At 35.6% G+C, this 72,089-nt stretch overlaps 1 protein-coding gene across 1 annotated transcript; it reads left to right on the plus strand.

Annotated features, from left to right (window-relative positions):
* Window positions 1-22,764: 22,764 nt before the first annotated feature.
* Window positions 22,765-59,963, plus strand: LOC127732805 (heat shock 70 kDa protein 12A-like). Its single transcript, XM_052241975.1, has 5 exons — window positions 22,765-22,793; window positions 33,491-33,797; window positions 34,212-34,469; window positions 36,730-36,889; window positions 57,994-59,963. Exons 2-5 carry the CDS (start codon window positions 33,552-33,554, stop codon window positions 58,653-58,655), a joined length of 1,326 nt encoding a protein of 441 aa, XP_052097935.1. The 5' UTR covers window positions 22,765-22,793; window positions 33,491-33,551; the 3' UTR covers window positions 58,656-59,963.
* Window positions 59,964-72,089: the final 12,126 nt, after the last annotated feature.

Genomic DNA, 72,089 nt, shown 5'->3' on the forward strand with positions numbered 1-72,089 from the left:
TACCATCCCCATGCTTTCTTACAAATTAAGCTTACTGTTTGTGTCATATATGTGCATATGTATGTAATCAGTATTTTCCAGATTTGATTTCATTAGTTGAAGGGTTAAAGATAATTTCTTTTTGGTGTATCCATGGCAACAACCTGCATGTATTTGCTAAAACATATTGCAAAAAGGGGAGTACAGATGTCACATATTTCCCCACAGTTTGGCCAAAATAAGAACTTCAATCTCTTGGAGTGATACCTTTTCTGAAACTGTTTACATATATCTATCAAGAGATCAAATAAAACATCTTTTTTTTCTCATTTTGTTTGTAAAATTGCGTCAAAAATTTCGTTTGAAAAAAAAAGTGTTTGTAAACATTTGGCCGTACGGTGACCTATAGTTGTTAATTTCTGTATCATTTGGCTCTTGTGGAGAGTGGTCTCCTTGGCATTTATACCGCATCTTCTTATTTTGATACAACAAAAGTTTCTGGACCTACGGAAAATACGGACAGCCAAACAGAAAATAGCCTATACATCGGGTAAAAATAATTTTGATGTTCTCATAAACCCACTTTGAAGGCATAATTAGCCATCAGCTTTCTAAAAATTAATAATATTATTGCACAATTACTTTCGTATTTGACAAATCCTCAGGAGCCAAAATACAGGATGTACTTCCCTTCCGGAGAACCTGAGATCATCCCAGTGATTTGTTGGATTTCGTGTTGCTAAGTTTCTAGTTTTCTATGTTGTGTTAGTGGAGTGCTGTTTATCTTCTCGTCGGTTTTTGGTTTTTCACCATGGCTGTGTCGGTTTGTTTTCGACCTTTGCGTTTGATTGTTCCTTTGGTATCTTTTGCTTCTCTTTTAGAATTTTAACCCTCCTTGCAAAGATAAACAGTGACAATATATTTTTGCGGAAGCAAAATTATGAGAGTTAATCAGATCTGCACACCGTTTTAGAGAATCGTGTAGCAGTCATGTGAACTCGTATATGACTTGGTAGAGATCAAAGAGAGGTCGAATGTGGTCACGTAGAGATCGGGTATATTGTCGAGTTGGTCTGGAATAAAAGAAATAATAGTAGTCGCTGCGATCTGTACGCGATTGGACGTTGGTCCAGTTAATCTGGACCACTGATAAAACAGGTTGGCGTTGATCGGGAAATGATCGGATATTAGTCAAGCAAAGGTCGGGATGATCGAGTACTGATCGGTAAAATATTTGTATTCCGACCAAACTCTATCTCTTCACGATCCTTCTCCGATCAATTCGACCGCTACTCGACGAATTCCCGATCTCATCTCGAGTAACTGACTTCTCGATCCTTACTCGAACATTTTTGACATGTCAAAATTTCTCTGGTAGAAAGTCAGATCGATGACGAGCAAGGTAGACAACGCCGAATATTCTTGTCGATTGATTCAGACCAGTCTCCCGATCACTTAATCTGTTTTGATCGGGCTTGATCGAGTTGATCTGAACGACAGTGTGAACCTATTTTAAAGGGAGCATGTATAACACATTGCTACGATAATGCTGAGAGTTTATGTTTTATCCGATAAAACAACATTCTTTTCTGAATCAAACGTATCTTTGAAAATTTCAGCATAATGCATATTAAACACGCTTTTGATATCTGAAAATAAAGAAAAAATGTTTCAAATAGACTTAGGGAGCAACCCTTTAACTTCAAGGGGAGGGGGGGGGGGGATGTTTTTTTTTTCTTAGTCAGAAATTTATTAAGTGTTTCGACTCGATCAATCAGATTATTTTTTTCAAAATTTAACACTATAAGGCATTGGGGGGGGGGGGGGGATTAGCATTCAGACCCCCCCCCCCCCCCCCCATCCCTCTCAAAAGTAATGAGACTCTTGCGATCGCAGAAAACAAAGGTGAAACGGAACAAATACTTTAGCCCCCCCCCCCCCCCCTTTTAAAGTTAATGGTCGTTGCTTTAGTATTCCACAGATTTTAATAATAATATTTATTATCTTCAGTTGATCAGAACATTCTTTTACACGTCGTTAATTTGTTTTAACCATCTAACAATTGCGGACATATCTTTTGTTTATGGGGATTTTTTTTCTCCTGACGAGCCTATACAGTCCTTTATAGGCAAACATTAAGATGAAACACCATCGAAGTTTCATGACGCTTCGACTAGGATTACATAAATATGTCAAAATAAAGGATCCCTAAAACGAGTCTAACGTATGATTCGTCAAGCGTATACGTACCTTTCGTCAAATTGTAAGAAAGCTCTATTAATATTGGCAATCATACCACATCTCATCGTTTTTTTTTTTTGTTTTTTTTTTAAACGTATATTTGTATATAATTCTGTGCTTGTATGGATGCATATTAGCGCCACACTTTTTTTTTTTACGTTTGCGTTATATAGCTTGCATTATCATTATATAACGTGAAAAATCGAAGTATTGAAGTACTGAACCTAATCTCCATACCTGAAAGTGAGATTAAGGTACATAGATATATTTTTTTCTGAGACAAGTTCGTGCGTGGATGATGAATAAATGACAGGGAATACAACCTCACCGTAATAACCATTATATTGTTGTAATACAATCAGTATATTCTGGTTTGTTGCTATATATTATTTGAATATTTGTATATAACAGTTACATGTATATATAATTTTCATCCATTTGTATATCATTCTATTCTACTAGTCTTATAATAGTGCAGTGCATGTGCATGGTGGACACCTTCTGTAATAATTCGATTTTTCTCGGCCTCGACAAAGCCATGGCAAAAAAAAAAGAAAAAGAAAAACAACAGCTATAATATACAGAACACGACATAGAAAACTAAACACCGAGCAACACAAACCTTACCAAAAAAAAAAGGGGGGTGATCTCAGGTGCTCTGGAAGGGTAAGTAGATCATGCTACAATGTGGCACCAGTCGTTTTGCTCATGTAAGTACAAAACCGGTGATAAGTCTAGATCGGTAGGTCACATTCGGGGGAACAGGAGAAGGGGCCTGTGGTTACGACGACTGGAACATATCCGCTGCTGGAATATGCTACCTATAAATGGAAAGTCCACAATTGGGAGCCTGAAACCATCTCTGTTGTTGTAAAGTTTTGTTTTCAACCCACCCGCAATTTCAATCTCTAGATGCAAGTCAAGATATAAGGCAGACTTAACTGTATCTGTTGTATCCCTTATTTCAAGTTCGATGGGATAGATGTTTTCAAAAAAGCCACCAAACTTTGAATTATTTAGTAAGAGGACATCATCTGTTAAGCGAAAAGTGAAGTTAACGGATAATGTTAGCTTTTTTTATCGTCATAAGAAGGTCGTGTACGACGTCAGACTCATATGAATGAAGAAACAAGTCGACAAGAAAAGCACACAGTTGGTTTCCATGGTAATGCCATTTTATGACAAAACTGTCCTTCAAACTTAACAAATATGTTATTAATCTAGAAATCAAACATCCTGATAATGTCAGTTTCAGAGAATAATAACATTATATTAAATTATATATTATCATATATTATAATCTTACTCTAAGTCAACATCAGGATGTAGTGATTTTGCGATCTGCTAGCACTTTTGTCAGCTCGAACTTAACAAAATTAGCTCGTCATGTCTAACACAATAAAGACACCGCCGCGTGTTTAGACATTGAAGCCATTAAAACGATGCAACACAACAAATTTAATCCAGAAATCGTTGTTGGATTTGTACTGTTTATGCATAACTCTAGAACGGTAAAAGTTACGCCACCCAAGTTCACACTTGATTATTGATTTGTGGTAATGTATAAGTTTCATAACATTTGGTTGAGGCAAATTTAAGTTAGAGAACGGTAACCAATTCTGGGACGTACGGACGTACGGACGGACACAAGGGTGAAACTTAATACTCATCCGCTACGGAAACAGTCAGATTTCTTTTGTTGAAATCTTTTGTAAAAATGATTCTCGATTGTTGTTCTAATACTAAGTTAAATTAAGGGATTTGTCCATATGCATAATTTTTATGTACAGATGTTTACCCTTTCCCGCTTTTCACTCTAGTAAAGGTGCAGCGTCAGTAACAATTGGCATGAATACTAAACAGATGTGCCTGTTACGATAACAAAAATACAAGAAGTCATTCAACCTCAGGTCACCGAAATACAAGGAAAGCTACGTCAGATTACTTAATCTGTACATGCGTATATGAATCCGGAAAAAGTTTGTGGTCGAGTCTTGTTCTTGTCTAACTACTTCTTGACTTTTGGAAATAAATATATATTTTTTTTTCGTTTACAAAAGGTAAATAATTTGTTTATGTATATTATTTTTATATACAAATATATAAAGTGTAAATTATATATATAAACAAGATTTAAGTAACAAAATACAATGAAATACGGAATAAAAGGAAGCAGATGTTAAATGCATACAACAACGAGTTGCTTCAATTAGTTGACGATACTATTTATCATATTATAGCTAAAACAGTCAAGTTACAGAATTATTTATTTTAAACTAATTTTTCATGTTTTGATTTGCTATTAGAAATTTTCATTTTTGACAGAAATTTTGACACTTTTTACAAAATGAAGTGTCGACACTTTACCGTGTGTTTACTGGGTATCTTAACTACAATACTAGATTCGGTCGAATCGTCATGTTTGAAAAAACGCAGAAAGACAAGCAATTTCAAAATTCAATGAATAAATCGTACTCATGTCTATTTCAAGAACTCTTTTCACTCAGAGGCGGATTTAAGGGAGGTAGCATCACCACCACCATCTTGAGATGCTTCATATACTGTTGAATCCACACTTTTTACCTATTCAACTCCAAACTTTTCTAGATAGGGGGCACCCCCTTCCCCCTTTTTTAAATCCTGGGTCTGCATCTCTTACTATATTATCTATTTGGTAACATATTCAGGCTTTAACAAAAATTTGTTTACTGGTAAAACATTAACTGGCAAACGATGCAGATTCATGGTTAAAAGGTCTCCAAAATGATAAAGTGAAGGGAGACAAACAATCTTATCTAAATATTCAAGATACATTCTTCCAACTGATTAGTTATAAGAGAATCAGTAAAAACAACAAAAACTTGCATATTCATATATTATTTTCTTTCGAAATTTTAATGTGTGTAAATGCAGTATTTCGGAATATCTTGTTTCTCTTTTTGTTATATTTTTATATGAATTTAAAGCATAAACTATGATGACATGTAAAACCTCGAAAAAATAGAACGACAAACGATCTGTAAGAAAAAAAAACATTCCTTGACTTCTTTAATTTGTGGCTAACCATATCCTAACTAGTCGCATCGGTTTGGCGTAACGATAAATCTGATGTTTAGTGAGAAAATAGCACTGTCCAAGCATTAAAAAAACCGCAACAATCTTTGTAGAGGTCCTCATTGTTCCTTTTGATGGCATGTTGGAGGTTTTTTTTCTACTGCAGTCTAACATACTCGCATTTTCTAATGACAAACGAAATACTCGCAATTTCTTGCAGGAAAGCAGTTTATAGAACCGAATGTGCCGTACATAATTTGCTTTCAAATTTGCATGTACATGACATATTTCCCACTGGACGTAAAACAAACAACAATAAATCATCAATCATATTATTAACTAATTAAGATATAAGAAAAGTAATTTATCTATACTTTTTCATAATAAGGCTGCTTGATATATACATTTTTTTGGTACCTTTAATTTGCTTTTATCCGAATTCGGAAAAGAAAATCATAAAAAAGTACTCCTATGCACAATTCTTTGTCCTTCTTATCCGAATTCGGATAACGACCAAGACGACTTAATATTGAATATAGATATACTTATCCGAATTTGGATAAGGATCGTCATTGCATACTAAACTCTGTGAGGTAGGTCATGTATTCTTCTTATCCGAATTTGGATAAGAACAGTTATTAGTCCTTGGTAATGTGTATTATGTATTCTATCCAAATTCGGATAACATTAGTTTCTCTCCATTCAATTATTTATTCTTCTTGTCCAAACTAAGATAATTAAATAACTATTGCAATTTTAACACATACTGTTTTATAAAAGAAAGAAATATGTCTAAATACCTTATTGTATTGAGTTTATCTTAAAAAACAAAGTGTTGCCTACCAAAATTCTTATTTCAGAAATCTCGCTTATCCGAAACACATATGAACTTGAGCATATGGAAATGCTCAAAAGCAATTGGAAGCTGTTATTCACGAAAGATTTAATTAAATCATTTGTTGAGACTTTTTGTATCTGAAAAGCTTTGGTCCAAAAGATTACCTTCTGGAAGGTCTAAAATAAGATATATATAGGAATATTACTCATGTACCATACACAGTAGAGACCTACGGTCTTTTGACTTGAGCTGCTTGCTTGATGACCTTGAAATTAAGGTCAAGATCAAATGTAAATTTAAATTTCTAGATTTTGACCTTTGCTATAACTTCATATTGATACATGATGAAGCCATGTTGTCTTCCGCATTAGGTTGGAATATATGACCTTGAAAAGTCAAACAGAAGCGACCTTGGGTAATCCAGAAGTAGCTTTAAACAATTGAACCAGTGTGAAATAAACTATCATATGAAACTGGAAAAGAAATATTTGTTGAGAAAGCTTTTATTTGACACCGAAAGTGACTGAGACTAAATTGGAGTGGCTTAAAATCTCCCTTGATAAAGGAAAAAGGTTCATAAAAGCTGTTTTTTGCTCTTTGGTCGGGTTGTTGTCTCTTTGACACATTCCCCGTTTCCATTCTCAATTTTATTTCTTGGAATCCGTGTGATATGAGCTATCTTCTCTCACCAGAGCTACTATTTTGTCATCTAAATTTGCTTTACAAAAAGGAATTTGGATTGAATTGAAATGACTTCAATTGTTCAATTCAGAGGACCAATTGGTATTTAAGTAAATTTGTATTCATTCCGGGCAAAATTAACACAATAAGACCAAAATCCAGATTATTTACGCAAATCTTCTTATAAATAAAGGCAACAGTAGTGTACCGCTGTTCAAAAGTCATATATCCATGTTTTGTATAGGTCATATTATAGTACAAATTCATCATTTGGTAAAAAATAGAAGTACTGTCACAAGATGATATGAACAAAGATGGTTTACGCCCTTGACTTTAAATATGCAATATCACAGGTGTAAATAGTATTTTTTGCCTGTATTTTACACGATGTCCCGTGGGAGTATTCATATCCACAAAGTCCCCTTCCAAGAATAAGGCAATGGAAATTGTAGTTATACCATAAAATAAATAAAAATAAGTTGGGCAATTTATTTTCAATTTTATCTGAATTAAGCTTAAACTTGATTCTTGCAGTGCATTTACTTTGCCACAATATTGACCTAATCCATAAACATTACAAACTAAACTATGTGTTTTAAATTTTGTAGATTTTATTTCAGGAAATATCAATGCAATACAATCAGACATTACGGATCAAAACTACTAATATTTTAGTCAAACATAATTTTCGTGAAATACATCTGGTATAGCAGTGTTTCCTTTGAAAGAATGATTGCGCAAAATTTAACAGAAATTCCTAAAAGCTGGAGTTTGTTGCACTAAGTACAATATAGCAAATATTGGATGTCTTGAATAAATCTTGTATTTAGTTTTTTTACGACTGACAGATCTACACCCTTCGTACATGAACGCTTTCCATAATCAATATACAAATTAAATACAAAATTTATTTTGAAGACTAGGGCATCAAATACGCTGGACGCCGGAATTTATTATCAAATATTCAACAAATAATAAATAATTAGTACACTGTTTGAGTAAACGTCCATACATTTCATTCACTGATCTTTCACAAGCAACTAAAGAAAGATCCTCTATCAGTACCCGTAATTTTCACTCAACACGATGACTCAGAACAATACCATCAACATAAACTTCTTTCTTTATAAGCTACAATGTACCAAATTGCGTATAATAGGTGTAGACATTTTTTAAGGGAACGTCATATTATGTTTCATGTGAACACCAAGAAAATACCACGAGAAAAACATTGGACCCTATTTATACCCGAGGGTGTTTAAATTTCAAATATATAGCAAACTTTTATGTGCTTTCAGAAAAATGTTATTTAAAACACCATTTTCGAAAATAATTTCTACAAATATCGTTGTCGATAAAAAGGTATATCGCTCGTGCAGAGTTGTCTCATTGGCAATCATACCACATCTTCTTATTTCTTATTTTCATATATATCTAAATTTGAAATATAATATAAATTAAAAGTCAAAATGTGTTAATGGCTTTACAACCATTTCCACTAAAAATTATATTGGTTTTTTTTTCCAAATGAAGCATTTGAACTTAAGAATATGACTCTGCAATTTTTAAATTTCAAGTAGAATATCATCTAAAGAAACATCACATTCCTTAGTATTAATTTCCAACTGCTACAAACTAAACACTTCAGACTACTCTCCACTTTTTATTCTTCACGTACCAAAACACCCTTGAGAAGCAGCAATAGCAATATCCTAACCTCGAGAAGCAGCGACAACAATATTCAACCTTCGAGCAGCAACAGCAGCAGAAAAAGCCCACAAAAGAGTAAAATGAACACACTGTATAGACTAGAACATGCAACGCAGCAGAAAGAAATAATGAACTTTCCTCCATTAAAATTGAGATCAAAGTTCCTTTGACATCAGTAATAATAGCAGTCATACTATACCTACTACAGCCCGATATGAAATATTTGCCACTGGACGTTAAGCAACCAACAATCAATTACTACAGACCCCTCCCCCACATTTACGTTAAAAGTGCGGACGTGAACCTATTAAAAATTCTTTAACTACATCTTGGATGTTTCCGTTCCCTTAATGGACGTAAGAATGCAGACTCCTTTCTACGGACTCCGAACCCTACCATTTAGTAACTGCCGATGAGAGTAACCGTGAATGAAAAATTCATCCATTGTTATAATGTTTCAGGTTGACTGAAGTTTTGCAAGATGTCGACAAGATATTTGGAATATGATATGGAACAGTATATATACTTTTAAAACTGACACCGTTAAACCGAGGACTTTTCTTTGTAGGAGTTATCTCCCCGAACACTGGTTTTCTACATAAGAAAATGCCTGTACCAAGTCAGGAATATGACAGTTGTTATCGTTTGATGTGTTTGTTTTTTTTATTTTGCCATTTGATTGGGGACTTTCCTTTTTGAATTTTCATCGGAGTTCAGTATTTTTGTGATTTTACTTTTTTCTTGTCATCAAAGATTTATTTTCTCAAACCGTTTGTTACATCCTCAGCATGACGAAATAATTTTTACCGTAGCGATCTGGAAACTCCAACTGCGAGTATTTCCTTTTATGTATTCGACATAAGTGAAATGTAATTGTAACTTGTAAAACATAAGTGATAGAGTCTTTTGACTTTCGATCCTTGGTCCACAAAAAGGAAAATGAGGCCATGCATTCTAATTTTTTACTTTTGCTACTTATTGCTACTCTCAGAAACAGTCATAAATATCGACGAAAGAATTCCGATAAATTGTAAGCGAGACATGTTCTCACTGAAAAATATTTTTAAGAAGGGAACTGAGTCACTTAATAGTTTTCTCTCCTAAAATAAGAAGTATGGTGATATAACTCATTAACCATACCTTATAAAGTCCGAGGGTGTTTTGGTTTGAGGTTTTTGCTTTATGACCGTCTGATATGAAGACGGAAGTGATAATTTGTATACCGTAAGAAGAAAATTCCCTCTCTTGTTATATATTTTTGGAAGCAGTGTAAAATAAACATAACACAATATCATTTGACACCGGAAGTGACGTTTAGGAAACCGAAAGTCGCTTCTTATGTCCCTTATGTTATAAAAAGAACTATAAACTGCGTATTTTGTTAGTTGTAACATGACAGATAAGCTTTCTTGTAAAACCGTGAATGTTTATTTAACAAAGAGGTACTAATTTTCAATCAAATATTCGTTTTAGTTATCAAAAACCGATTTAATGATGGGTTTAATCTTTGAACAATCGCTTTTAATATGTTATCAATTAATGGATCTTTTATGCTGTTCCTATTATATGTACAAGGTGTGTAATAATGGCACTCGGGATGTCTATAATGACCCGAAGCAACACCGATGGACATTACAGTATCCGAGGCCATTTTTACTGACCGAGGACATATAACACCCATTACTTGATACATTTATTAACCAACTAAACAGAGGAAGTATATAATCAATCAACTAAAATCAAAACAGTACATATTACAACCAAAAAGGCACCAAAACGAGGCCATTATGGATAAAACTGTCATTGTGATTTTTGTCTCCAAACTTTTAAGAGTAATCTAATAGAGCACCTTTCTTGCTAATAGAATTACAATTCAGACTTTATTTCTACATTCAAACCCTTATCTTGAATGTAGTACAAGACATGCACGAGTTTATTGAGAAAAAAACATGAAAAATATTTGCGATTTTAACTTTCTCTGATCGTTAATTATATATTCGAGTAAAAAGGTGCCTGAAAATGGTCAGCCATGATGAATATTGCTTCGTTTCATAATAAGTGGACTATCGCCGTAATAGTGCCCGTTGGATCTATGATGAGATTATTGATGTAATAGACATGATAGACAATGTTTTAAATTTAGTTAATACTTAAACTTTTAGCAATCATTTATATCCTCAATGCTCTTCAATTTTGTACTCTATTTTGCTTTTCAACTTTTTTTTTATTCGAGCATCACGTCACTGATGAGTCTTTTGTAGTTGAAATGCGAGTTATAAGCCTGGTATAGTTGATGAGGTTTTTTTTACATCGTTGGTTAATAATCATTATTAGGTATCTCCATAAACACTGTTTTTTTGTTATCACAACTCTTTTGCAATCGTAAAGACAACCGACATTTTTTTGCTCGTTAAATCCTCAGCGTGTTGAAATTGATTTAGACCGAAGCGATCCATAGACACTATATTAGAGTTATTTGCTTAATGTATTTGATCATGATATAAGTGATATGTATTTGTAACTGGTAAACCATAAGTGATAGAGACAAAAGGTCCTTTGATTTGAGGCCCTTGGTCTACCAAGAAGTACTAGTAAAGTCAAGGTCATGTTCTAAATTTTGACTTTTGCTTATTACCGATACTTCTCAGAAACCGCATAAGACAACATATTTTTCAAAACTGTTAGTTGTAACATGTAATATCATAAATTTTGTAAGATAGGGTACGTTGACATTTAATGGAATGATTAGAATTACATGAATGATAATATTATTCATTAACCATACATAGTAGAGACCAAATGTCTTTTGATTTGAGGTTCTTGCTTTATGAACTTGAATTTGAGGTCAAGGTTAAAGTTTTATTTGATGTTCTAGATTTTTGCCTTTGCTATATCTTTATATTGGTGCATCATAAAGTCATGGGTCTTTTACATTAGGTTGCAGAAATATAACCTTGAAAACAGGAAGTGGCCTTTTCGTAACAGAAAATAGCATTTTTATGCCCCACGGATTGGTTTTGACCCGTCCGTCCGTCTGTCCGTCCGTCAGTCCTGTTCTTGTCATCACAACTCCTCTGAAACAACACACTAGAATTTTATGAAACTATGTAGATAATAAGGACATGCTATGTAGATGTGCATATCGACAGAAAATTATGATTCAATTTTTTTCTAGGAGTTATGCCCCTTTGAACTTAGAATTTTGGCCTTTATATACTATTGCAACAGTTTGTCATCGCAACTCCTCTGAATCCACAAAACAGAATTTCATGAAACTTTGTAGATAATAAGAATATGTAGATGGGCAAATCGACAGGAAAGTATGATTTTTTTTTCTTTTCTAGAACTTGAACATAGTTATGCCCCTTTGAACATAGAATTTTGACCATAATATACTACTGCAACAGTTTGTCATTGCAACTCCTCTGAATCCACACAACAGAACTGCATGAACCTTTGTAAATAGTTAGGACATACTATGTAGATGTGCATATCCACATGCATTTTTTGTCAGTTGACTTTGTAGCAGTTATGAGTCTTTGAACTTATGAATCTGGTGATATTTTGTTTGCCCAGTGACAATGTGGGGGCGTGGTGTATGTGAGCGTGCTCACAAAGGTTCTTTAATTTTTGGACTATTGTCATGTAAAAGTACACAAAACTATATATGTTTAATGACATTTGATAGGATTTTTCTCCCCTGGATTGTTTGAAATCATTTGTCTGGTGATATAACTTATAAACCATACATAGTATAAATCTAGTTTGTTTTGATATAAGGGACTTGGTTTATAACATTGAAACTGACGTCAAGGTCAAAGGTTAATTCAACGTTCTATATTTTGACCTTTGTTATAACGTTGTATTAGTTTGGAAGACATATGACCTTAACAAAGGTACATCAGAGGTGACCTTGTGTAAACTGAATGTAAAAATGTTCGTACTAATTAAGTGTAAAAGTGCCTAGAAACGAAATATTTCTGGAATCAGTGTGAAGTAATATATCATATGAAACCAGAACTGACAGTTTAGAAACCGGGGGTCGTAAAATATATCCGTTATTTCAAGGGAAGTATCACTAGTTATAAAAATTGTAAAGTAAACTTTCAGATGACATCGGAAGGGTTTTTGAAAACCGGAAGTCGCTAGTTATTTCCTTAACTAATTGAAAAAGTACTAAAACCTATTATATTTTTAATCAGTGCAAGATAAGCTAGCTTCTGACATCGGAACTGAAATTTTGAATTGAATATTACTATTTTCCAACCTCATTTTATTATCAATATATTTGAATTTGAGTTGGGAAGACCTTCAATTGTTCATTTAACAATATTTGCTTCCCCTGTCACATTTTTGTGCGGGTTGTTTTGATTTTCACAAGATGTGAAAAAGATATTTAGTTTGTGATATTAAAATGTTTATACTCTTTTGAAACTGATACTGTTTCGCCGATCACTTTTCATTGTAAAAGTTATCTTCCTGAACACTGTTATTTTGTTATCATTACTCCTTTGCAATCGTAAAAGAGATCGACAAAATTATTTTCCAAATTGCACGTAAAGTTCTCATAATGTCAGGAATGATTTTGGTCAAGCGATCAGGAGACTCCATATGAGAGTCATTACCCTTAATGTATTCGACATAGGAGAAAAGTTATCGTAACAAGTAAACGGTAAGTGGTAGAGATCCAGTGTCAATTGATTGAAAGTCCTTGGCCAACCAATCGGAATTTGAGGTCAAGGTCACCTCAAAAACTGTAGATATCGACAAACGATGTTTACCAAAACGTTAGTTGAGACTTGTTGTGATATATAGAAATTTTGGTCGAAATGAATCGATGACATCTAAATGGAGTTTATCCATACCGTATAGTTGAGACTTGTCGTGATATAGAAATTTTGGTCGAAATGAATCGATGACATCTGATAGGAATTTATCCATACCGTATAGTCGCCTTTGAATGTTTAAAGTAATTTGTATGAAGAAATAACTCATAAACCATACATAGAACATACCTACTAGGAACTTTTGATTTGAGATCGTTGCTTAATGGTCTTGAAAGTGAGGTCAAGGTCAAATAATGTTAGACGTTATAAAGTTTTTACCTTTGCTATATTTTTATTCTGAAACATGATAAATCTACAAGGTCTTTTTTCTTTAGGTTGGGATATATATGACCTTTGAAAATGTCTACTGAAAGTGACATTGTGTTTACCAGACGTAGTCTTTTTGACCTTTTGTTTATAATAAATAAAAAAAGTACGTAGAAACCATATGTAGAACTCGGAGGTGCGATGGGGACGCTGAAGTGCGATGGTCACGCTGAATTGTGATGGTCTACGCCGAAGTGCGATGGTCCTTCCGCTGATGTGCGATGGTTTATAAGACCCGTGATCACTGATGGCTAGTTTAAAATCTACAGATGTTTAAGTATTATGAAAGTTAGATTTTTTAACAGTAAGTTTATATATATAAACCGAACATTCAATATTTTCTTCAGTTGCAGTAAAAACCATCTTGCTCCCTGTTCTCATCACAGCAGCCGTATAAACTTTTCGCGTATTTTTTTCCGTTTTTACTAACCAAGTATTATTTGCATGTCAGACAACTACCACGTTTTCCAGTCATTAAAATGAGTATGGATTAAAGGAAAATTACCATTTATTTAGCTTCTATAGTGTTTAATATCCGAACGATTGTATGTAATATTGCTTTTTTCTTTATCTTAAGCTATTTACAAAACACACTACAACGTTACATTTAGGACTGGAAATACATGACTATTTATCATATAAATGCTAATTAGACAACTATCCACCAAAGTTCAAATGAAGTGGATGTTAGCAACTATAGGCATTCATACGGCCTTCAACAATGAGAAAAATCCATACCGTATAGTCGGCTATAATAAGCCCCGAATCATGACTTTTTTAAAATTAAACAAATTATACTCTCGATATTGTACTTAAAAAAATCTAAAAAAGCTACTTCCAACAAATAAATTGACTTCTACATTGACATGTGAACATGAAGAAAACATTTAACATTGATTTATGTAATCCATCGCACTTCAGCACTTCAGCGTAACCACCATCGCACTTCGGCGTAGCTATAACCAAGATAGCGTCATAATCCTACCATCGCACTTCGGCGTAAAAAAATATTTTTTTTATATGATAAATAGCCATTGTATTTCCAGTGCTATTATATTTTTGGAACAAGTAAGAAGTCACCAATCATCAGACCGGAATTAGCAAATTATCGTCCTTATTTCGATCACAAGTACATAGAAACGATATATTCTTCGACTAAGTGTTAGGTAAACATTTGTTGACAGTGGAATTTGTATTGAATAAACCGGAAATGGTTATGATCTCCCTTTTTCATAAAAAAAAAAAACAAAACCATTAACTAGATATTAGGAATCAGTGTAAGATTAGCCAACTGCTAACACCGGCAATTAAATTTTAATGAACAATTGGATTGTTTGGGGGGTTTTATTTTTGTTTTTTGGGGGGAGGGGTAAAGGTTTTTTTCCGTGGAAAGACCATTAAAAATTGTCTTGGTTCTTATATCAACCTAGTTTCCCGTGGAAAGATCGATAGGGTTTGTTATGAGTATTTGTTTTCTTCTGCCAACTTTATTTCTTGCCAGGCTTTTTTGTTTGTTTCTCTAGATATCGATACTTTATTCGGCATATGATATTAAAACGTTTAAACGCTTTATAAACTAGCACCGTCGAACACTTTTCTTGTAATAGTTATATCTTCCAACTCAGTTTTTTCTGTTATCACCACTCCTTCGCAATAGTTAAAGTTATAGACAAATCATTTTTCCCAAATTGAGCGTAATATTCTCAGGATGTCGAGAATAATTTTACCGAAGCGATGTAAAGACTCTATATAAGAATTATTTCATTTATGTATTTGAAATAGGTGAAATGTAATTGATACTCATAAATCTTTAGAGTTCTATAAACCTGGGGTCTTTTGATTTGAGGTCCTTGGTTCCATAAATGAAATTGAGGTCAAGGTCATGTTTTAAATTTAGATGTTTGCTTATTATGCCTACCTTTCATAAACCATAATGAATTGATTTGTATATTCTGATATGATTTATGGAGATTTGGGCATTGTAAACTACTTTTGCCTCTGATATACGGATCGGACGACTATTCGAGTATCTACAGATACAAGACATGTCTCTTGTGAGTTGAGACACGGGTGAAAGTTATCGGTCATCATATTCGTTATGGTGACCGTAAAGGTTGTGTAATACATATTTCAGTCGTTCATCCTCTTAACACTCTCAAATCAGTTTTTGCATCAGGAAAACAATCCTGTTAACGAAGTTCATATCATGTGAAGATGCTAGTACATAATGTATAAGTGAGATGTGTCGACGCCATATAATGAAACAGAAGGTACTTTACTGCTGACCAAAAGGAAGGTGACAATCTGCAATCATCACGTGTGTCACAGATCTTAGTCGCCCTACTGTGTCAATAACATGACCAAAATCAAGATATGCAGATGACCTTCTACTTCCGGTAATATTCTTAATTGAAAGTTTCTTGGATATATGAGATGTAAGTATTCACTGAAATGTGATTGAAAAGAAATCATCAAAATATCGGAAAATGAAAGACTTGGAAGAACCTGGCAATGTGCATTTTGTTTTGTTTTTGAGAAGTTTTATATGATTTCTGCCTCATATGATTACCACAACAACTTGGTGAATAGGAAATATAAATATAAATAACAATCCACAAAACTCGACAACTATGTTGTTGATCAAAACGTCCAGCTTTTTGATGCTATCAGATGCGATGTATTTGTTGTTTGAAGCATTGTGGTTCTTCACAATTCAAGGTAAAAATGTTCGTGATCAAAAACAAGAAACTTGTATTCCAATGATTGTACAAAAGACACTGTTTAATGAAAAGATGTATTCTAGAGAAGAAAGGATTTTTTTTCTATTTTTTAAAACTCTTCTTTAACACGCACTTATGCAAAATACTAGCTGTTTAACGAATTACCTCGACTTATATGGACGTCTCCAAAAATATGCCATAAGCTAACCTTGAGAGGAATTATTCTCCTTTTGTAAAAATTGAAAAAAGGGAAATCAGTGGTAAAATATAATTTGAACTTTTTATGGAGCTTTAAACACGATGTGAATAGCCAACCATTTCTTAGAACCAACCGGAAACTACGACTCTAGGTCTTTTAAGTGCTGACGCAAACCTCAAAGAAAGCATTCTTAACCAGAACTTTGAGATTTCCGTTCCATCACAGGATTTGAGAAAATAAATCTCTAAGAAAGCATATTTATACGGAATTTGAAACTAACCGTTCCGTAGCCGGATAAGAAAGACACCTTCATCCATTGCCCATTGTAACGAAAAAGAGATGGAAGATACCAAAGGGACAAACAAAACGCATTAGTTCGGGATGGGCTGAAATTATCCGCAACGGAATTCTTATTATTGCAATTTCCAGCGATTTAATTGAACGGGATTCAATCACGTTTTTCGTCGATTATTTGCACAGAATTTTACAAAAGAAAAAAATACGAGTAAACCATGAGATACCTACACACTTCCTACAAAGCCGCAAACTCCAAAACGGAAAATCTTGTTCAAGTCCTATCCCAAACCATCGAGAAATAAGCCTGACTTATGGTGAAGGTGTCCTCCAAAAGTCTCTTCCGGTCACGTGACTTGTAGAAAAGCAATCACGCGTCTGCAAAACACATATAACATGCATGAAGTTAATTCATAGACATGCAAAGTGCTCAAATAAATTATTTATCTGAGAAAACAACATTATGATAAGTTGGCAATTTATTTTCCAAAATTTTCATATATCATAACATATCTATAATAGATAGATTTAAAAATTATCATATCAATTCTTTTTTGGCTCAAAATATACAATACTTTTTTCACATGTATATTTTTCTAATTTTACTTTATTTTTTATATAAAAATAAAGAGATGTGGTATGATGTTCATATTTGATAATTTGCAAATATTAATTTCCATTTTCTTGTTTTAAGTTACAAAATGTGTTTCGTTAACTCTATTGGACAATTAACGTTATAAAGAATTAACAGGAAGAGCATCATCATGAATTTCGTTTCGAACATGTTAAACCAAACGTTGAAGGCTTATTATATTTTTTATAACAGTATTTCATATTAGGCTTATTATATTTTTTATAACAGTATTTCATATTAAGTTATTGACAGCAGACTTAAAGCTTTATACACGAAAATATTGCCACATTCAAGTTTAATTCAAATTATATATCCTTTATCAAAATAGCATTAAAAAAGTGTAACAAAAATCCATATAAACGAAGACAAATAACGGGGAAACTAAAGCATAATTAAAAGAAACACAACTTCAGCACCTATAATCTATAGCGTTAGACCATCTTGTATTATTTGTGAAGTAGACACTGAATATTTGTCTATTAGGTCTTGGTACTTTTCGATGAACTTTTTGAGAAATAGGACGAGACGTTCTTAGACAAAACCCTGGCTCATTGGTTTTTTGCAAAGACATCGATGACGATTACACTGATAACTATAAATATTATAGTTAAAAAATGTGTAGTTCTAGTATATTGAAAAAAAAATAAAACGCTGGTGTCTTTTCATCAGCACAGTGAATCAAGATATAAAAGAGAAGAAAGTCAACACTACTCTTGTAAACAGTATAGAAATAAGTATGTATTATTAATGGTCGTTATGTGTTTTCATCTTCCTCGTGACCAATTATCCAGGAATTCGGTTTAAGTTAAACACTTGAGAAATGTATGCGTTGACAGTATAAACGATTTGTAAAAAGCTACATATTCAGATGTTTGATGATAAGTAAATGTATTTTAGTTGCTATTTTAAAAGACAGGCGAAAGGTACCAAAGGGACATTCAAACTCAAAGTCGGAAACAAACTGACAACGCTATGGCAAAAAAAAAAAACACGGAAAAACGACCAGCAGACAGTTTACAAAACACAACATAGAAAACTATATAAAGGCAACAGTAGTATACCGCTGTTCAATAGTCATAATTCGATTAAGCAAAAACAAATCCGGGTAACAAACTAAAGACTGAGCAACACGAACATTTTTATATGTTACATATGTAATTGCAAATGATTTCAAAGTTTAAAAATAGTTATTACTCATTTCAACTACGGATTATATAATGACAGAGTTTGAGATACTCTTTAGATGTAAGGACGTTAAGCAGCCATCAATCATCATCCTCATCTTTAGATGTAAAAGGTGAAATTCAAAATATTAATACTTTTGCCGACGTGTGATATGTTTTTTATGATGTCTGGAACTGGATTTATTTTCTCTGAGTCGTCGTATGTTAGTCATGATTATTATGAATGCCGTTTGTACGTCAGGTGATCATGATTTCGGCCACTTATCTTGGTTTCATGATGCCCGACAGACCTCTATTGATTTTCTGATCACTAAGGCCAAATGACAAGTCAACGAAACTATTGATAGACTGAACTTCTGATTTATTCCAATATTCCAAGCTTAAATGGGTCAATAACAGGTTAACTGTTGTTCTACCTAGAATTATTAAAAGAACCTAGTCATTGAGATTTCTTTGCAAATGAGAACTTGCTGCGGAAACTAATAGCTTACTAGTTACCATTATAGCATAAAGCAATGTTTAAGAAATGTATTTCTGCAAAGATCAGGGAAATGAAAGCTATTTAAAAATGCCCTAGTGGAAAACAGTTTTGTTTGTTTTTATAACAAATCCAAATTCTACATTCCTGTCCTTTGTTCTGAACAATTGAATAAATGCACACACCTCCATATCTATGAAAGCATCAGTGACAATTTCAGCAGAAACAAAAAGGGTATTATGCACACTGACGTAGCGTGTGTAGTAAAAGAATAATAAAAAATTCTATCATTGTGGTAATGTGACAAATGTGGTATTTATATTTTTGACAGTAATATTCTTATACAATTTGCAAAGGAACCTCAAATATCTTCGTCATCATCCGTTGTTGAAGATTTACAATGACCCATGCATGTATTTAATTATTTCTTTACAGTGACCAGCCATTTCCGCCAGACGGCCCTTTAATGATTTGCAGTTTTGGTTTTAAATGAGTCCTAATAATATAGATTTTCTGTTACATATAAAAAGAAGGTGATGGAATGATTGTCAACGAGATAACTATCGATAAAGACGAAATGATAAAGATTTGAAAAATAACAGTTCACTGGACGGACTTAAACAATGAGAAAACCCCATAATGTTTAGTAGGCTATATAAGGCCACGGGGTGACAACACGTGAAACAATTCAAAAGGAAAATCAAATGCCCAATTTACATAGCAATCATCAATGACAGCAACTAATGACAACCACTGGATTACATGCGCCTGGCTTAAAGCAAGCACATAAAGAATTTGTCAGGTTAAATCTGTTTGTTATCACTATTTTTATTGGCAGCATGTCTCCTCCCAGATAATCTGTTCATTTTGAATATTTTGCGAATGTGTTTAACAACACACACATATACTTATGAGTGTCACCATTGTTAAAAGAAAAACAAAACAAAAAACTACAAAATTTGGACAATTGGTTTAAATTTCGGGGTTCAATTATAACTTATTGAAAAGATTATTTAAGCAGTACATGTCGATTTTACAACGAAAATTTAATTTTGCAATTTGAATTCATTCTGCTTGAAGTTTTTTCAGAATTTATGTTTTCAAAAGAAATTTTCTGTTTATATAGTAGGCCCTTTACGATACAAAATCAGCGTGCCTCTTCAAAATCTCTCAGGGACATACAATGCATGATACATGTATCAGATGAGCAATACATGCTCCTAAGAGAGTCTAATATTCTGATCAGCAATTGAGTTATTTGATGTCACTTTTACTTCAATTAATACATAAATTCATACAGGAAATACTTTCATAAACCCATCCTTTGGCGTTTACATTTTAATCACGTAATGATTTTACATTTTGTCCGAATTTACATAAAGCTTACTTTATTGAGCGTAACCTTGCATTAACACAAAATTTACTTTAACAGCGTTACAGATACCGCCTACTTTTGAATATTTTAAACATATGTTCAAGTATTTATCAACGTTTTATCTGTAAACATGTTTCTCTTAAAAAAATATATAAGCCGGTATTTCTAACCCTACATTTCATTGTAATGTCCTATATTAAAAATACAAACCAATAACCCTATTTGATTTGATTTGAAAATCCATTCTAGATTTGAAAACTAGACAGAGAGCCAATATTGGTGTGCTTATAATGTTGTTCATGTTGATAACAGTCGTTGTCATAAGTAAGTGTTTGTAATTGATAATGTATGCGTGTTTGTCTTTTTTAATAACATAAGTATGCCTACATTGTAAATCCAGGAGTTAATCATAGCTGTAATAGGCTTTCCTCTCAGGTTGAGACATGTTAGATATATGTAAATAATGAAGGAGAAATATTTTCCCGCCAACAATCGAGAATCCTGCTGTTTATCGCTTGATCTGTGAAGACTTTGATGTTGATATTATTGTATGATGGCGTCCGGGTACGATCAATGGTTTCTTTGCTAGAAAAATCAAATCCGAGTCAACCAAACAGCATCTGCTGTCCTATTCGTTATATGGACAAATAGCCCTTGTTCATCTAAAACGAATTATGGTTCGGACTTCGCTTTGGGATTGGTTTCTGCCGTCGAATGCAATGTTTTTCTTCTCCGTAAACTTCAGATTGCACACACTTTAAAATGAAGCTTTAAACATCTAGTTATAATAAATCTCTTAAAATCCCAATCTCTCAAACGTTTCCGATTTCTCATCCTCCAAACGTGTCCGATAATTGTTATTTGCCAAAACGTGTCCATATAAGCGCTAATATGTCCTCTTCGACGTCAATCACGTTTACGGTAATTTTACTAAAGAGACACAAACAAGAGAAATAACTTGCATGAAGCATAAGCATCCCTGATGCCAGCCTTATAATTTATAATCGTTAGAAAACATGTATTATTTAAAGGTTACATTAAAATACGTTAAAAAAAGGATGCATATTCATTTTAAATGAGCATCATCTTTTTAACTGTCAACATTACCTTAAATTTATTTACAAAGAGGTAATAACCGACTAACAGAAAATAATTGATTAACTGATTGTTGCTTGCTTTACATTTTTAGGCAATTATTTCATACATATTTAGGACAAAAGATTGATTGATTGTTGGATGCTTAACGTTCAGTGGCAAATATTTCATACATGTTTAGGACGACAACATAGACAATAAATTCAATAGGTATGACACGTTTGTGTGTTTAAAAATATAGACACCATTTCAAGCGTTCATAAAAAGGAAACGTTTAGGCTTCAATTCGTTCGACACGTTTGGGGGATTGGACACGTTTGGGCGCTTTTAATAAAATGAACACGATTGGGCGTTCATAAAAAACACACGTTTCGGTGCCCTTTAGAAACCAAATATGTTTTTGCAGTTTAGTGACATCATATGGACACGTTTTGGGAATTGGACACGTTTGGGGGGATGGACACGTTTCTGAGTGTTACATATATATTGGACATTACACCTGTAGTGAAAACAAAGAAACTATCTACAGCCAGTGTAGTACAAATAGAACGCCTTACTCGATGCCTGCCATATCAACTGTATAGCTCGGTACAAGATGGTATGTGGATAGTAGTAAAATCTAGTGCAAATCGACATAGTTGAATTAGATTAGCGAATCCGTTATATTAACATGATTGCAGAACATTTATAAGGGATGGTGTGGCTGGGGGAATCAATCCTTTGAAATGTATAAGCAAATGTAAACTTTCTTAAATATAAACATAATCTTTAGCTGCAATTTAGTGACCCAAGTGATATTAACTGTATAATAAAGGATCTTACCCAAATTGTGTGCGGCTATAAGGACTTCACTGTAAATATATGCACAACAAATGTCGAATGGTGGAGGGAGTAACAGCGCTGTACATAAGAAGAACACCAATTTAACACATGAACACATGGTTCCTGTACAAAAAGATGTCAAATAGTGGAGGGAGTACCAGCACTGTTCATAAAGAGAGCACCTGTTCTGCATATGAAAATATGATTCCTTTACAAAAGGGGTTTAAAGATAAATTAGATTAGATTAGACTGTAGAGCTGGCATATGTTTTTTCTTCAAGCTTTAATTTGTTGGGGTTTTTTTTCAGCCGAAAGACTGGTGATGGCCGCAACAGTTGTAAGTAATACTAAGTATAGAATAAGAAAACCTACTTTCATTGTAACTTGTGTTGTTCTGCGCGAAAATGTTCTGTACTATTGATTGTGTTCTGATCTGTGCTGGTGATCGTTACAAATATGTGCACAAAGACGACACTTATGATTTTTATTACGTTTATCAGATGATATTTGCATTTAAACAGTTTAAACATGTCCTGATGTTTATATAAATAAGAAGATGTGGTATGAGTGCCAATGAGACAACTCTCCATCCAATTCACAATGTGTAAAAAGTAAACCATTATAGGTCAAAGTATGGCCTTCAACATGGAGCATTGGCTCACACCGAACAGCAAGCTATAAAGGGCCTCAAAATGACTAGTGTAAAACAATTCAAACAGGAAAACCAACGGTCTAATCTATATGAAAAACGAGAAACGAGAAACACTTATGAACCACATATACAAACGACAACCACTGAACAACAGGCTCCTGACTTAGGACAGGTGCATACGTTGTTGGTTTGTCTTGGATTTGCGCTAGTGGGTCAAGTTACGGCGTTGATGAATTTTGACAATACATAAATATTATTTCGAATCGAACATTGCAGAATCAAAATAATTGTGCAATTAATTATATTCAATCGGACTTGTGACACCTATTTGAACTTTGGACATCCATTTGACTGTATAATTAGCGTTTTCAAACCGGCGAAACTACATTTCACATTGAAAGGCAACATTTTCAGTTAAATATCAGATGAAACATATTTCATAAGAATACTTTTATTAAAGTATCAAATGCCCTTATAATTGTTATTTTCGTCAAAATAGGATGCTTCTCATGTAAACATATTTTGATAGATATTCAAATACACAAGTTTACGCGATATTTTTAACTAAATTGAACTTTTTCTCTTTTGACTTTGTCCTGTGTCTCGTCTCAATAAGATACTTTTTCTTGGTATTAGATCTTTCGATGCCAGAATTGCGATTATCCAATCAACGAACAATTGTTCTTTCTATTTGTATTTCTATTGATAGTTCTATTCCAAATGAATTTACTAGTTTATAGAGTACTTCTGATGCTATTAAATTCTCCTTTATATACTCATTGTCTCCAATAAATTTGACAGGATAAAATAACCGACCTAAATTTCCTTTTCATACATGATTGATAGAAGCTGACTCATGTCGGACAAAGCTGATAACAACCGTAGTTTTTCAACAATGAGCAAAACGCATACCGTATAATAAGCTATTAAAGGTCACGGTATGACAAAATTTGAAACAATTCATGCGAGAAAACAAACAGTGTGATTTATACTACATCAATGTACGAAAACCAAAAAGACAAATAGTAACCAACGACAACCAGTGGCAGACACATGATGTGTCGAGGTTAAACATATTCGTGAGTTTTCAACCCTCCCTTAACTTGAGACAGTAACAGTTGTGTAACAACACAACATACGAACAAGCTTAACATATAAAGCATGACATTTGTGCTTTAGACTAATTGATGCCAATCAGTACACATCTAACGGATTTCGCGGGGTTGAACATTTTTGTGAGCTTTCAACCCACTCCTAACTTGGGACATTGGTGTCAACAGGTTAAATCCCGCCACATTCTGTTTGCCTGTCCAAAGTCAGGAACCTGTAATTCCTTGATTGTCGTTTTTTGCTGCATATCATATTTTTTACTCGCTTGTTGTTTTGTGCATAAATCAGGCCGTTAGTTTTCTCGTTTGAATTCTTTGAATTTTACATTTCCATATGTCGAGGACTTTAATAGCTTGCAATCATTATGGGTTTTTTCTAACTGTTGAAGGGCGTACGATGACCAATAGTTGCTAACATCTTCGTCATTTAGTTTCTGGTGGGTAGCTGTCCCATTAGCAACCATACCACATCTTCTTATTTTAAAATAACACAACATAAGAAAAAGCTATCAAACAAGAATTGCTAATATCTTCGTCATTTAGTCTCTGGTTGATAGCTGTCTCATTGGCAATCATAAAACAACATAAGAACAAGCTAGCAAAACACAAATAAAAAATGACAAAAGACACAACTGACCGATCGAAGAGAAATTGCAGTTACTGAAAGCTCAATTTCAGCCAACAAATAAACCATGTTCATTAGACTAAAATGTTAATCAGTACACATCCGACGGATACAACACAACTTTGAAACTTGCGTTCACATTTTAATTTTTTGAGCATAACTTTAAAAAGTGTGCACAAAACACACAACTTTGAATCTTGTGCGCACATATGTTTAATTTTGAATGCGTTGATAATCAGATCATTCCATTTCTATAAGCATAAGGATGTATGATGTTGACTAACCATGATGGTTCTAAATATGAATTTCTGTGTAACTCTAAAGTAGAAAAGAACAGATATAGGCATCGGAGCTTACTTGTTGTTATTACATAAATTACTTCAAAAGTTTAATAATTTGACATATTTGATTTACGAAGCCCCATAAGTTCTAAAGAAGAAAAGTGTTTTTTTAAATGCGCACATGTTTAATCTTGTTCGCACAAGATTGAAATTTGCGTTATCAACTTTCAATCTTGTGTTCAGAACCTGAATCTTATATACGCAAAACAGTCAATCCCATGCATATACATAATTTTCTGGTAATTGTTGCTACCAATGCATTGTTCTTTAACATTTTTTGTTAGGGTAAAACGTTCTTATATGATCTATTATCTTTTTTGCCAATTTGTTTGATATTTTCTTATTTCTATATTATAGATTACTTAAAATGATAGCCTGAGGTTGCAATCCTCTACCTATTTCTATGTTTAATGTTTGTTATAGATACCATGAAATTCATAACCGGCTATCCGTTCATATATTATTTTACCAACAACAAAAACAAACGAAAAACCGATACCTGCCATATTTTGCTGTGTATCAACTGCAACAGAAGATAAATGCAGTATGAATATATTTGAATATATTTTCGACCCCCCCCCCCTTTTCCTTGCCTATGTTTTCTAGTTCTAATTAGTTTTCCGCAAAAAGAGAACGTATTGAATAAGACAAAACCCCTTTAGCACTAAATATACAAACAAAGTCGAACATCCCTGCATGTCCCTGAAACAATCTAATCGTTGTCCCTTTATTTTTGATAGATGTTACACACTATAACTAAAAATATGTGTTGCTTACGCGCGAAATAAACACGTTGATAATCATTTGGTTGAATAAAACAAAAAGGATCTAGAGTACAACAAAAACCAGAGCCCTTTCAGCTTTTTACCACTGAAACGTATCCAGAATACTAACGCCGTATCTGATTTATTGCCTAGAGTTTGTGTAAACTAATTGTTTGTTAATGTGTATCATAAATGCTTTAATCTCTCCATATAAAAGACTGTTCTACTGGACCCCCTTTCTTAAAGATTACATCACGATCCCATGTTTAGACCTGTAACGTGTAACGGGCGATCAATGGATCCGTATCTGAATAAATCAGGATTTCAAGTGTTCAACTCAATTTTTCATTACAACCAGTTGTCCTATTCAAAACAATCAACACATCCATAAATGGATTTACAACGAAAAATATATACACAGCACAATGCACATAAATCAAAATGCAAGGTGAAGTACCTCATTCACAATGCATAAACACACTGTATCATAACAGAATATATATACACAATGTCACTATGCAATCACTATGCAACATGTATCAGACCGATTTATTAACAATGTCACTAACAGATTACTATGCAACATGCATACAGCCCTAAATTTATTACACAATGTCACCAACAGATTACTTTGCAACATGCATCAAGTAAGTATCACACAAAACGTATGAACACAAAATCACATATATATAACTTCTATTTACAACGTCCACCAATATGTAGTATCACCTTGTTAGTCTGCAACTAACCACAATAACACAATGACACAATTACACATGCACAAATCCTTCAATGCACAAGGAATATATATATAAACACAGCTGAACTCACGCACTAACTATCCCTTTGAGTTCCCACACACTGAATATTATTCAAACTGGTAAGGTTTAACACAGTGCACTTTCACTAATACACTTCCACAATATCACACATAGTACAACTTGCAACACCAGCAAGTATACACCTTGTATTCTCACTAATACAAATCTATGAAGTATCCACACTTCCACATAGTACAACTTGCAACACCAGCAAGTATACACCTTGTATTCTCACTTATACAAATAACTTATTATATAAGTTTCACTTTATATCACAATCACTACTGCAATATCCACATATAAATCCGAACACTATTCATATATATCCTTTGGAATCACTTAATTCACTCTACTTACCAGTTGGAAAATAATCCCTGATGTTATCACTTCAACGGTCCACATAAAACTGACAGAGTTTCTCTGTCTTGGGCTGGTTTATATACTACCATCTGGATCAGTCCATTATACTTAAAGGGGTGAAAATCAAGACTATACCAACTTTAGGGGTGTTTTAAGTAACAGATGCTGCTCCAACTATGGAGAAACTTATATACATATAGAAACACAATAAATAGGAAAAGACAACTGGTATTTCACATCAAAATAAATGAACTATGACCTATTTCCGTTACACTACCCACGCCTCAAAAATCATGCGTCCCGCATGACTCCTTGAATACATCTGACATGCTGAGAAATCGTCTATCAAAGTGGTCATTTTTCATACCCAAACGCTACCATAGTGCAGGCACTATTTCTATTGGACATATATACATCAAGACAAAGCCTTTTCCCACTTTGCCACTTCACAATACCAAACAACTTTGGTTAGATTCTGACCATATATATCTTCAGTTATATATATAAATATCTTCTGACCACAACGTCAGGCACCATTACATCCGACAATAACGTCAGGCTACCCTTTTGTCCATCAGGTCTAAACTGATGACATCACAAGGCACAACCCGTAGATACAAAGTCTACCTATATGTCCAAATTCCAGTCAGCCATATCAAACATATTGAACTTTCTTCTTATGCACAAACACTATTCACAGGATTTCTCTTTTTGTCCGAATAAAACTTTATAAAACTTCCTACTTCAAAATATCCCTGTTTCTAAAATTAACCTCTTTCCTATTAACGTCTGTAATTATGAGCGTCACTGCCAAAGAATAAATTTAAAAGGTCCCTAACAAATTTTGCCTCTGCAGCGGCCCCAAGGAGCCTACTCTTAACGAATTCTGCAGGAGGGGTCTTTTACATGCACAGGGCGTGACATGTTCCTGTACATGGGGCCTCGGATTTAACGTCCCCATCCGACGGACTCACATTTAACTCTATGTACACTATATACAAATATGATATATCTTATCATCTACTCTACAATTTTCAATTTGCCTAGTTGTATGTCTTAAAGGCAGAGTCTCGTTGTCAAAAATATTCACTTTGAACAGACATGTTTTCAGAAAAGTGCTCCTATGTCCCTAAACTAAACAGAATTTCTGGTTACTTCATTTTCATCCTTACTGAAATCAGCACAAGTGTATCTCTAGAATCATTTACACTTTTCAAGTAGATAAATTAATATGATCAATATTGAGCAGTGAATGCCTAAATCTTTGTTTTAAGCTGTATTCTAATTTTTCAATTTCACTTGTTAAAACTGCAATTTCCGAATCAAACAGATTATCTGCCATTTCAATATCAATTGACTTAATGTTCCTTTTTACTTAAAAAATGTACTATACTTTGACTACAAACACAACACACAAATAACTTTGAAATATTACAACAACTTTCAATCCTATGCGAATTTACAGTAACGAAGTAAACACATGAAATCCCACCGCTGCCACCAAATTTGTAACGTGTAACGGGCGATCAATGGATCCGTATCTGAATAAATCAGGATTTCAAGTGTTCAACTCAATTTTTCATTACAACCAGTTGTCCTATTCAAAACAATCAACACATCCATAAATGGATTTACAACGAAAAATATATACACAGCACAATGCACATAAATCAAAATGCAAGGTGAAGTACCTCATTCACAATGCATAAACACACTGTATCATAACAGAATATATATACACAATGTCACTATGCAATCACTATGCAACATGTATCAGACCGATTTATTCACAATGTCACTAACAGATTACTATGCAACATGCATACGGCCCTAAATTTATTACACAATGTCACCAACAGATTACTTTGCAACATGCATCAAGTAAGTATCACACAAAACGTATGAACACAAAATCACATATATACAACTTCTATTTACAACGTCCACCAATATGTAGTATCACCTTGTTAGTCTGCAACTAACCACAATAACACAATGACACAATTACACATGCACAAATCCTTCAATGCACAAGGAATATATATATAAACACAGCTGAACTCACGCACTAACTATCCCTTTGAGTTCCCACACACTGAATATTATTCAAACTGGTAAGGTTTAACACAGTGCACTTTCACTAATACACTTCCACAATATCACACATAGTACAACTTGCAACACCAGCAAGTATACACCTTGTATTCTCACTAATACAAATCTATGAAGTATCCACACTTCCACATAGTACAACTTGCAATACTTTGAACGACAAACGACAAATTTATTTTACTCGCGTAGTGGTATTTACCATATGTGGATTCTTAAGGGTTCTGAAGAACTTCTGGACATTTATAAATCTCGGTCTATTTCTGAAATTAATTCTAACATAACTTTTGATTTTTTAACCCTGTATACCAACATTCCCCATGTGAAATTATAAAATTGTTTTGAATAGACATTGAATGACAAACTTTTTTCTTATGTGACGTTTACATTTTCTGACGTCAGACACGCAAAGCAATGAATGTGGGTCTTAATTTGATAGATGCTTTTGTGCTTTTTTTGTAAATAATTGTTTGTTTTGATATTGTAACACAGTGATGACTGCTGTACCCATATTTTGACTATTTTATTTATAATGTCTGTTTTGTTCACGCATCGTTGTAAATATAACGGAATTTGATAAGACTGTCGTACAAGTGAGAGGTTTAGCGCTATAAAACCAGGTTCAATCCACCATTTTCTACATTTGAAAATGCCTGTACCAAGTCAGGAATATGACAGTTGTTGTCCATTCGTTTGATGTGTTTTGTCATTTGATTTTGCCATGTGATTAGGGACTTTCCGATTGAATTTTCCTCGGAGTTCAGTATTTTTGTGATTTTACTTTTTGCAACACCAGCAAGTATACACCTTGTATTCTCACTAATACAAATAACTTATTATATAAGTTTCACTTTATATCACAATCACTATTGCAATATCCACATATAAATCCGAACACTATTCATATATATCCTTTGGAATCACTTAATTCACTCTACTTACCAGTTGGAAAATAATCCCTGATGTTATCACTTCAACGGTCCACATAAAACTGACAGACTTTCTCTGTCTTGGGCTGGTTTATATACTACCATCTGGATCAGTCCATTATACTTAAAGGGGTGAAAATCAAGACTATACCAACTTTAGGGGTGTTTTAAGTAACAGATGGTGCTCCAACTATGGAGAAACTTATATACATATAGAAACACAATAAATAGGAAAAGACAACTGGTATTTCACATCAAAATAAATGAACTATGACCGATTTCCGTTACAGACCTTATTTTTTGTTTTAAAGCGATACATTTGAAATGCATAACCTTTTGAACTTCGAGTCATATATTAGATCATCATTGTAAGACAAACTAATTTGAATGATTAAATAATTTATTTTTTGTATAACGGCTTGATGCTTGTTTTATTTTTAATGACCACAAAGCATAGGCATAGTATACTTTGCACCGTTTTTGTTGTCATTCACCTGACTGTCCATTATATGCATATTTTCATATTATAAAAACCGAAATTGTACTAAAGGGACTTTACAATGGTTGTTACCAATGCATATTACCAAATGGTTGTCGTTTGTTGCTGTATATCATATTTGTTTTTCGTGTATTGTTTTGTACATGAATTAGGCCGTTAGTTTTCTCGTGTGAATTGTTCTAAATTTGTCATTTCGGGGCTTTTATGCTATGCGGTATGGATTTGCCCATTGTTGAAGGCCATTCGATGATCTATAGTTGTTCACTTCTACTGAATTTGTCTCAGGTTGAGAGTTGTCTCATTGGCAATCATACCAAATCTTCTTATTTTTATAATTACCTTGCTGATCTGCTCTAATGCATCCACCAAATTTATGCTATAGATATTTTTTCTATCAATTATACACATTTTATTCATAAGCAGTCTAGAATATTTGCAACTGTATACTATGATTAAGAAAGGACAGAACCGGGACATTGGTGCACAGAACCAGGACATTCATTTTTTTGTCACCGGCACTTTATTAGGATATTTTCATTTTGCGAATATATACGACTTTTGCAATTAAAAATCGTTGAAATATACTTCATAAGTATTGACAAAAAAGCACTTTACAGATTTCTTGATTATTGCCGTTTAAATACAATGTAAACAAACCCATCAGCACAGAACCAGGACCCACTAGCACCGATCAGGACCGAATCACCAGCACAGAACATTCTATTACAGGACAGCCTACCACCTAGTATTTCTTCGTGATCATTTACGTATCCAGGATTTCAGATTCTGAAATTATGCATGCATCTAAAAGGGCATTAGCTACGATTTAGACAAAAATTTTCAATACGATTCTTTTTGTTTCCAGTATTAATAAAAGCGGAATTTTGAAATAATATTTCGTTATAAGCAGTCAATTTGGCCTAAATTTGTGAAAATAAGATCAAAAACATCGCTGATGTATTATTAACTAGCAAGTCAATAATTTAACCTCATTGAATCCGTATTCATGTGAATTTCAATTTAACCCCTTAGCTAGAGATGGGTTGTGCATGTACTAGGCCTGATCGGCTTTTAAAGGAAAATGATGTCAACATTCAAAGTGAAACAAGAGTGAACCATTTGGTTGACTGATTCGATCTTCCAAAAATCATTCTCAAACGAGTAAAAACGATGATTAAAATATTTTTTGAACCTATAACATGAAATCAAACAGACTTAGAAAATCCAATTGCACGTGCTCGCTATCTATACATGTATTTATATTTTAATTTATGATTACATCGGGTTATATGACCGTCGGTAGTCTTCGGAAGTCATCTCAATTGTTAATTATATGGCGTCTAGACTTAAATACACACGAAATGCTGATACATATTATCGAGTCCATGCATTGTTACTTGTTTATTTTAGACTTTTGGTAATTTGGATAAACGTTTTAGTATGTTATAAATCAAATATGAAAATTTGAGTCAAATCGGCGAACACGGATATGATAACTGATGCCCCTTTAAAAATATAAAAATTTATTTTTCACGCTTTGCTTTTTGGGATGATATCTTATCTTTTTAGGGATCCAAATATGTCTTACTTGTTACATTGGAAATTATATAGCTTTAATGAAATACTTTGAGTGGTGGGGATGTAACAAAAATTGCGAATAAGATATATTTTGTTTGTAATATTAAAAAAATTTTGAAAGCAGAGAATGCAAAAATTAAGACTATACGATTGGTTGGAATTTACTGGATTTTAAAGCCAATTTATAAAGACAATATTAAGTTTAAAATCTTAAAACATCTCTCTCAAAACACTTCGACTGAAAATGGTGTAATAAACATAGATGCCCTCTCCCTGTTATTTTGAGACAATTGTCCAGGTTTAGAGTTTGGAGTTTGGTATGTGCTAAGGAGTAGGGTTTGCACCCCAAAAAAGGATCAATTAAGTCAGAATTATATGGTATCGAGTCGTTACTGTTGTCAAGAACATTTATACAAGAAAAGATAGATCAGTATTTATACAATAACGAATTTCCAGTAAACGAACAGTTTTATATCAATATGGTTCTTACAGCATAAATGCAATATCTTCTTTTAAGTTCAGAAACAGTGTGGCTGCAATCGCCTTGTACGTTCGTCCAACAAAAATATTTTCGTCATACTTTTCTCTGAAACATTGACTTTAATGTTTGGTCATCAGTGATGAGTTATATCGTGTAAGCACTTTTCGGGTCTGTCAGACACATATATTTCCTGTTGTTTTCGATACTTTGAATTATGATTGGTTGTATGCTTATTAGATTCTAGTTGAACTTGCCAATAGTTTTATGCTGGTGCATTTTTTGCTTATCCAAAATTGACGGTGACAACTCTTCAAATACAGTACTGTAATTCTTTTTCTACTGAAATACTCTTAAAATTTTTTAAATGAAACATTTCAAATATCTCGTAAACGTCGACTGCTATTGCACAACGTTGTGGCCAATGACTCCGACCGTCAACCGTGGAATTGATGGCAGACACCATTCGATCAAAATTGTCGTTACATGCCAAATTAAATTAGAATAAGCTTTTCATTACCTGCCCATAACACTGTGTCAGCATGTAGTATTATACTATTTGAACTGCAAATTGTCTAGATGTCTCTTTATTAGATCATCAAACTGGTTTTGTTACAAAACTGCGGTTTTTGTATACTTAGATTTTGTTCGTATTATCCCACCTCGTGTAGTTGGAGTGTCAAGTCAACTTTAATCGGATCTTTAATTTTCAACTGGTCTTCCACTTTATTAGCTCCGAAAGGCATCTACATCCTTCTTTTTATTGTAGGATATTAAACATGACAAACTGTTTGTCGCTGCAATAGACTTTGGGACAACATACTCTGGATATGCCGTCTGTAGACGACATGATTATCAGAAAAATCCAAACAACCCAAAAAATTAACGTTCGGAAATGGGGAGACGGAGTTAACAAAACAAATAAAGCTCCAACGTGCGTTTTGTTTGATCATGAAGAAAAATTCGTTAGTTTTGGGTATGAGGCAATGAATGATTTTCGATTAAACCCAAAGGAAATTGATTACAGCAAATGGTACTACTTTGAACATTTCAAAATAAAGTTGTTCAAGCAAGAGGTATTTTTATCTGTATTATTTAGATTTCCCAATTTCGTTGTGCACACATCAAAATTTTTAGCTTTGTTAGACTATTAAATTTTTACAGAAAAAAATATATGGGTCAATAGATAAATCATACAATATCATGCATTATGCATCCCTAGAACTTAAAAACGCAACTTTAATTAAATATTCTTCTCAAATCCCTATGTTAATGGTCCTTTCGAGGATTGAAATTTTTGTTATTTAATATATTTTCAGAAAGAAAACTCAATGAAGCTATCGGTTGCGTAAATGTTAAAAGTCTTTAGCATTATCTTAAAATTGTCTGAAAATATTTTAAAAAAAAAACCCTCACAGTCTTTTCATCGTGGCATTGTCAGTCCCGACTACTCAAAAAGCCTTAAGATGTCTACATTCACCATTTTACAGGACATAGTAACAAAGGAGACAATGTTAGAAGAATCACTAGCGATACAAAACCCAGAAAGCAAAAAGAAAATGTATGCAGTTGATGTTTTTGCTGCCGTCATTTCATATTTGACAGGAGAAGTCGTCAAAGAAGAGTTCATGCAGTCTAAAAAACATAAAGGAACTAAATATAAACTTGAAGATATACATTGGGTGATTACAGTTCCCGCCATCTGGGATCAAAATGCTAAGCTGTTTATGCAGGATGCAGCAAGAAAGGTAATTTTGCTACTACCAAATATTTGATTTTTTAATTCAGCAAGCTTAAATTGCAAGGTTTTTGTTTTCCATTATTATGGTAAACAAGTTGCTGCATTAGTCTCAACAAAGTTGTTTGATGGGTTGATGTATGGTATAAATCTTTCAAAAGCATAAACATAATTTCCAAATCCTACTCCATGCAGATCTAGAATTTGTTCGAATTTAATTTTCTGGAATATTGAGAAATCCGGATAATGAAATTTTGCAGGACGATTTATTGCATTATTTGCTTTAAATTGAAGATATTACAACAAATGTTATGTTGTAAACAAATATTATTTCATGTTTAAATATCATCTCCCAGAAACTGAGAATATGTGACATTTACGAAATGTGGTATGAATGCCAAACTATCCTCCAAAAATCAAAGCACAATGGTATAAACAACTACAGGCCCCGGGAACAGTCAGGATTCTACTTCGTCAAAATTATCTCCCCATTACGCCACCTAATTTTTATTATCGTAAAAATGGAAGCCATTGTAGTGATGACGCGCTGTCAATTTAGCTCTTGAAAACCGATATATTTATCCGCATAGTATTATTACGATCCTTATATGCCAGTTGTATTTTAAAAGACAAATGTATCTACTAGCTATTGAGCATCATTTAATGTACTTTTATGCATTTGGTCAACTTAAAACTATTGTCTGATCGGTTGTCAGGGGGAATTTTCGAAAGTTCAAAAATATTTTTAAAATTCTAATTAAATATTTCGTGGAAGGGCAGACTAAAAATTTTCAGAGGTTGAAGACTAATTACCTAGATAACACACACAAAAAATGAAGTTTTTTTGAAGTTATGCATTTTTAAGATCCACCAGAAAAGTTTGTCGTCAAGTACTTTTAGTAAACAATTGTTATTCGAACACGCTTCTCTGTTGTTATGACTCATTCGAAAGGTATTTCACTTGACCCATATATTTCATCTTTTAGTACTGTAAATTTGTAATGTTTTTGTATCAACCTACAGCCTAAATATATAAAAATAATAGAATCTGAAGCGAGATGATGTATCAAATTTTTTTTTTATACGTTTTCAAGACAGAATAGTCAACCCACACACACCTGAACGTAAAAAGGTGTACTCGACTATCTCTTTTCGATGAAATTATTGCCTATTTGGGGGATTTTTTCCGAAAAACTGTCACCGGGGGCAGAGATGCAAAGTGATGGTTTAAGAAGATAAAACTATTATCTTTCTTTGGAATTTTTATTTGCGGAATTTATGCTTATGCACAAAATAGATCCACGAGAATTTGCACCTACCAAAATAGACTGTTTTGTGGAAATTTGACTATAATAATTTAAAAGTTTACAAATATCTTGAAGTTCAATTCAATAATTTAAGTAAAATCACATACATAAGATGCATAAAATCCTAAATTAGGCACATTTATTTAACTTTTAAAGCCCATTGAAACAGACGTAAACAATTCAAATTTTACCATCTCTAATAAAGAGTTCCATTTCTTTTGTTTAATTTCAACTGGGTTTTCGCATGGGAAAACAAAAGGAAACACAATTTTTATGAGAAAAATAACGGTCTGGTTTGTGCTTAAACAATAAACGCAAAGCAAATATGGTAGACAGCAACCAACAACAACCACTGCATTACAATGGCTTTGAACAGGCACATAAAGAATGTGGCGTGGTGAAACATGTTTGTAACAACTGATAAATAGACCATTTCTTCCCAGAATGGAAAATCAATCAGCATGCACACCGCAAACGGATTTATTGTAAAGACGTTATAAGCAGTAAATAACATAGAATTAAAAATGCTCCTTTTTGTACTTTTATTATCGTTGTACATCGCTAACGGAACGCTAACTAAATTACGCACGGTGAACGCTTTAGGACTCTATAAAACTATAAAACTAAAAAAAAAAAAAAAACATGCATTCAATTCTTTTAATTACATATTTATGCAGGATTCAGAAAATTACGAGTTAAACCACCTTTTGTTGTTTTTCATTTAGAATTCCTCCGCATCGTTGTATCGGTGTCATAAACAACACGTGAAGTCTTAGGTCTTAGGTATTGCGTTTTATGTTAACATAATACATCACAAAACAGCACGTGAGTGTTTATGCTGGGCAAAATGATGGAAGCTACATGAAACATCATGCAATGTATTTATAACAAATTATTATTATTTTGAGCATCTATTTCATTTCTTTAATTATCAAATATATTATGGCGTTATTTGTCTTAAAGGCTGGAATATTGGGTAAAAACTTGACCTTAGCCTTAGAACCAGAAGCTGCATCAATTTACTGTCGCCGAGTAGCAGTGGGCGACTCAGAGGACAACGAGGGTTGTAAAGCTATTGCAGCACTGGGTATTGGGTCGAAGTATGTTGTCCTGGATCAAGGAGGTAAATACAAATGACTCATGAGTATACATTTAGCTAATCCTACAGTTTTTTTTTACTTTCCTTTCATAACGATTTTATCAGTTCAAACAGTTCAGTATTATATCTAATAACTTTTTATGATTACCCCTTTACAGCTAACCTTCCCATGTGTAGCTTTTATCATCCCTTTGCACCCATCCGTCTGTCGCATGGCAGTAATCCTTCTTAGTAAGACTACTTCAAAACTATGTTTGGCGTACCAACGACATATACAAATGTCATATGTTAGTGAATCAAACACGAGTGTGAAATATAAAACTGAAGTTGCATATCATTTATATTGTAACAACATTATATCTTGAAAGTTTACTATATACTGTTCAGAGGGAAATAATCTTTACAATATTAGTTGATCGTCTACTATATTAACATGTGTCTGCTCCATAGGCTTACATGCAACACAGCTGATCTTTGAAAGTTTTTAAAAATAAAATGCAAAAAAAAAATTACATATCATGTATGTAGTAATGTAAAATTGTGATTTAATGGGAAAAAGTGCCTCGTGCCATGATAAACAAGAAGTGATGAAACCCAGAAGTCAAAACTACCTTTTTTTACTTTCTGTTTGCTGTTTTCACTAGTCCACACCACTTCCAGTAAACATGATATCCTTCCACTTTCCTGGTTTGATATCCAAACAAGAGGCAACATTTGTTTCCATCTAAATACATGTTTCAATTCAGCATAAACTTTTAATCAAACAGAAAAATTGAGTCCAGAAAAAAATTCAGAAAAAAATGGCTATTTTATTTCACTTCATGCACCGGAAACAGGAGTAGTCATCAAAAAATCATTGTAATCATTGTATGAAATTTAAAACCCGCAAGGGTCCATGATAGGTCAACTAAAGAATATCTATTTCTATTTCTATTTCTATTGTACATGTATGTGATGTAAGAGGCCGGTTCATTGTGCATTATTCGATATTCATTATACAATCGATCGACAGCCGACGGTTTTATATTCAGATTTCTTTATATGGTATGTTCTCTGTATATTACCTGAATTACAAACCTGTTCTTGCAATTTTCATTGTTATTCAACGCAAAATAATTATCTAAGATACCTGGGACGATCTCATTTCATAAAAGATCTCTTTTGTTTACTTATTGTTCCTCGAACTTATTAACCCGGTATAGGTCTTTAAGTTGAGGTTTAATTTACTAAAAGTAAATCGGGAATGACTAATTAGACACGCCCTGTTAGAATCAGGGGGTCCAAAATAGGATCGGGAAAAAACAGCCAGCAAAATACCATAATTAACAATTTCAGAGAATCAAAGATCTTTTGGTTCATAATATCTCCGGCCAATAATCAGACGGTATTTGAGTGGAATTACAAACCTGTCCTAAACCGGGAAATGTTGGCTGCAATAGGAATTTATTTACAAATTAAGTCTATATCTCATTTACCTATAGTGGCCGTTATTGATTGTAAATTCGTGTCGTTTTGTTTTTGGTATTCGAAAAAAGAGGGGGAAAAGGGGGGGGGGGGGGGGGGGGGGGGGGCTAATAGCTTAACTTACGATTTTAATCATGGTTCACTTTATTCTAGTACGATATAAACCTCTAGTCACCGCTCTATCTTATTAAAGTGTCACTCTAAAATTGTAATCATTTGCTTCAGGTCGATCCGTTTTGCATCTCGTCGTGAATATGCGTGACCAGAGACATATATACACATATATATATATATGTCTCTGGCATGACATATTTGCCCTTGGACATTAATGGAGCAATCAATTAATCAGCTTCATTTAGTGACGTATAACCTTTAGTCTTCAGTTGATGATTGTCTCAAACAGTTTTTCTATATTTGATTTTTATTCATATTTGATATTTTAAGCGTAATTTTAGCATTTTTTTCCTCATTTTTCTCTTTGCATTTTTTTTTTTTTTAACATTAAATAACGTAGTCCACATCAGGGGTTACATTGTATCCTATTCAGCCAAACTAGGAGGAGGGGCGTAGAACAGAAAAAAATCTTCTTTGAGTGGCAATAACTCATATATTTAAGCGTACAAAGACGGTGACAAGTGTCAATTTTTTTTTATATCTGGTATAGTTGTCATAAAAGAAAAATGTATAAAAACAATGTTGGCAACAATTTATCTTTAGATATTGTCTTACTATTAAAAGTTAATTTTCTACAATTGTCCTTGCAAAAGGCGCAAAAATGTGTTAAATTCAGCCATGCGACTTATTTGAAGATTAAGCTGACCTTTGTTGTTGTTTGGAGATTTCAGTCATTCGACTTTTGCGTAGATCGTATTTCCCCCTCAAAGAGTTATTCAAATTGTTCTTTAACGTATAGTTAGCGTGAAACTCTCACTACACCAAGCATCGGATATACGACATTAATTTCTATTTCGACCGGACAAAGCTGCGTATTTATACATCCGAACAGACAAACGGACGCACCCCTTTAGCAAGGGTATACTGTCGGACCGGAGAAGTCTAGAGATGTCAATATTTCTATACCCAAGTCAATCCTTTGGTTTTGAATAAAAGGAGATAAAGGTATACATTAATTTGACAACAACCCAACGACACAGACAAATCAAAATATTAAGAGTCAACATACAGTCTTTTGTAATAGAAAGATGCCTATACAGAATAATAAGCTCAAAACCGCCACATGACTAAAAAATATGGAGTTAATTTAATAATATTTACCGTCAAAGATATCCAAACAGTAACAAGTGTTTGGTTCAAAAATATCACCTGCCCTTTTTTAATTTCGATCAGTGGAAATTAAAGAAGGTGTAATATAAACCATTAGAAGAAAAACACTTCACTGTATAGTAACGGTAAAATAAATGATGGCAACGGATGACGTCCAGCGGCAAATTAAATGCATATTCAGGACGTAAACATGTAAATTTAGTATAATATGAATATTAACCCTGCTTTGTACTAGACCAACACGCTGAGCCGGGTTTTTAACGTGTAAGTTCACAAGCTAACACTTCGCAGGAAGAAAAGTAACCCTACCCGGACACATTTTTAACTCAATGCCTACACGTCTGTATTCTTACTCATAAATGCCGCGTGTTTAGCGTTGAAACAGCAAATACCAATTTTTACGGCTTTGTTTGGCCCGGCTGGGATTCAAAACAACAACCTCCCGCTCTCGAGGCGAACACACTCCCACGAGACCAACCAGGAGAGCGGTAGTATAGAATATTATACCAAAAACCGAAGTACAATAAACAATACAGTTTCACAGAATTCTCACAGTTACTAAAGCGAGCTAAAAGTATCCAACCTAAATTAGTTGCGTTAAATGATATTAGAAACTGCACGTAAATATCGATGGCCGACTTCAGAGTAGACTTCACGGATCAATTGAAAATTCTTGCACCAATTATTTGAGGGGTCCGGATGTGGCCAGCTGTTGCAAGGCTAAATTTCTGTCCTTATTCAATATACCCTCATTTTCCAGCGGTATTCCAAGTTTCACGTCCAACCTCACTGTCGATCTCCTATTGCAAGACCTACCTATTGTATTTAAAATGTATGTGTTCTCGTCAGGAACATGCATGAACTATTTACCACTGGACGTAAAGCAAACAACAATCAATCAACTTCATAAATTATTCCATGTACATAGTACACGAAGACAAGATCTTGTAAAATGCTATAATATAAAATTTCCATTTAAATCACTCAATTATAGTGCAACATTTTTTATGTTTTTTTGGGTTATTTTTTGTAATTTACTACATATATAACCATGTGATAACTGAACGCTTATAATCTTTTTTTTAAATATTTCAGTAGTGTGAAAAGGGGGATTCTACACCACCCCCCAATTTCAAGGGCAAAACCTGCATAGGACCCCAACCCCGAGGCTAAGATGCAATCCGACAGCGTCCCTTCTTAGCGTATAATAAATCATGACTTTTGTGCACAATGGTTTCGTCGACACAGATGACTTTATCAGCGAAGACACCTTAGAGAGAAGGGTGCCCCAAATTGAAATAAATAAAAAGATGGCATCGGGTAAGAATATCATGGATCAGTACGCAGATTTCTTCTTGGAGAATCCGGAAGATTTGAAGGATATCGCCCCAATCCCAGTTCCAGCCCCAACCCCAACCCCTCAGCAGCACTACAGCAACCACATGATGGTACTTATGGATGATAGGACCCGCATGTGCCAAACCTGTGGTATGGAAGAGGTGTATCAGCCCTTTGAGCATGCTCAGGGTGAAGTACCCTCGACCTGCAGTGTTCCCTTGAAGAGGAAGAAGGGGCAATTTTGCAAGAGTAAGCCGGGAAAGGATGGGCTCTGCTGGAGGCATAGCAAGCAGCCATGCCAACAGGACGATGATGATGAGAACATCCCCATTGGAGGTAAGATCAAGGTCAAGGAGACCATCAAGGAACTTCGCCGAATAGCTAAGGATGAGGGTCTGAGGGGGGTCAGCAGGATGTTGAAGGAGAAGTTGGTCAAACTCATCGAGGAGAAAACCAACCGGAAATTTGCCCGCGAAGAGGTCTTCACAAAGAAGGAGCTGAAGGCCATCGCCAAAAGACGCGGAATCACCAAATATTCCCGACTAGGAAGAGCTGCCCTAACCGACCTGGTGAAGAAGGATATCGAAAATGCCCCAGTGGAAGACGAGATCAAGGTAGTCAACCGACTCGATGCATTGAAAGGAGTCTTTGGCACAGTCAGAATCGACCCGCTCCAGCAGCATGATTTGGAAACGTTTTTCCAGGTTAGTCGCAGCACCATCTCAGGACGATCGAAGATGCCCTCACCCGAAAGAAGGGCTTGAAGGTACAGCTAGTGTTGAAAGTGGAGCTGGTCAAAACGAATCTCGCGACTGGGGGGAACACCTACGTTATCCCTTACTTCAGATCAGCCCAGACAGTCATCACCGAATCAGCAGACCTCGACTTTGAGATTCCGGTCATGGTAGGGAAGATCAAGGAAAGCATGTCAAGGTATATGCGCGAGGGTAGTGGATGGACTTTCGCCCACATCGAGCAGCTAGAGATCCACCTGAACGAATTCAAGCCACTTAGGGGCAGCTCCTACATACCAACCCCATCAGCACTTGCCAAAAAGAAGGCAATCGTCAACGTGAGAAATGAGGATGATCGTTGATTCCAGTAGGCAGTGTTGGCGGCCCTGCATCATGATGAGGTGGATGGGAATCATGCTTAACCAGTACAAGAAATGGGAGGGTGAGCTGAAATTTGACGATATCGACTTCCCAGTGTCCCTCAAGGCGATCGATAAATTCGAGAGGCGGAATGTAGACCTCAACATCAACGTCTATGGCTACAACGGTCTGAAAAAAGGTGAGGATGGGGAAGAGGACCTCCAGATATATCCCCTAAGGATATCCAAGAACACCGGCGCACAGCACGTAGATCTCCTTTTCCTAACCAGCGATAGCAAGCAGCATTACTGCTGGATCAAGAGCTTCTCACGACTCTTGACGTCTCAAGTGACAGGTCACAAAGAGTCGGTATACTTCTTCCGCAGATGCCTGTGCCACTTTTCCAGGCAGGACATCCTCGACGATCATATTGAGTACTGCGGCAAAAAGGAGGCGGTCAGAATCGAGATGCCGGAAGAAGGATCCCTCATCAGCTTCCAACATCACAAGCGTCAGATGAGGGTTCCATTCACCATCTGCGCGGATTTCGAGTGCTTCACGGGAAAGATGGATACCTACCAACCCGACCCATCGCGAGCCTACACGAAGGCATACCAGCTACATCGACCATCGGGTTTCTGCTACCGCGTGAAGTATGCCCAAGGCGACTACAAGGAATCGGTCGTCTACTGTAGGGAGGATGCGGCCAAGAAATTCATGGAGTGCATGGAGAAGGAAGTTGGGGAGATCGACAAAATTTTCGTGACAACAAACCCATGACGATGACGGACGAAGATAAGGAGAGCTTCGCGGCGAGCACACTCTGCCACATTTGCGGTAGCGCAATGGGTGAGGATAAGGTACGGTATCACGATCACCTCACGGGTAGGTATCGCGGCGCCGCACACAACCAGTGCAATCTTGACTTTCAGCTCCCCAAATACGTGCTCATCGTCTTCCACAACCTACCGCCCAAGGAGGAATTTTTCAGCAGACTCTATGGCACGCACATCAGCAATGAGGAGTACGAGCACGCGCAGCAGGTCTTTTAGAAATTTAGCTGTCGGATGATGCAGGACTATCACAATCTCTACCTGGAGAGCGACGTAGCAATATTGGAAGATGTTTTCGAAGATTTCAGGGATATGTGCATCAAACACTACAAGCTCGATCCCGCACACTACTTCACAGCCCCGGGGCTATCCTACGACGCGGTGTTGAAATTCACTGGGGTCCGACTGGAGCTTCTCTCAGATCCGGACATGCTGATGATGTTCGAGGGTGGGACTAGGAGGGGTGTGGCCATGATCTCCCATCGATATGACAAGGCCAACAATCCCTACATGACCGACTACGATGCGTCTCAGCCGACCAAGTATCTGACCTACTTGGACGCCAACAATCTCTACGGGTGGGCCATGGCACAACTCCTTCCCACGGGGGAATTCGAATGGATGGAGCCGTCAGAAATCGAGGACATCTTGAGCTATCCGGACGACCACGAATATGGCGCCATGGTGGAATGCAACCTGGAATACCCCCAAGATCTCCACGACGATCATAACGACTATCCTCTCGCGCCGGAGAATGTTGAGATCGACAAGGTTCGTAAGCTCGTGCCTCACCTAGGTAAGCGCACAAAGTACATCCTCCACTATCGAAACCTCAAGATGTATATGGGAAGGGGGATGAAGCTCGCCAAGGTCCATCGCATCATTGGATTCAGGCAATCCCCATGGCTCAAGCCGTACATCGACAAAAACACCGAGCTCAGAGCCGTGGCCAAGTCCGACGCCGAGAAAGATTTCTTCAAGCTCATGAATAATTCGGTCTTCGGTAAGACCATGGAAAATATCCGCAAGAGGGTCGATGTCCTGCTGGTCACCAACGAGAAGCAGGCGCTGAAGCTCGTGGCCAAGCCCAACTTCGATCGTCGGGTCGTCTTCACCGAGAACCTGGCAGCCGTCCATATGAAGAAGACGAAGCTCAAGTTCGATAAGCCCGTCTACTTGGGAGCATGCATCCTGGATATTTCGAAGATCCTGATGTATGACTTCCACTACGGATTCGTGCGAAAGATGTATGGCGACGACGCCAGGCTGCTCTTCACCGACACCAACAGCTTGGCCTACGAGATCCGAACCGAGGATTTCTACAAGGATATCGCTCCCCACGTCCAGGAGAAATTCGACACGTCGAACTATCCGGCCGACCACCCCTCCGGAATTCCGGTCGGCGCAAATAAGAAGATCATTGGCATGTTCAAGGACGAGTGCGGCGGCAAGAGCATGACCGACTTCGTGGGACTCCGGCCGAAGCTGTACGCCTACAAGATGGATGACGGCGCGGCCACCAAGAGAGCCAAAGGAGTCGCGAAGACCACCATCAAGCGCGACATCACCTTCGACGACTACAAGAGATGCCTCGACACGCAGCAGGAGGTCCACATGTCCATGAATATTATCCGCAGCCACCTCCACCAGATCTACACCCAGGAGATCAACAAGGTCGCCCTCTCTGCCAAGGATACCAAGCGCCACATCCTACCAGACGGCATTAGCACCCTCGTCCACGGACACTATTGAATCGCTGACGCCCGCGACTGAGTTGGGACCCTCCCTCTCACCACCCCTCTGCAATTAGCAGTCTCTGACGGGTGCGGATGCCCATCTCTCCTCTTCTGCACATGGTAGGCTCTGACTGGTGCGGATGCCCATCTCTCCTCTTCTACACTTGGCAGTCTCTGACGGGTGCGGATGCCCATCTCTCCTCTTCTGCACATGGTAGGCTCTGACGGGTGCGGATGCCCATCTCTCTTCTTCTGCACTTGGCAGTCTCTGACTGGTGTGAATGCCCATACCTAAATAAATGAGCAGCATACACATGCACGGCATCCTCCTCCCCCACAAGCCTCTGTCGAATAAGGAATTGGAGAGAGCCGTCAAAGCCCTAGGAATCCCCTCTGTGTTTATGCGAGATACCCTACCACCCAGCCCGCGCCGCATCGAATGTGGAATCTTGAATCACGATAGCTGGAAGGGTCCTGGAACGCATTGGACTTGCTGGTACAAGCGCGGACCGACAAAGTATTACTTTGACTCTGATGGATTGCCACCGCCTGACGAGATGGTAGACTATTTACAGCCTGAGATCCGATACAACACCGATGAACTGCAAAAGCGAGGGGATGTGGTGTGTGGTCATTTTTGCCTGTACGTGTTGAAGATGCTGGCGGCCGAAAAGTCGCTGGAGGACGCAGTCTTCTCACTCTATAAATAAATGAATATGTTTGGATCCCATGCAAGAAAGCGTACATCCCTTCGGCGAATGCTACAGGGTTTGGATATGAACGACAATCGCATTTCTAGCCTAGGACATCCCAAGGACAGCTCGGATGCTGTGACAAAACGGTGGGTAACCCAAGAGTTGAAAGATGGTATGAAAGATATTGACAAATTAGATTCTGAGTGTAAACAGATGCAGAGGACCATCAAGCGAATGCAAAAGGAGTATGACTCATCAATCGGAGAACTCACAAAAAAGGTGATGACTCTAAAAGATAGTAAAGTCGATAAGTCAAAATGTGCCTTAACCAACGGTGGTAAGATAAACGCTGAGCTGGATATGCAAAAGTTTCACGTGCTGAATCTCCCACTCCCAGAAACTGACAATGAACCCGTCACCAAAGCCCTTTACGATCGTCTACAGTCGGATTTGGATGCATTGAGGGTTTTTGTCGAATTGAAGCATGCTTAGTTTTTCCAAATCTTTCCAGTCTCAAGGTTGAGACCGGAAAGGTTGTTGAGGATTATTGTAGATCTGATTGTGGGACCCACGAGTTAAAATTCTTAGGATAACCCTTCCACTTCACAAACACCTCATTAATCCCGTTCTTGGTTCGCCTGCGGAGGATCTTCTCTATGCGGTAGACGTCCTGATCAGTCTTTTGAAGTTCAGGCTCATAGAAGGATCCCTGAATTTCCTCGCCACTGAAATCCTTGAGGCGATAAGTGGATGGCTGCGTCGCTAGGGACTGGGCGATGGTAAAGACCCCCTCGGTCCAGCGCGGAGTATATCCCTTCTCGAAGGTGCCCTTCTTCTTGGTGATCCGGACCTTATCGCCGACGTCGAATCGCCGAGGCTGCATGGGAGGGAGGTCTCCGTAAAGGTTCCAGAAGACCTTGGTCTCATGCCTTTTCCGGCTGGCGGCTGCGGGGGTCATCTTGATGGATCGATGCTTGGTGGTATTATACTGGTGGACGAGATCGTCCAAGACGGGAAGGTAGGTATCATGCTTTTGGAGCAGCTGCTTTACATCCTTGTTGTAAAAAAACAGCCTAGTGTTCAACGCAAGAAGCCAGAGCAAGTTCGGTTGAACAAGCTAATCTCCGGCTCTGGTATCAAAACCATACACGACTTCGTCCAACGCTATAAATAAATACATTATGTCTGACATCCTTACAATCACCGAAGGGCTGACCTTCGACGAAAGTCTCCAGGAATATCAGGTTCGAGAATACGAACCACAAGCCGGTGCCCAGCTGAACAATGCCGGTGCTGAAATCCGAATCAACATCGAAACCCAGGATTTGTTCCTACATCCCGCCGAGAGTTATCTCGTGGTGGAAGGTCGACTTCTCAAGAATGATGACACAGCATATGCCAATGGCGATCTTGTGTCGCTCACCCATAATGGTATCATGTATCTCTTCAAGAGCATCAGTTACAGACTTTCCGGTCAGCAGATCGAACATATTAATGACCCCGGCATCGCCACCACTATGCTGGGAATGTTAACCTACCCCGACGACTTCTCCAAATCGCAGGGTCTCAACCAACTGTGGTATAAGGATTCTTCCACCGATGCTGAGGCTGAGAACACTGGATTTGCAGCCCGTCATGGATACATTATCACCAAGCCCACCAACAAAGGATCGTTTTCGTTTGCCATCCCCATAAAACATATTTTTGGATTCACAGATGATTACAACAAAATAGTGTACGGGTTCAGGCACGAACTCTCACTCGTTCGCGATTCAAATGCTAATGCCATTCTGAGAGCAGCTGCCGTCAACGATCCGGCAAAGATCGTCCTGAGTAAACTATCGTGATTCGTCCCTCACATCACCCCCTCAGACGAAAATAAGATGCAACTGTACAAAACCATCCAGAGTAAATCCAAGATCCACTGTGGATTTCGCATGAGACAGTGTGATTCCATAGCCGTTCCCCAAGCCTCACAGTTTAACTGGCGCCTAGCTGCCAAGAGTGGTCGCGAAAAGCCTAGATATATCATTGTTGCCTTCCAAACCGACAGAAGTGGTGACCAAACCCATAATGCTTCCGTGTTCGATCACTGTCGATTGCGAAATATCCATATCACCCTCAACGCTGAACGTTATCCGGCAGTCGACTATAATGCAGCTTTCAACGAAAATAGGATCGCCAGAGTGTTCAAAGAGGCTTCCGACTTCAGAAAGAAATTCCATAACATGGACACTCTCCTCAGTAATGGTGGTATCAATCCCTCCGATTTCATCGACTTGTACCCCTTGTTTGTGATTGATGTGAGTCATCAGTCTGAGCGTCTCAAAGAGACTACGGTGGATATTCAGATCCGAGCAGAATTCGCCCGCAATGTTCCAGCCAACACCGAAGCGTTTGCACTTGTCATTTCAGACAGAATCCTACAGTTTGAATCCGATGGTCAGAAGATGAACGTCGTGTACTAAAAGTAAATGGATAAAATTCACCTACAACTCCTCTTTGCCAGTCGCCCCCGCCGAAGTCTATGCAATCGTGGTGAAGGCCGAAAAACAGCTCAAGGAGTACTATGATGGTATCAAAGAGTGGAAGCAAAAATATGTGACTATGGTCTACCATAAATAAATGGACAACACATTGTTGCAGCAAATTGTCGATAACACCGACCCAAAGCATGGGTTTTTCTTCTTCGTCTCTGGAAACGATAGCCAAATCCTTACCCGGTTCAACCCCCCACTGCATCTCAAAGAATCCAAGGCCTACGAGATGGCATTGGTAAACCTGGAAACCTATAACTCCATCCCCAACATTCACGCAGGTAACAATTCCTTCCGCTACTCCCCCGACGATGGTGCCAACTGGTTTCCCATCGCACTGAGCACAGGTTCCTATGACATCGAAGACATCAACAATGAGATCCAGCGGCGGCTACGGCTCAACAAACACAAAACGAAGATCATCATCGATGCCAACCGGGCGACCCTAAGAGCAACGCTGACCCTCGCCAGACACTATCAAGTAGACTTCAACGTTGTCAATAGCATCAACACCGTCTTGGGATTCGAGCGGCAGATTTACACGTTCGATATGATCACAAACGGCTAAACGGAAGGGGAACACATTGTAAATATCATCAGCATCAACAGCATTCTGGTGAATAGTGATATCATCCATGGAAGTTATGTGAACGGTACCCAGAAGTCCACCATCTACAGCTTCTTTCCCACAGACGGTCCTGGTATAAAGATCATTCAAACCCCCAAGAATCTAGTATACTTGCCGGTGACCTTGCGAACCATCAATCTCATGCAAACGTATCTCACCGATCAAGACGGTAGGTCCATCGATTTCAGGGGTGAACATCTCACCATCCGCTTTCATCTTCGTGAGGTATAAATAAATGACTTATCACGAACATGGTTTGAACTTGACAAAAGGTCAAGCTGATAAACTTCAGCGGGCGGCTAAGAAAGGTTGTCTGGTCTCCATTCGTTTGTCCCACGCAAACCTGCAAGGCGAACACAAGATGTGGCTCACCACCCGCCAGGTTCAAAGGATCGCCAAGCTCCTACAGAAGGGTACTGGTGGCATGGTCCTAGAGTTGAGTGCGACCCAATTGAAGGAAAACATGCAGAAGGTGGTTGGCTTCCTACCCATGCTGGCGGGGCTTGCAATGAGGACACTTCCCATGATAGCTAAGACCATTCTACCTGCCTTGGGTGTTGGAGCCTTGAGTGGTCTGGGTGGTGTAGCCGTCAACAAAGCCTTAGGGTCTGGATTGTACCTAAAACGTGGTGGGTGTGTTTGTACCGTGAAACCTAGTGGCGGCGGTCTCTACCTCAAACCCTCAAACGCCCGGATCACCTATGGTGATGGACTCTACTTGAAGCGTGGTCGGCAATTCCACGACGGAGCCGGTTTGATTTTAGGTCCTAACAGCCCCTTCAAAAATATTCCCCTCCTCGGTATGCTCCTATAAATAAATGGATCAAGTAGATGCCAGTCATATCGCATGCATGGAAGAGGAGCTCACCGCAGAAATCCGGAGATATGAGCATGCGTTGAAGATCTACAACCGATTTGATAAGGTCATCTCAATTGCCCTGGGTGGGTGCTGCGTAGGCAGTCTATTGCTGACCAGTGGTACCATGGGGTCTGCTCTGACCGGTGTGGGTGCTGTGGCATCCATTCCCCTAGGTTCCCTCACCTGTGTATGTGCCACGGGGATAATAATCCTATCCTTGATCTCACGCCGAGTCGCCAAGAAGAAAAAGAAGCATCGAGACACCGTGCGATTAGCCAAAACCTACAAGTCCCAGCTGGCAGGTGAAGACGGTGCTCCTGCAGTGTGCCTGAAGAACTACTACGATGAGAAGGATCAGCTTCGTCAACCTTCTACCCCAATTAGTGAAGAATTGAATGCGCATGCGCCGTAGGGAGGGTTCTTCCAATCGAGCCTCGCTCATTCCCGAACCCTCCAGATCAAAGTGCTAAGTGACAAAAAAAAAAAATTCCCAATCCGCTTTGGATTGGGAAATTTTGCGTCCTTACCCCTAACTTCCTCACCAGATCGTATGAGAGATACTCCTGCTTGGAGTTTTTGCTGAGCTTAAACCCAGTGCTTCGTACGAAGGCTCCTTGCAAAGAATATTTCTCCTTATTAAGCGTGGGGCAAGCCCATACTTTACTGGTTTCTCCTTGGCGGTCCTTCAGGGTGAGGATTTTGCTTTTTCCAAACTTACCATCCACTTCAGCCACCTCCAAGATCTTATAGATCAGCTCGATGGGCAAGTCTTTACATTTGATGGCTTCCTAATTCTGGTCCTGCACCTTTTCCTGAAAGGTGTCTTCGCTGATGAAGTCATCTGTGTCGACGAATCCATTGTGTACAAAAGTCATGATTTATTATACGCTAAGAAGGGACTCTGTCGGATTGCATCTTAGCCTCGGAGTTGGGGTCCTATGCTGGTTTTGCCCTTGAAATTGGGAGGTGGTGTAGAATCCCCCTTTTCACACTACTTATTTCTTTACTATGGTTCTTATCTATTGTTTTATTACGATTTATAATATATGATTATGTCAGGCGATTAAAAAAACTAAGAAAGGTTAAAGATTTTTTTCAATGTGTTTATGTTTCATTTAGACGTGAAAAGGGAATGACGGACGACCAAAATAAAAGTGGTTGTTTTCATATAATACATTGTATTTCAATTTAAGAATGATGATCAACCTAGCGAAAAATATCTCATCTATACACGTTTTGATAGAGCCACCCAAACCCACATAACTTGAGGCTAAAGATGTTACATTTAGGATATTTAATACGATTTTATTCATTGAAGTTTACAGGCATAACAAAACAAGATTTATTAATTGATTGGACTGAACAAACAACGCTAATTATTTTGCATTTGCATGTAACGTAGTGTAGAAAAATTACAGAATCAAAACCAAAATGAACATTTACCTGAATACTGTGAAGGACCTTATGCATCTAGGTCTGTTCGATTAGAAGTTGTTAAACAACAGTGGCGGATCCAGAAATTTTCATAGGGGGGCCCACTGACTGCCTAAGAGGGGGCCCGCTCCAGTCATACCTCAGTGATTCTCTATATAATCAACCAAATTTTTCCCACAAAAGGGGGGGGGGGGCGGGTACCATGCCCCCCCCCCCCCCTAAATCCGCCTCTGAACAAGCTGTTTAAATAATTAATTGTTGGAAGAATTTACTTACTGTTTTCATATGGTCTGGTCTTTACGTATCTATGTCATGATTACTGACAGATTAAAAACATCAAATATATATAACAAGAAGTTTTTGTACAGAACATTCATTGGCCAGTTGTAAATAAGGTCTGTTTAGGGTTTTGCTTTACTCATTTATAAAATAAAAAATCGTTATTTTGAAAAGTTGGAATTCAAAAATATGAATTTACCACTTAATTTTTTAAAACTACCCTATGGTGTTATTTCAATGCTAAAAAGTTTATAATAAATAAATAATTAAATGATGTACTGCCATTTTATCGGTCCGTTTCCAATGCAATTAGGTAACTGTTATTTGTATATATCAGTCTGAGTACTGTTTAACTATCATTGATGTGTAGCATGACATTTATACATATAGTGTTAATTAATGGGTGTTTTCATAATGGCCTTGTTATATGATCAAGGTCTGTTAAAATGGTCGAGGATGCCTGTAATTGCACGAGGCAACGCCGAGGGACATTACAGCCTCCGAGGCCATTATTACTGACCGAGGACAAATAACAGGGTCAATTTGAAAACACCCATTTCTTAACACTTTTATTAACCAAACCATCAATGTGTTATATTTAACCAAGCCAAATCAGTTTTTTTTTGTGGAGAAATTGAATATATATAATTATACCAAATGCAATATTAAAAAGAAACTTTTAAAGTGATGTGATTGAATAACATGTAAATGTAAATATAGTTTTATTGTTGTCCTATTCAAAGCAATGTATGGCATACAAAATACAAGATTTCATTCTGGATTTTAAAACTCAGAATTAAATAAATTGATACACATCATGGAATGTATTATGTTATTATTAACTTGACAAGTGGGTCAAATAAGATAATAGATATAGGATGATGTGGTATGAGTGCCAATGAGACAACTCTCCATCCAAGTAACAATTTATAAAAGTAAACCATTATAGGTCAAGGTACGGCCTTCAACACGGAGCCTTAGCTCACACCGAACAGCAATCTATAAAGGGCCCCAAAAATTACTAGTGTAAAACCATTCAAACGGGAAAACCACCGGTCTAATCTATATAAAAACGAGAAAAGAGAAACACGTATGAACTACATAAACAGACGACAACTACTGTACATCAGATTCCTGACTTAGGACAGGTGCAAACATTTGCTGCGGGATTAAACGTTTTAATGGTACCAAACCTTCTCCCTTTTCTGAAACAATAGTATAACATCACAACATAGAAAGACACACTATAAAATATCAATTGGCAGGCTTAACTCAATCAAAAAAACGCAAATTAACACACAATGAACGAATAAATTTGATCTGTGATACCTGAATGCAAATACATAGTTAATAAAAATTGTAAGGGATAAATAATTAAGATCAAAAGTAAATAAACAGGTTTAAACAAAGTTAAAGTATGATACCAATGTGAAATGTTAAACAATTTTTAGAAAATCATCACTTTTGAAAAAAACCTGCGTCATATTATATTCATATAAATGAAAATAATTTTGTTGTTAAAGTATACTTCTTCTTCTGTGTGTATAAAATCTTCCGTTTAGAAATACCAAGAAATTTCTTTAATATCAATAAAACTAATCTAACACTTGGTACATATGGGGTGAATATCAACAATAAAACTATACTATTAGTGCTAGATAAAACTTCCTGTACAGGTACAAGAACAGTATTTAAGGAGAAATGAAGTCTTGATTCTTGGGAACTTTTAATTTCTTGTTGTTTCTTTTCCCCAGAAATGTATTTGAATTGATAACAACTGAAAATCCATAATATCCCTGTTTATTCGTAATGACCCTGTTTTTTTCATAATAGCCCTGTTCTTTTCATAATGGCCATGTTTATTCATAATGGCCCTGTTTATTCATAATGGCCCTGTTTTTTTATAATGGCCCTGTTTTTTCATAATGGCCCTGTTTATTCATAATGGCCCTGTTCTTATGCCCTGTTAGTTGTTAGTCTGTGATGGACCAGTTTTGCTTTTATTAATAAAGAGGCAGTTTCATACATAATGCACTAAACTGGTTAATAATACAAAACAATACACTATGATTTTGTCACATATTGAAGCTAAAAAGTAATTTGTAGATGTAGATGTGTCTCTTTCTATTTTGAGATCATGGGCACTGATTCTGATTTTACATATGGCACATCTCAATCGAAAATTGTTTAAAGATAGATAAATTTCTTTAGAAAAACAACTTTTTGTTTAAAATAAATATCTAATTTACTACTTTTTGTATCTGTTCTTTTTGTGTTCCAAAATTTAAAAAAACTATTACAGAGTTTTTGCTTAACTGACTAGATAAAAACAGTTAAACTTGACATCTGAATTTTGAATATTCAGCTTTTTAAAAATTTAACGTATGGTTAAATACCAGCATTCTATATTATTAGTACTAAGTAAAAATGTTTATGTAATTACACATATAGGTATCAGACAGTAAACCATGTTCCATATTTTTTGTTCTAAACAAATATTTCACCATTGATAATACAACTGAAACATATAAAGGGAATCCCACAAGTTCTCCTAGCAGACAGCTAAGTTGGTGACTTTTTATTTACACCTAAAATATACTTCATATATCTGGAATTGGATTTATCTAAAAAAAATCATGAATATAAATATGCTGTAATAGATATTCATTTTCTTTCTGGCATGCTGCAGAGCTAGTTTTGAACATACATGTAATTTCAATGCTATACACTAGAATAGGTTTAATTGTATGGTCATACATGTAATAGAGTTGAAATACTTGGATTGGAAGCTGATAAAGATCTTTGTAAACTGCCTTATACACACGATTCTGTTTTGGCTGTTCCGTTTTAACCGAACGTATAATAATATTAAAAATATTATCTTATTCTATAATAAACAAAACAAAAAACCTAACATTTTTCACGAAAAAAAAATGTTCTTTTTATCCAATTTCATTACATTTTTAGGCGTACACGAAGCCTGAAAACGGCCGGTGTTTAAATTTGTCGCCAGAAGCAAACATATGACGTCACCTTGTTTAGTTGCCGTCATTTCGCGGAATTTTCTTTTTATGAAGTGTTACACCGAAATGATAACTGAAACGGACTGAATTGTTTATTTTCCATTACAATAGAGATAACCGTATTGTATTTGAAGCTTGGCCTACCTAAAATGTGGGTTTTTACTGTCGCAAATTGAGTTTACCTGGTCGTATAAATAAGGTAGGCGTAACGCGGAACAGCCAATTTTGTATATTACTGCGTTAGCGCTAAAAGTAGATAACCTAGGTTCTATCATGATACAATGTGACATTATTTTTTAATCAGTTATTGATTGAACAATTACATTTTGAGAACTTTTTGTGAACTTTACAACCAGAAGTATGGATAGCTAGTAGAGGAGTTATGTACATACGCTATTTAGATATATATAATTTTCTTTTTTGGTCAGTGATTGTATATAACAGTTAGAATCCCGGTAAAATGACGAAGTTCAGGTGTGATTATGGCACGTGTAAATAGCAAATCCCAAATACACCGTTTGGTGGTGCGCCTGACAGAGGCGGAACTTACAGATTAGGTAACAGGTAACAGATATATATATACTGTTATTATTCTGGTTGACGAGTCGTCATTTGAGAATTGTAAATCGCGCAGTCAGTGCCAAACCACCACAGTTGGGTGTGTCAGTTTCATTTTGGATGCATAAATACACAGCCTCTGTTGCTAATATCAAATTTGCGTGAACTTCCGAGATTTTGGAATTTACAATTGTACAAGCGTGGTTCGGTTTTAATTTGTATTACGTTCAAGACTGAAAATTAGCATAGATTGACCAATTCCAGCAACTGACGCAAGCTTTACTAACATAGATGTTTAGATTTTAGATTTGCAGTCTCGACTTTTTCTAGTAATGCCCGATTTACCAGAGTCGAGCGATATACGGCTATCTGCTTAATAGCACTAGATTTGTGCAAGCCAGCGAAGCTACTCATTCAGCTGTAGATGTGATATTGTACTGTCTCCGTCTTATCTGAAATGTTCATATGTCTGGTCAATTAAATATTAAAAAACAACACATTTGGTATTGGTAGCAAAAATTTTATTTGTTATATAACGTTATTACCCAATGCAAATTGGTGGTTTTTAGATTATATATCACATAAAGGTTCTCTAGCTTGTTAATTCTTATTATGATCTTTAGTGGTTGCTATAATTGGTTGCTAGCTTTAGTCTGATCATTTCACTTAATAGTTATCTTTGTTTCACCTCAAAATATGCTTTAAGAATAACCTTCTAGTTATATGTTTATTAACAAGTTATACTTTTATTAATATTTATTTATGAAATTGGAAAAAGGTTTTATTTTAGGAGCCAGCTGAAGCCCGCCTCCGGGTGCGGGCTTTTCTCGCTGTGATGAAAACCCATTGGTGGCCTTGGGCTGTTTTCTGGTCTTTGGTCGGGTTGTTGTCTCTTTGACACATTCCCCGTTTACATTCTCAATTTTATTCTGTAATAAATCAAATGTCTGGTTGACACCTACATAGGACACAATAACTCGACAATTCACGAAACAAAACAAAAATTCTCAACATAAGCTTTCTTTATTTTACATAGATTGGTATCAAATGGATTGTTCCATAATGCTTATAGTCGTTTCTCTCTATAAACTTATAATTCTTCAAATAACACTATTACACGCCATGATGTTTTACAAATTGCAATCACCGCAAAACTCTTTTATCATAAACGTTGAACTAACATGCATTTGGTATGGTTTAATTAATTTGGATTTCTTAAATTATTGATGATTATCTAACCTCTCAAAACACAATAAACCTTTTTTTGTCCGACACGATTATTTTCTTTTTAGGTTTATTAAACTATTCCTCCCGGCACTGTTGTCTCGTTTGCCTTTTTGCTCTTTTGTGTGGCTCTGGGCGTGTAAAAGGTCAACTCCTCTTGTATACATATATGTAAATTATATGGCCTTCCAAATACCGTTTCGATTCCTAACATCACTGAAGAGACATTAATTGTCGAAATCCGGATATGGTGTACAAATTTTTGCACCTCATGTTTGCGATATACCATCTTTTCCGCAAGTTTATTGTTTTCTGTTTGGTATTAAATTAATATAATTAAGATCCATTGTGTTACATCTGTGATCCGTTTATTTGGCAATCGCCATGGCAGTCAGCAGGGTTTAAGAACATCCGTTGTTCGACCTGCTAGTCAAATGCGTTTTGTTAAAATATACTTTTTCACTTTTTTGGTCTTTTGGAAAATGTTGTTTGTGCTGTATTTAGACCCCTCTACAAAGAAATTTGTTTTGCATGCACGCGTAAAAAAATTGCGGTTTTTATCCAACGCAATCATAGGTTTGAACGTTGTTTTCAATTTAGACTTGTTTATATATATATATATATATTAAACATGCTTAAGCTTTAAACTTTCCTCAACATGTTTATGAGAAGAACATATTTAGGATAAGAACGTGTTAACAAATGCATTGCAAGTAACATGTATAGGTTTATGTTAAGACCCTAAACACATTTTTAGAGTGTATTTACCTCTCAAATAACCCGGATTTAGATGAATTCTTATAAATCCCTTAAACATCAATATTTATTTTCTAAATCGAGCGTGTTTGATAATTTTTCGTTCTTGTTGGTCTAATATGAGCATCGGATTATCGATTTCATAAATAATTGCCATCACTTGTCGTCAGTCGTCCGTTGTCCGGCCCTCTTTTAAACTACTACACCAAATGTTACCAAACTTTAACTGAATGTTTTAAGGGAATCTAGTTGTAAAATTGTATCCGAGGATTTGATACACCAACAAACATTGCCGCTGTTGCTAAAAATAGAACATAGGGAGTAAACTGCCGTTTTTGGCTTATATCTCAATTTTTTTGAAATTCCACAGGTTTTGGTTATCATCTTGACAACTATTATAGATAGGGAGAAACTTTAAGATCGTTAACATTACCAACACAATTAGTCAAGACTGCCAAATCGACAATTGCCCTTTATATGATTTATTGCCATTGAAAGACGACGTTTACCATTTTTTTTGGCAGATATAGAGAAAATGTGATCAGATACTGTTCAAAGGGAAATAAAAAATGTCCAGCTTAATAAGATCTAGAAATAAGTCAACATGGCAGAAATCCCCAATTGATTTCATATAGGAGACTATGCCCTACAATGATGACTTTAATAACCATTTGCCATATTTTGCGGAAACTAAAACGGATAGAGATCTTGCCCTTGAAAGACGATGTTTATCCATTTTCGTGTTTTTTGCAGAAACTATGATAGACAGGGAAAAACTTTTAATAGAAAAAAATATTTAGCACAATTAGAGGCTGAAATCGTTAATTGGTGCCTTATACGAGTTAATGCCCTTAATTGCTGTTTTAACCCATTTTTTGCGGAAACCTATATAGCACATAGAAAGAATCTTCAAAAAGCCAAAATCATCAGCAAATTAAGATCTACAAATATGTCCATAGCCAATTGGCCTTATATCGGAGTTATTGCAATTTAAATTTATATGATTTTTTTGCGGAAATTAAAGCAGATAGAGAAATTTTCTAAAAATAGTATAAATGATCATGCAGCAAAATAAAATTTACAAATCAGTCAACATGACGGAAATAGTGAACTGACCCATTATATAAAACTTCACAAAAAGGTCACAATTTTAACCCATTTTATTTTTCAATTTCATTTATATTCTGTAAAATAATAATGAATTATATACAGAAACTTGGTCCAGCCAAAATGATCTGCAAGACAAATGGTACAATAGTTTCCATTCAATACATAATTTTGTTGTATTGTATCAATATTTTGTTTGCAAAAAATGACAGGTGAGCGATACAGGCTATTGGGAGCTTCTTAATAATAATTATGAATTTCATTTTGTATTTCCGACAGGTGGGACAACAGATATAACAGTATACGAAGTTACTGGGAAGAATACATTGAAAGAAATTCATCAAGCGTGCGGGGGACACTGGGGTGGAATCACAGTCACTGCAAAGTTTAACAATTTTTTGCTAAGACTTCTTGGTAATGATGTTATTACTAATGTCAAGATTAACAACCCTTCCGATTATTACCAATTACTTTATAATTTTGAGCATACAAAAGCCTCTTTCACAGAAGAACACTCGAAATTGCCAAAGGATAATCAAACTTTGCCATTACCATTTTCATGGTTAGACCATTTCCAAAAAGTAACAGGATGCGATCTAGAAGACACAGTCAAACAAAGCATGTATAGGAGTCGAGTATCAGTTAAGAGGGATAAAATGAGAATAACAAATGAACTTTTCAGATCATTTTTTGATGATTCTATTAAAAATATTGTTAAAGAAATGGAAAACTTACTAAAGAAAAAAAAACTGGAAGGAGTTGAGACAATCTTAATTGTTGGTGGTCATTCAATGTCGACAATTCTTACTAATGCAATTAACAAGAGCTTTGGAAAAGCGTACAAGATCGTTATTCCAAAAAATCCTGATATTGCAGTGATGAAAGGTGCAGTTTTATTTGGTTTTAATTCAAGGATGATAACAAGTCGAGTTTCCCAATAGGGATAAACCACTTATTCAGAGTCCATTACTTTCTATGACAGATTCTGCAATTTCAAGCATTCATACCTATTTTGTCTATGTTAAAACAAAGTGACAGTCATTTTATGGCAAACTGTACTTCGTCCTGGCTTGTGCTGAAAAATTTAACATACTTTTAATTGCATATAAGATCGCACTGGTTCCCGTAAGTGGGGTAGTAAAGAAACAGGTACTCATAATCTGAGCAACAGGCAAAATATTCTTTTTTCATTATTCAAAAGAAACTTTCAACAGGAAAGTTAGAAGCGATGAATCTGAAAAGGCATCACACTGTATGCCCACTTAAAGCATGATACCAAATTTCAAGAAGCTCTGGTTTGTAGTTCCTGAGAAGGATACGAGGGATGGACAGACAGAGGTAAAACAGAGAAGGGGCGTTCACAAAGTGCCATTGTGGTAGAATATTCAAAACAAATTTATCTTGTTAAGCATTAGATACATGTTTTTTTTTGTAAATTTTTATTGGTTTTGAACTAGGTTTCAGTAAATGTGAGAATTCTCGGATCTGTACTTTTTTTCTTTAGTGTATTTGTTAGTTATTTCTGTGCTCTGTATCGATCTGGTGATTTAGCCCTTTTCAACTGATTTTTTCTAGTTTGTTGTTATGTTGTGCTGTTACACCACTGTCCCAGGTTAAAGACAGGGTTGGTGCCCGTAAACTTGTTTAACCCCGCTACATTCTGTATCAATCTGATTAAAATTCAGATCTGTCTTTATTCGCTTGCTCGTATATATGAGGATAACGAAATTCGGTGGTTGTCGTTGTTGCTGTTTATCATATTTGTTGTTTTTCGTTTATTTCTTTGTACATAAATCAGGCCGTAGGTTATCTCGTTTGAATTGTTTTACATTTGTCTTTATTTCTGTTCCGTTTAAAGCTTGCTATGTGGTATGGGGTTTGTTCATTGTTGAGGGAAGTACGGTGATCTATAGTTACTAACCTCTACGTCATTTGGTCTCTGGTGAAGATTTGTCGCATTGGCAGTCATACCACATCTTCTTATTGTTATATAGTCCCAGAACTCCAATATTAATAACCATTAGATGTAAAAAAAAATATATTTCGACTGTTATCAGTGACAACATCGCCGCGATATAGCCTTTTTGTGCTGAGGCGGCGTAAAGCAAACACCAGTCAATCAATCGGTAATCACCAACAAAACAAAACCAATGTCGTTATAAAAAAATCTTTGGTTATCTACATTTGAACTGTAACTTATGCAAATTATACTTTGTCCTAGATGCACACATTCAGACATATTAATTATATCATGCATACTGTTTAATAAATTAATATAAAATTTATACTATAAAATAAAATGCTTCCTTTTTGGTGATAGAGAAAGACTGCACTGAACACCAAGGGTCAGTGCTCAACTAGACAAGCTGCATGATTATGAAAACATATATATTAAAAAAATTACATGATGAAATTTAATAGAAATACTATTTGCAGCAGCATGAATATCTCGTGTTAGTCCAGAAAAGCCATATACAGACTATACTCCACTTAGAGAGATTAGTTCACTTAAGAAAGATACTATAAGTTCGTTTTCAAAGTTTAGTAACCACATCAGTTTATTAGATTTATTAAGAAGTGTTAAGTTGATACATGGAGAACAGATCAAATCCAACATACAGTCCAATTTATTATTGGATGTATATGAGAACAACAAGTGCTCGTCATCATCTATTTTACCCTAGGTTCACCCGAGACCAATTCTATATTGTTGGAAAGTATCCTGATACCTTTCTCGTTCAATGTACAACCTAAATGCAGATATTCTAGGTTAAGTAATATTTCGCTCTGCTAAAATTGTTTTACAGCTAAACATTTCTTAATACCAAACTTTTGTTGACAGTTTTCAAGCAGAACAATCCCTCATCTGGTTTTCACATACATTTTCATAAACATGATATATATTTGTCTATACGTTAGGTCCTTTTTGGTTTGATCAGCTCTTCAATGTTTGTATAAGTTTTGGTTTTTAAAATATGTTGACCTCGAACATCACTACAGGGAGACTTCTATTGTCCAAATGCGCATCTGGTGCAGTAAAATTGGTACTGTTAATGTTATTGTTACCACTGGTTCGATACTTTGCTGGTGGACTGTTAGTCCCCGAGGATATCACCAGCCCAGTAGCCAGTACTTCGGTACTGGCATGAAAATACGAATATTGTTTATTTGAAATTTTCTGTTATAAAATTTTGAAAATCATTTAAAACCAAGGAACATATCTTCCTCATGCAAAGCTCTGATTCCTTGTTCGGATTTGGCTATACTTTGCAGCTTTGGGTCCTTTTTTGTTTCGATCAGCTCTTCAACATTTGTATAAGTTTTGTTTTTTCATATATTTTGGCCTCGAGCTTTACTGAAGAGACATCTATGGACATCTGGGCACGCGGCAGTAAAATTGATACCGTTAATGTTATTGCTAGAATTAGGTAACTCCTTCTCAGTATCGTTTTAAATGGATTAAAATAACATAACTTTCTGCACCATATAGCACAATTGGTTTTATAGTATTTTGTATTTAAATGTATTATCAATAAATATTTTTAAAAAGCTGGAAACAAGAAACTATACACATGTCATTTGCATGTTGTGTAGACTTATATACAAAGCCTTTGATAAAGTTGTTCATACTTGTTTTATGTTTAAATTAACACAATGTAAAATTGATGGATTTTTTCAGTTTTCAGTTAACTCCCAAAAGTACGGAAGCCGGTTATTGTTAGGGGGGCATTTTTAATTTTTTATTTTTACTCGTTATAACGACTTAGCTAATTCGTTAAAACGACTTAGTAACTCGTTATAAAGCTAAGTCGTTATAACTAGTTCGTTATAACGAGTTAAAAAAAAATCCCCATGACACTAACCGGCTCCCGTAAATTTCCTCTAAATAAAGATATCATTATTCACATGTTTATGCAGAAAAAGAGCCATCCAATCTTTTACATAATGCACTATACACAACATGTGTTGTGGTCCGCATGTCTTTTAGAAAATAAGTTATTTTAGATTGTGAAATTTAATATTCTAGTTTAACTATTAATTCTTTTATTCATTCTATGCAATGGAATGTTGATACTAGCCAATTTGCATGTGCATTTGAATGGATACTTTCTGTAAAAAAAATTACATTTCGTATAATATATACATATGAGCAAACTACATATCCTGTACATTATAAGATTTGAAATTTAATCACGTGTCTGGCATCTACCTAATATCGGGCGCAGGACATTGCAGCGAAAAATTCAAAACTACTAGGAGACATTTTAATACCGGATTCATGTGTTAACCTGTATTTTCTATAGCCCATTTTGGAGAAAACTTACATGGTTGAATAATGCTTATGCTGGCTTAATGTTTACGTTGTTTGCATTTACAATTTGGTTAAAGGTGGAAAAAAATGTTGTTAGGTGAAAATAAATGCTGTTGAAACAAACAGGAAATAAAAGTGTAATATGTGATTGTTTTTTCTTTCCTTTCTGGATACTATAATAAAATTACAAACAATAACATACATGTATATTAAATCAAGAAGTATCGATGAATCTTCAGTTGTATCTAGACAAGATAAAGAGAACGAAAAGTTTGTATCGCAATTTTATGAACAGTATTGTACAGGGATTATATCAAGCGCCAATTTTGTACGTGTACTTGGATATAAATTCTAGGCTTTTAGTTTTATTTTTATTAGTTTATTCTCATAAAACCATGCAAGTACAAATGTTACAGAGAAGTTAAAAACATGCACACAAAATATTAGATGTGATAACATAAAAAAAAAAAAAAATTCAAAAAAATTTAAATAAATAAAAATAGATAAAAATAAATAAAAATATGATAATATATACACACACAAATAAAGTAAATAAGCATGTTTAAAGAAATAGTTTTTGTGTTTAAATATGTTGAAATTATGGTTGAGAAGAAGGCGTAATTTTACTGTTGATACATCTTATGAAATTGCAAAGCTGTCTAAGCATGCTAAGTGTCTTTGGTTTTTCGGAGTTAAACAGTGTGTTGAATATTCGTCTCCGATATCTCCATTCTGGCAATAAGAGCACTTTCTTTCACTTCTGTCAATATAATACCATCTCCCCTTTTCTATTTGGGAGTGAATGATTTGTAGTTCGGAATTTGCAAAGTGTATATATGTAGGACTCTAAAGTGCGATGGTACTCTAAAGTGCGATGGTCACGCTAAAGTGCGATGGTCTACGCTAAAGTACGATGGTGTCTCACGCTAAAGTGCGATGATTGCTAGTTTGCTAAAGTACGATGGTATAGCACGCTAAAGTGCGATGGAACAATAGGGTAAGGTTCGAGGGCTTAAAACATTCAGTAAAGTGCATGGATGTTAAAAACAAGTCTTTTTGCAAAAGCTAGTATGCTAAGGTATAACATATGTAATAGGCTTTATGATTGACCGGTAGGCTTAAGTGATTGTTTCTAAATTGAGAAGACCGACCACGTAATCATTGCTAAAAAGGTAATTTATGTGTCACAAAATACTGTAGTTCTTGTTAAATGATTTTTTAACAATTTCTTTCGTATTAAATATTTGGATAATTGGTGAAGCTTGCCGCTCACAAAGTCTATCAATAATTTTACAGTCGTCATTGTAAATTACAAATACAAAATGCGTTCATTGTCGGAATAAGTAAGTTAGCATTTATTGATACAAGGCTTCAAGCTTAAATGCGAGACACAAGTCCTTCTTCCAGCACCCCAAAAAAACACGTTTGCTTCAGCCGACAAAGCACGGTTAGGTCTGAAATTAAGTCATGGACTTTTGATTTAAAAGTTGTTAATCAAATATCCTTAATTTATCTTCCGGCATATTCATTTTTGGTTTGTATAAACGACTGTTAACGTCATAATCCAACTACGTTTCTTACGACTATACTTTCGCGAACCATCGGACTTTAGCGTATGGAGGCATCGCACTTTAGCGCAGACCATCGCACTTTAGCGTGACCATCGCACTTTAGCGTCCCCATCGCACTTTAGAGTCCTACATATATATATATCGGTCAATGCTAATATTGAAATAATTTTCAAATTCCAAATTTTCCTTGAAAAGCCTATATGTGATGCATTTAGGAGTGTTCTGGATAGCCGAGTTCAAATTTCTTTAAACTGGTCAATCAATCGAAGTTTGAGACTTTTCGATTACCATTTTGTAACGTCGGTATGTTGCACATGAACTAGGTTTGAGAATCCAGCATTGTCCAATATGGTTTTGATGTACTTTATCCATACAATATCATCGTTGCATGTATGATACCGAAAATATGCAAATTTATATAAAATGAATGATAACTTATTTTCATCTTACAGCAACCTGCACCAATATGATAACATTCTACAATTAATGCTAATTTCTAATGGATATCGTCCTGTTTCCCATACACGATCATATATATTTGTGGTAGATCTTTTAAGATGTAATAAATCTTTCAAGAATTTAAGGTGAACTTGTTCAATAATGTTATTTTTTCCAAATCCCTAAACTTCACATCCGTAAAGAAGAATTGGTTTCACCAGTTTATCAAATAAATACATTTGACATTCTATAGATAAGATTTTAAATGAAGAATTATATATTTTAGTTACCTTTTCAAAAGTGAAAACAAAGGTATACATGTGCCTCGTCGAAGTATAATGATAACTACGGGATAACCGAATCGTCCTATTGTGTTACTCATTGCAAGGGTTAGAAATATTACTTATTATTGCCGTAGGGACTTTTTGACAGAATTTGAAAGATTAAGGTGGTGTGAGGGGTAGGCATTTAAGACTCTTTAGACCTACGTTTGGTCCTCTGGTGAATACAAACCATGAATTGTCCACCTGGGCCTTTTGGCCCAATGGACCTTAGACCTTCCCCTATCATTTGCACCTAGTGCGGAAAAAAGTATTGCCGGGTAGGCATCTAAGACTCTTCAGACCTAACTTTGGACCTATGACGAAGACAAACCATCAGTTGTCCCACCTGGGCCTTTTGGCCCAATGGACCTTAGACCCTTACCTATAATTTGAACCTAGTGCGTAAAAAAGTATTGCCGTAGGGAATAAGTATTGCCGTAGGGAATGACTGACAGATTTTTAAAAATACCGGGGTAGGCATCTAAGACTCTTTAGACCTAACTTTGGACCTATGGTGAAGACAAACCATCAGTTGTCCCACATGAACCTTTTGGCCCAATGGACCTTAGACGTTTACCTATCATTTGCACCTAGTGCGTAAAAAAGTATTGCCGTAGGGAATGTTTGACGGACTTTTTAAAAATACCGGGGTAGGCATCTAAGACTCTTTAGACCTAACTTTGGACCTATGGTGAAGACAAACCATGAGTTGTCCCACCTGGGCCTTTTTGCCCAATGTACCTTAGACCTTTTCCTATCATTTGCATCTAGTGCAAAAAAGTGTTGCCGTAGGGAATTTTTGACAGATTTTTTGAAAATACCTGGGTAGGCATCTAAGAATCTTTAGACCTAACTTTGGATCTATGGTGAAGACAAACCATGAGTTTTCCCACCTGGGCCTTTTGGCCCAATGGACCTTAGCTAGACCTTTACCTATCATTTGCACCTAGTGCGTAAAAAGTATTGCCCAATGGACCTTAGACCTTTACCTATCATTTGCACCTAGTGCGTAAAAAAGTATTGCCGTAGGGAATGTTTGACAGACTTTTTAATAAACTGTTAACACAGAGATATGTCTCGCCTATTTGTTATTTTGATAATGCAAATGTTGAAATTAAAATAGCAATACTTTAACATGTAAGTTATGCAAATATTCAAAGTCAATGAACCATGACTGAAAGTACAGGGCTATACAATCTCCATGGAAATGAGATGTGCCAATGCTAATACAACTGCAAACCAAATACTATTGACTTTTCATAAGTCGTTCCCTTTAAACAAACCTAAACACAAACATTAACTTGTAAACTATGTAAAAGTTTCAAAGTCAATGAACCATAATGAGGGGGTGGGGTTATATAATCTCCATGGAAATGAAACTGGCAAAAGCCAATACATTTGCATACCGAATATCATTGACTTAACATTAGTGGTTCATCTTAAACTGACCTAATCACAAACTAATACATGTAAACTAAGCAAAAGTTTCAAAGTCAATAGACCACGACTGAGGGGTAAGGACCAAATATTCTCCATGGAAATGAGATGTGCTAATGCTTATACAACTGCATACTAATTATCATTGACCTACCACTAACAGTTCCCCTTAACCTGACCTAATCACAAACTAATACATGAAAACTAAGCAAAAGTTTCAAAGTCGATAGACCATGAATGAGGGGGCGGGGCCAAATAATCTCCATGGAAATGAGATATGCCAATGCTTATACAACTGCATACCAAATATCATTGACCTACCACTATTGGTTCACCATAAACTGACCTAATCACAAACTAATACATGTAAACTAAGCAAAGTTTCATAGTCAATAGACATTGACTGAGGGGGCGGGGCCACATAATCTCCATGGTAATGAGATGTGCCAATGCTAATACAACTGCATACCAAATATCATTGACCTACCACTAGTGGTTCCCCATAAACTGACCTAATCCCAAACTAATACATGTAAACTAAGCAAAGTTTCAAAGTCAATAGACCTTGACTGAGAGGGTGGGGCCAAATAATCTCCATTGTAATGAGATGTGCCAATGCTAATACAACTGCATACCAAATATCATTGACTTACCACTAGTGGTTCACCATGAACTAGACCTAATCACAAACTAATATATTGTTGACACCGCCGCCGACGCCGGAAACAGCATACCTATGTCTCGCTTTTTGACTCCGTCAAGGCGAGACAAAAATACCGGGGTAGGCATCTAAGACTCTTTAGACCTAACTTTGGACCTATGGTGAAGACAAACCATGAGTTGTCCCACCTGAGCCTTTTGACCCAATGTACCTTAGACCTTTACCTATCATTTGCACCTAGTGCGTAAAAAGTATTGCCGTAGGGAATTTTTGACAGACTTTTTGAAAATACCGGGGTAGGCATCTAAGAATCTTTAGACCTAACTTTGGACCTATGGTGAAGACAAACCATCAGTTTTCCCACCTCGGACTTTTGGACCAATGGACCTTAGACCTTTACCTATCATTTGCACCTAGTGCGTAAAAAAGTTTTGCCGTAGGGAATTATTGACAGTCTTTGAAAAAGATGTCATGCCTACCTCTGAATGGAATGGCCTGATAATGTTGAGATTAAGATTCTGATTGATCTCCGTAGTTTTGAAAAATTATATGTCATTGAAATAGTAACTGATAGTTTTCATTTTTCTGTTTTTTTTTTGGTTTTTTTTCATTAACTGTAAATCTATTTGTTTGTCTGATCTGTTTAAAATGGAAGATATACGGTCGTCTTTATGGCATGTAGTATATTGAGATGGGACTATATTTGTACGAACAGATTATGGAATGCCCATATGACAATTAATTCCCTTTAATTCATTTCAGTGTACGTGTAAATTATAATTGTTAAATCGCTAATGCTAAATATTCAAACACTTTGAGAAGTTATATTATTGTCACAATCAATCAAGTACCAACACTACTTCATCGAACGCGGTTTAATCTAATCAATATTATTGACGGCTAGCCTCATGAATATTAACGCCGGCTAGCTTCACACTAGTATTAAATGACATGATTTTTTTTCCGAGAATGAAAAATTACCGCTTTTTCTCCCTAATCAATACATCATTTCATCAGTTATTAAGAAGGCAATAATTTTACCTTATTTCAATAGGCAAGGTAACTATACACAAGATATCCAATGTATTCAGCCTACAGAAGAACATTAACAGGTCAAGCATGCTTACCCTCTATCTTCTAGAATATGTCAATAGTAGTGTAAAAAGGCCGATAGTCAATTACTTTGAATTTTACAGTAGAAAATCAGCATCTCACTTGAAAAATGGTAAATTGAAAAGTCACTACGTAAAATAGGGGTTAGGGGTAAGGGGTAAGGGATAGGTTTTTTTCTTCAATTTCAAAATGTATAGTAAATATGTTTTTAAATAGGAGTGAGAGATATTAAATTAGGTATTTTTTATGAACAAAAATTGAAATAAAAGAATGACAACTAAAAGTATAAGTAATAATGATATGACTTTCTTACAAGATAATAATAATATGGATGTAAACACCTTAAAGGGACATTAGCTACGAGATATGAAAAAAATTAGAATATAAATTTGTTTGGTTCAATCATTAATAAAAATGAAATAATGAAATAATAATTCGCTTTTAGCAGCCGATTTGGTTCAATTTTGTCAAAATAAGCAAAGAAACATCGCTGATGAATTATTCACTTGCAAGTGGATAATTCGACCTCATTGAATCCGTATTCATGTGATCTCTAATTTAACCAATTGGCTAGAGATTGGTTACGCATGTATTAGTCGTGTTCAGCCATTAAAAGGAAAAGAATGTCAACATTGAAAGTGAAACAAAGGTCAACCATTTCATTGACTGATTCGATCCACAAAACATCATTCTTATACAGGTAAAAAAGTTGATTAACTTATTTCTTTAAAGGGGCATTAGCTGTCAAATTCATGTTCATCGATTTGACTCAAATTCTCATATTTGATTTATAACATACTAAAACGTATATCCAAATTACAATAAGTCGGAAATAAACAGTTAACAATGCATGTACTCGATAATATATATCAGAATTTCGTGTGTATTTTAGTTTAGACGCCATCTAATTAACCATCGAGATGACCTCCGAAGACTGCCGACGGTCACATAACCCGATATGAACATAAATATAAATAGATAGCGACCTATCTGTCAGGAGCCTGTAGTTCAGTGGTTGTCGTTGGTTCATGTCTGTCATATTTTTTCATCGTAAATTGTTTTGTTATAAATTAGGCCGTTAGTTTTCCCAATTAAATTGTTTCATATTTTTCATGTCGGGGCCTTTTATAGCCGACCATACGGTATGGGTTTTTCTCATCTTTGAAGGCCGCATGGTTGCCTATAATTGCTTACATCCACTTCATTTGAACTTTGGTGGATAGTTGTCTCATTGGCAATCATACCACATCTCCTTATTTTTATATAGTAATAAAATGAAAATGAATTAAAATATAATTGACGATGAAGAAATGCCTGGTCCATCTGGGCTGTCATCATCTAAATTGATACCAAGTGAAAGCGGTGGTGCTAAATTTGTTAAGAATTGTAGTGTAAAAACTATAAAAAGGAATAAGGGGTTTTGTAAGAATAAACCTAAAATAAACGGACTGTGTTGGAGACATACAAATCAAAATCCAATCAGGATGATATTGGTGGAAAGATGCAGGTAAAAAAGACTATGCAGGAACTCCGTCAAATAGCTAAGGATGAAAGTTTAACAAGGTATAGTAAGATTTCAAAGGAAAAGTTGAATAAGCTTATTGAAGAAAAAACTAACATAAAATTTACCTGCGAAGATATTTTTTCCAAAAAGGAACTAAAAACACTAGCGAAAAGACCTGGTATAACTAAGTACTCTAGGCTAAAAAGAGACGATCTACTTGAACTGATAAAAAGGGATATTGAAAATGCACCGGTTGAAGACGAAATTAAAGTGACTGATAGACGTGAAGCGCTAAATGGTGTATTTAGTACGGTGATCATTGAACCTTTGAATCAACATGATTTAGATACGTTTTTTAAGGTAAGTGGAAACACCATTTCAAGAAAAATTTCAGATGCACTTACCAAAAATCAGGCTTTAAAGGTACTGCATGTGGAGTTAGTAAAAACGAACCCCCGCAACTGATGAAAGTACCTACGTCACTCCATTTTTAAAATCATTTGTAGTAACTATTACTGAATCAACAGATCTTGAATTGGTGATTGCATTTATGAAGGAAAAAGTGAAAGAAAATATGGCAAAGTACACATGCGTGAAGGTAGTGGAAGGACATTTGGTCACATTGAACAATTACAAATTCATTTGAATAAATTTAAACCACTGAAAGGGAGTTCGTCCATAGCTACTCCATTAAAACATTCTAAAAAGAAAGCCATTATTAACGTGAGAAACGAGGATGATCGATGTTTTCAATGGGCAGTATTATCAGCACTACATCATGATGAGGTAGATAAGAATAATCTTCACCGGGTAAATCAATACAAGAAATGGGAAAATGACATTAAGTCTGATGGTATTGAATTTCCAATGTCACATAAGGCAATCGATAAATTTGAAAGACAGAATACAGATTTCAAAATCAATGTTTTTGATTAAGATGGTGTAGAAATAGATGAGTATGAAGAAGAAAAGCTGGAAGTATATCCTTTAAAGATATCAAATAACACCGGTGCGAAACACGTATACCTCTTGTTCTTAACTATCTCAAGCAAACATCATTACTGTTGGATTAAGAGCATATCACGACTTTTGAGTGCTCAAATATCATCACACGATCATGAACTTTTCTTTTGTCGAGGGTGTTTGGATCACTTTTCCAGACAAGACATTTTAGACGAACACATGGACTATTGCAATCAAAAAGAGGCAGTGAAAATCGAATGCCGGACGAAAATACATTTATGAATTTTCAAAACTATAAACGTAAAATGAGAGTTTCATTCGTGATTTATGCCTATTTTGAATGTTATTTAGAGAAGATAGACACCTGTCAACCTGATTCGTCGAGACCTGTCAACCTGATTCGTCGAGAGCTTACACGATTGCGTATAAACGACACACACCATCTGGGTTTTATTATCGTGTAAAATATGCACATGGAGACTACAAAGAAGTAGAAGTGTACTGTGGAAAAGATGAATGGAAACATTTTGTTGAATGTATGAAGCGAGAAGTAAGAGAGATTGCTGAAATTTCTAAAGATGAAAAAGACATGGTAATGACTGAGAAAGATGAGAAAAGCTTTAAAGTAAGTACACATTGTCACATTTGCGATGATGCATTAGGTAAGGATAAAGTTCGTGATGAATCACCTTACGGGTAAATATTGCGGTGCTGCGCACAAGAAGTGTATTTTAGAGTTTCAACTTCAAAACTTTGTGTTTCACAATTTAAGTGGGTATAACGCTCATTTGTTTGTGACGGAATTAGGATTAGGAAAAGGACAATTCACTGTATTCCAAATACAGATGAAAAAGACATTAGTATTTCTAAGAAAGTAGATGGATATTTGGAGATGCGATTTATCGATTCATCATATAGGTTTATGTAAAATACCCAAGACACCTTGGCAAAGAATCTAACGAAAGATAAATTTAAAGCGTTGAAAGTGTTTTGGAGACCGTTATAAAATTATGATTAGGAAAGGTTTCTATCCTTATGATTACATGGATGGTCTTGCGAAGATGAAGGAAACAAAACTACCGCCCAAGGATGAGTTTTTCAACAAACTTAACGGTGAGCACATTAGCGATGAGGATTATGCACATGCTCAACGTATGTTTAAAGAATTTGAATGTCAATCGATAGAAGACTATCACAATCTCTACTTAACAGTTGTTGTGGTACAACTAGAGGACATTTATGAGAATTTTAGGGATATTTGCATGGAGAATTATGGAGTTCACCCAATGCATTATTACACATCACCAGGATTAGCCTATGATGCAACTTTGAAAATAAGTAAAGTTAGATTAGAACTATTATCTGATCCAGATATGTTACTTATGTTTGAGAAAGCAACTATTGGAGTTGTTGCTCAGATAAGTCATCGATATGGTAAAGCGAATAATAAATATATGAGTGATTATGACAACACACAACCTACTAAATACTTAACCTACCTAAATGGCAACAATTTGTATGGATGGGCTATGTCACAACATTTTCCTACAGGAGAGTTTGAGTGGGTGGAACCAGAGGAAATCGACAACATTTTAAACTATCCAGACAATCTAGGATATGGATGCATGGTAGAATGTGATCTGGAGTATCCTCAAGAGTTTCATGATGATCATAATGATAACCCATTAGCACATGAGAATGTAGAAATAAATGGAGTACATAAACTAGTACCCCATTTAAACAAACGTGTTGAATATGTACTTCATAATAGAAATCTGAAACAATACCTATCCTTAGTGATGAATCTATCGAAAGTATACCGCATCATTAAATTCAACCAGTTTCCATGGCTTAAAAAGTATATAGACTTAAACATCAATCTTCGTGCTAAGGCTAAGACTGACTCTGAGAAAGAGTTTTTTAAGTTGATGAATAACTCTGTGTTTGGTAAGACGATGGAGAATATTCGTAAGAAAGTTGATGTGAAATTAGTAACAACAGAAAAACAAGCATTGCAACTTGCAGCTAAACCAAATGTTGATCGTCGAGTTGT

Source organism: Mytilus californianus, unplaced genomic scaffold (genome assembly GCF_021869535.1).
Source record: "Mytilus californianus isolate M0D057914Y unplaced genomic scaffold, xbMytCali1.0.p SCAF_28, whole genome shotgun sequence".
NCBI classification, from domain to species: domain Eukaryota; kingdom Metazoa; phylum Mollusca; class Bivalvia; order Mytilida; family Mytilidae; genus Mytilus; species Mytilus californianus.

Excerpts from the sequence above, each read along its gene's own strand:
- LOC127732805 (XM_052241975.1), top strand. The coding sequence starts at position 33,552 with ATGCCGTCTGTAGACGACATGATTATCAGAAAAATCCAAACAACCCAA. Across the intron at positions 33,798-34,211 it reads TAAAGTTGTTCAAGCAAGAG|GACATAGTAACAAAGGAGAC; the intron begins GTATTTTTATCT and ends ACCATTTTACAG. Across the intron at positions 36,890-57,993 it reads TGTTGTCCTGGATCAAGGAG|GTGGGACAACAGATATAACA; the intron begins GTAAATACAAAT and ends TATTTCCGACAG.